The sequence below is a fragment of the Thalia democratica genome, chromosome 1 (assembly GCF_965202585.1).
Source record: "Thalia democratica chromosome 1, ktThaDemo2.hap1.1, whole genome shotgun sequence".
Taxonomy (NCBI): Eukaryota; Metazoa; Chordata; class Thaliacea; order Salpida; family Salpidae; genus Thalia; species Thalia democratica.
In genome coordinates, this window is record NC_139165.1 from 39,935,552 (window position 1) to 40,007,640 (window position 72,089).

The window sequence follows — 72,089 nt, forward strand, 5'->3', positions numbered from 1 at the left end:
GAATGCAGTATAATTTGATACCTTTATGTAGAAAAAGAAAACTTATTATTAGTCTTGTAGGAGTTCGTTTCACTATATTTAATTAACTGTTAAATAAACCACACAGTAAAATGTAAAGTACTAGCTCAAAAACTAAAAAAATGTACTAAAAACAAGCCTATATAGAATTTTGTATGTAACATAGATAAAGTGCAAGAACATTACTGACACTTTTTTTTTAAATAGTGGCAGCTGTAAAAAAAACATTTATCAAAACTATAAACATGTCTTATATAAAAAGTTTAAGTGTTGCTTCTTTATGGAAAAATACATTATTCAATCTCATTACTATTGAATTGCTTTGATTCAATTAAAAAATACTTATATTGTTTAAATATATTTAGATCTTTTCCATAAAAATGTTTTATTACAAATATAGTTTTAAAACAATAAGTGCCACAAAAACATAATAACAATTAACTAGAAGATATCAGAACTTAATAAATTTATATTCTTACACTCTTAAACATATTCAACAGTTTTTGTTAAAAGTAGTATAATCATGAATGTAAATGGCAAAAAAGAAAACATTACAGTAGCTCTTGTTAATTCTGGAAATTTCCCATTTTATTGCGATGGACGCACATCAGTGGATAGGCTGCGATTGTACAGCAAAGCGTGGAAACTACTAAAAATGTTTGTATCGAAAACACTGCAAGAAAATCCATGTGTAGATTTGAAAACTACAAGATTCATGGTAAGCTATTTTGAAAATTATTAGTTGTTTCTGAAACATTTGAAATATAAATTTTAAATAATACTAGTATACCTTACTTAAATTTATTGTTTATATTTACATAAGTTAAATTACAGTTAACCCATCCAGAGAAGAGCTACGATACTGAATTTCATACAATGCCGGAATGGCATGGGCAGTTCATGCGAGTTGTTATGTACGGCCGCGGTGATCATAGTCACAAGGTAGACTATCATTTCGTGTACTTCGACAATACCAGAGGCGACGCAGTGAACTGCTACAGAAGTTTTACAATGTTTGGTGCATTGAGACAAACCAATTTTAGGGGCAATGAGTTCCATTTTCTAGATACTGCTCCGCAAAGTAAGTAAAATGTATGAATTAAAACCTAAATAGTTTATAAACTATCAAATAAGATAGTAAGTAATATAAGAGTAAGTACTTTGTGTTTTTATTATGCCTAACAACTGGTGTAATAATAACTGATATTTAAAAAAACTTATAAAAATTTTATACTTTAATAAAATGATTTTCAAATAGAGAGAGTTTATAAGTTTAAGGATCAGACTAGACTAGGAATAGTCTTAATGATTTTAAAGAGTTTTGTCGTTTTAAACTAAACATGCAATACGTATGAAAATTATTTTTTTTAAGTATATGTTTTTTTGTAAACCAGGTCCTTAGACTAAACTTTTTGAGCACTTTTTTTTATTGTTTAATAAACAATGTGTAAATTTTGTATCTTTTCAGACTATGACCGGTTAAATGGAGTGTGGAATATTGTGGATGATTTACATGTGAATCCTGTAAGATTCTTCATAGATGAAGCTCAGCTCAAACTTGATTGAGATTTTTGTTACCTGAATGCAGTTTAACATTTATGTTTTTCAAATGAATGAAATTGTTAACATTTAAATTTGTTATTTTGTGTGTTTGTTACCATTTTTTCGTTTATAAATTAAATATGTTTTGTTTAGCATGATTTCAATGAGTTGTTTTTTTATTTAAATGCTTAACTTACCGTTGTTTTTTACTTGCTCAAATAAAATTTTGACTGTACAACTTGTTTAATATATATGTACATTTTAAGTTTGCGAAAAACATTTAATGTAAGAATTTTATTTCTCAATAGAGCTTGTTAATCAACGTTGAGTTTGTAATATATGTATTATTGTGTTATTTAAAAAGATTGGAACTTTAGTTGCAGTTTCCTTATCCGGTTAAATATAATCTTCAGATACTTCTTTTGGTTTTCATCATAGCTTTCATTCAGTTAAGTATCATTTTCATGTATCAAATTGGTTGTTTTGCATTGTTTAAATTTAAAGTGTGATCCTTTGGGTAGTAACGAGAAACTCCATAACAGGTACTAAACTTAACTCTTGCTATCGCACATCAAATCTGATTTTAGTTTCTTCCATAAAGTTAATATGTTTATCAATACTATTTTTTTAATATATAATTAGTAGCGTTGTGATTTAAAAGGCTAGAAAGTTTTAACATAACTTTTATGGTTGTTGTAAGTCTGATTGAACCAGGTTCAAGTATAATTTTTGGTTGCACGACAATTCAAATTCGGTCAATTCAAATTTTGACAACTAATAATCTTTAAAAAAACCTAAAGAACCAAAAATCGAAAAGTAAAACATTTTTAAATAAAAAAAAATGTGTATGAAGGTCCAATTTATATTTACAAACCATATTTTTTTCAAAAATTTTAAATGTTTTTTTTTAGATATAGCTAAAACTTGTTAAAAAGTATAGTATGTTTTAGTAATTTTAGGAAATCTTTTCAAAAATTTTAATTTTACTGTTTATATTTTGCTACCATAATATATTAAGCAGGTCTAAATTACTTTTTTTTATTTATTTTAAGTTTATATAAACGTTTGAGATATGGTTACATAAACATTTTTTAAAAACTTGAATTGTCATATAACCATAAATTTTTAACTATAATTATGAAAAGGTGTTTTTCTAAAAGTAACCTATAAAGACCAATTGACAAGTATGTTAGTAAAACTAATACATAATACAGTGTTTCAAAAAAGAACTATGTCGGATACTTCTAAAGTTATGTTTAGACTTGTTAAATAAATTCATAGCTGTAAAAGGTCCACAGCTATACTTTTAGAAATAAAAACTAATCAAGTTTCTGTTTTGTGCAAAAATGTTTATAATGTTTCATCCTATTAACTCAGTAACTTTTTTAAAAGTGTTTTTAAGTTAAATCAAAGTAAGTGCTTATTCTAAACTATTTTTCAAGTTTACAGAGTTTTTTGTAGATCATATACGAAATTCACATAAAAGTACTCCTAATCTAGTAAAGTAACTATGCTGTTCTTATATCATATATGTATGATAAAATAAGATTAAATACTAACACGATGTTTAAATGTGTTTATAAGTAAACTTAAAATTTCCTAAAAAGTTTAATATTTTAAAAACTTACTCGTTTTTTGATTTTAAAGTTTTCTCATTTTATAAGTAATTTTTTTTGATCATCAACTTAAAAAAGATTACGAAAAAAACGAAAGGTAAAAAATAGTAAATTACATATAATTTTTTAACTACAAGCTTTGGTATTAATTTTTTAAAAGGTTGTAAAATAAAAGCTGTAAAACATGTATCTATCTTAATAAGTAAAAAGTTAACTTAGTATAAAGTATTATTGAAGAGTTATCAAAATGAATAATACTGTCATTTAAAACATAAATTTAAAGTTATCATTAAAAAGTTAAAATAACTAAGCAATGTTTCAAAATAAATTAATATTTAAAAATTTAAGATATACAACTATATTTTAAAATAAACTTTTTAAGAAGATAGTTTAGGGGTCGACAAATGCAAAGAAAACTCTTTTGGCTGGCGATATAGTTTTAATTAAAAGTTATACTTTTAAACAACAATAAATAAATTCAAGTGGTAAAATTTACAACTAGATTCTTTATAAAATATTGCACACTCATAGATTTATTATCATATATTAATACTTCATAGATTTTTTATTGAATATTTTATAACACTTTCTTAGCACAACTACGAAAAAAAAATTATATACAGTGCTATGCGCGATTTGTATGGGACGCGTTCAAAATCTACCAGAGTTCAATATCCACCCGATCAAAATTCACCAAGTCAAATTCCAGAACCGTTTAACGATCGAGGGTAACGCGTAACAGTGATAGTGAAAAATAAATAAATAAAATTAAAACTTACAAAAAACATAAAAACGAAATTAATAAATAAAGAAAATATAAAAAATCGGGTGGATTTTGATAATATACCGTGCGGTGCACGATTTGTTTAAGCATAGTTGTCTGTTTTATCATAAGAAAATACTGCTGATCTATTTCTTAGTTTGTTTATGTGAAAAATAAAACAATCAAAGCCTGAAATGAAAATAATTAGTAATAATTGATCTTTCCAGAAATAAAGCTGCTTTATTAGGTTATATTCAGCTATTAAGGAGCAAGGTTTAAAACATATCTTAAAAAGTCATTGACAAAATGCATACTGAATAATCATAGTTAGAGCCAATATGTTTTAAATGCATTAGTTTTTTTATAAATAACTTTTATGATTGATTACTTATTAAACAACTAATTTATTTAAATGCAGTAGAATCTGATACCTATATATAGAGAATAAATAATTTATTATTAGTCTCGTATTAGTTCGTTTCACTATGTGTAACTAATTGTTAATTGGTACCATACAGAAAAATGTAAAGACTAGGTTAAAAACTAAAAATTTTACTAAAAACAAGCCTATTTAGAATTTTGTATGTATTACAGATAAAGTAAAAGAACATTTCAGACATTTTCTAAAATAGCGGCAGCTGTAAAAAAAACAGTTATCAAAACTAAAAACATGTTATATATAAAAAGTTTAAGTGTTGCTTTATTGAAAAACACTTTACATAGTTTCATTATTTTTAAACTGGTTTAACTCAATAACAAGTTATTTATATTGTGTAAGTATATCTAAATCTTCACCAATTACAATTATTTGCCATTCTTTCTATTTTAAGACTTTTGCATAACAATATTCTGTTACAAATATAGTTTTTGAAACCTTAAGTGCCATAAAGGCAAATAAAAGTACAAAAGCATAATAACAATTAACTAGCAGATATCAGAACTTAATAAATTTATATTCTTACACTCTTAAACATATTCAACAGTTTTTGTTAAAAGTAGTATAATCATGAATGTAAATGGCAAAAAAGAAAACATTACAGTAGCTCTTGTTAATTCTGGAAATTTCCCATTTTATTGCGATGGACGCACATCAGTGGATAGGCTACGATTGTACAGCAAAGCGTGGAAACTACTAAAAATGTTTGTATCGAAAACACTGCAAGAAAATCCATGTGTAGATTTGAAAACTACAAGATTCATGGTAAGCTATTTTGAAAATTATTAGTTGTTTCTGAAACATTTGAAATATAAATTTTAAATAATACTAGTATACCTTACTTAAATTTATTGTTTATATTTACATAAGTTAAATTACAGTTAACCCACCCAGAGAAGAGCTACGATACTGAATTTCATACAATGCCGGAATGGCATGGGCAGTTCATGCGAGTTGTTATGTACGGCCGCGGTGATCATAGTCACAAGGTAGACTATCATTTCGTGTACTTCGACAATACCAGAGGCGACGCAGTGAACTGCTTCAGAAGTTTTACAATGTTTGGTGCATTGAGACAAACCAATTTTAGGGGCAATGAGTTCCATTTTCTAGATACTGCTCCGCAAAGTAAGTAAAATGTATGAATTAAAACCTAAATAGTTTATAAACTATCAAATAAGATAGTAAGTAATATAAGAGTAAGTACTTTGTGTTTTTATTATGCCTAACAACTGGTGTAATAATAACTGATATTTAAAAAAACTTATAAAAATTTTATACTTTAATAAAATGATTTTCAAATAGAGAGAGTTTATAAGTTTAAGGATCAGACTAGACTAAGAATAGTCTTAATGATTTTAAAGAGTTTTGTCGTTTTAAACTAAACATGCAATACGTATGAAAATTATTTTTTTTTAAGTATATGTTTTTTTGTAAACCAGGTCCTTAGACTAAACTTTTTGAGCACTTTTTTTTATTGTTTAATAAACAATGTGTAAATTTTGTATCTTTTCAGACTATGACCGGTTAAATGGAGTGTGGAATATTGTGGATGATTTACATGTGAATCCTGTAAGATTCTTCATAGATGAAGCTCAGCTCAAACTTGATTGAGATTTTTGTTACCTGAATGCAGTTTAACATTTATGTTTTTCAAATGAATGAAATTGTTAACATTTAAATTTGTTATTTTGTGTGTTTGTTACCATTTTTTCGTTTATAAATTAAATATGTTTTGTTTAGCATGATTTCAATGAGTTGTTTTTTTATTTAAATGCTTAACTTACCGTTGTTTTTTACTTGCTCAAATAAAATTTTGACTGTACAACTTGTTTAATATATATGTACATTTTAAGTTTGCGAAAAACATTTAATGTAAGAATTTTATTTCTCAATAGAGCTTGTTAATCAACGTTGAGTTTGTAATATATGTATTATTGTGTTATTTAAAAAGATTGGAACTTTAGTTGCAGTTTCCTTATCCGGTTAAATATAATCTTCAGATACTTCTTTTGGTTTTCATCATAGCTTTCATTCAGTTAAGTATCATTTTCATGTATCAAATTGGTTGTTTTGCATTGTTTAAATTTAAAGTGTGATCCTTTGGGTAGTAACGAGAAACTCCATAACAGGTACTAAACTTAACTCTTGCTATCGCACATCAAATCTGATTTTAGTTTCTTCCATAAAGTTAATATGTTTATCAATACTATTTTTTTAATATATAATTAGTAGCGTTGTGATTTAAAAGGCTAGAAAGTTTTAACATAACTTTTATGGTTGTTGTAAGTCTGATTGAACCAGGTTCAAGTATAATTTTTGGTTGCACGACAATTCAAATTCGGTCAATTCAAATTTTGACAACTAATAATCTTTAAAAAAACCTAAAGAACCAAAAATCGAAAAGTAAAACATTTTTAAATAAAAAAAAATGTGTATGAAGGTCCAATTTATATTTACAAACCATATTTTTTTCAAAAATTTTAAATGTTTTTTTTAGATATAGCTAAAACTTGTTAAAAAGTATAGTATGTTTTAGTAATTTTAGGAAATCTTTTCAAAAATTTTAATTTTACTGTTTATATTTTGCTACCATAATATATTAAGCAGGTCTAAATTACTTTTTTTTATTTATTTTAAGTTTATATAAACGTTTGAGATATGGTTACATAAACATTTTTTAAAAACTTGAATTGTCATATAACCATAAATTTTTAACTATAATTATGAAAAGGTGTTTTTCTAAAAGTAACCTATAAAGACCAATTGACAAGTATGTTAGTAAAACTAATACATAATACAGTGTTTCAAAAAAGAACTATGTCGGTTACTTCTAAAATTATGTTTAGACATGTTAAATAAATTTATAGCTGTAAAAGGTCCACAGCTATACTTTTAGAAATAAAAACTAATCAAGTTTCTGTTTTGTGCAAAAATGTTTATAATGTTTCATCCTATTAACTCAGTAACTTTTTTAAAAGTGTTTTTAAGTTAAATCAAAGTAAGTGCTTATTCTAAACTATTTTTCAAGTTTACAGAGTTTTTTGTAGATCATATACGAAATTCACATAAAAGTACTCCTAATCTAGTAAAGTAACTATGCTGTTCTTATATCATATATGTATGATAAAATAAGATTAAATACTAACACGATGTTTAAATGTGTTTATAAGTAAACTTAAAATTTCCTAAAAAGTTTAATATTTTAAAAACTTACTCGTTTTTTGATTTTAAAGTTTTCTCATTTTATAAGTAATTTTTTTTGATCATCAACTTAAAAAAGATTACGAAAAAAACGAAAGGTAAAAAATAGTAAATTACATATAATTTTTTAACTACAAGCTTTGGTATTAATTTTTTAAAAGGTTGTAAAATAAAAGCTGTAAAACATGTATCTATCTTAATAAGTAAAAAGTTAACTTAGTATAAAGTATTATTGAAGAGTTATCAAAATGAATAATACTGTCATTTAAAACATAAATTTAAAGTTATCATTAAAAAGTTAAAATAACTAAGCAATGTTTCAAAATAAATTAATATTTAAAAATTTAAGATATACAACTATATTTTAAAATAAACTTTTTAAGAAGATAGTTTAGGGGTCGACAAATGCAAAGAAAACTCTTTTGGCTGGCGATATAGTTTTAATTAAAAGTTATACTTTTAAACAACAATAAATAAATTCAAGTGGTAAAATTTACAACTAGATTCTTTATAAAATATTGCACACTCATAGATTTATTATCATATATTAATACTTCATAGATTTTTTATTGAATATTTTATAACACTTTCTTAGCACAACTACGAAAAAAAAATTATATACAGTGCTATGCGCGATTTGTATGGGACGCGTTCAAAATCTACCAGAGTTCAATATCCACCCGATCAAAATTCACCAAGTCAAATTCCAGAACCGTTTAACGATCGAGGGTAACGCGTAACAGTGATAGTGAAAAATAAATAAATAAAATTAAAACTTACAAAAAACATAAAAACGAAATTAATAAATAAAGAAAATATAAAAAATCGGGTGGATTTTGATAATATACCGTGCGGTGCACGATTTGTTTAAGCATAGTTGTCTGTTTTATCATAAGAAAATACTGCTGATCTATTTCTTAGTTTGTTTATGTGAAAAATAAAACAATCAAAGCCTGAAATGAAAATAATTAGTAATAATTGATCTTTCCAGAAATAAAGCTGCTTTATTAGGTTATATTCAGCTATTAAGGAGCAAGGTTTAAAACATATCTTAAAAAGTCATTGACAAAATGCATACTGAATAATCATAGTTAGAGCCAATATGTTTTAAATGCATTAGTTTTTTTATAAATAACTTTTATGATTGATTACTTATTAAACAACTAATTTATTTAAATGCAGTAGAATCTGATACCTATATATAGAGAATAAATAATTTATTATTAGTCTCGTATTAGTTCGTTTCACTATGTGTAACTAATTGTTAATTGGTACCATACAGAAAAATGTAAAGACTAGGTTAAAAACTAAAAATTTTACTAAAAACAAGCCTATTTAGAATTTTGTATGTATTACAGATAAAGTAAAAGAACATTTCAGACATTTTCTAAAATAGCGGCAGCTGTAAAAAAAACAGTTATCAAAACTAAAAACATGTTATATATAAAAAGTTTAAGTGTTGCTTTATTGAAAAACACTTTACATAGTTTCATTATTTTTAAACTGGTTTAACTCAATAACAAGTTATTTATATTGTGTAAGTATATCTAAATCTTCACCAATTACAATTATTTGCCATTCTTTCTATTTTAAGACTTTTGCATAACAATATTCTGTTACAAATATAGTTTTTGAAACCTTAAGTGCCATAAAGGCAAATAAAAGTACAAAAGCATAATAACAATTAACTAGCAGATATCAGAACTTAATAAATTTATATTCTTACACTCTTAAACATATTCAACAGTTTTTGTTAAAAGTAGTATAATCATGAATGTAAATGGCAAAAAAGAAAACATTACAGTAGCTCTTGTTAATTCTGGAAATTTCCCATTTTATTGCGATGGACGCACATCAGTGGATAGGCTACGATTGTACAGCAAAGCGTGGAAACTACTAAAAATGTTTGTATCGAAAACACTGCAAGAAAATCCATGTGTAGATTTGAAAACTACAAGATTCATGGTAAGCTATTTTGAAAATTATTAGTTGTTTCTGAAACATTTGAAATATAAATTTTAAATAATACTAGTATACCTTACTTAAATTTATTGTTTATATTTACATAAGTTAAATTACAGTTAACCCACCCAGAGAAGAGCTACGATACTGAATTTCATACAATGCCGGAATGGCATGGGCAGTTCATGCGAGTTGTTATGTACGGCCGCGGTGATCATAGTCATAAGGTAGACTATCATTTCGTGTACTTCGACAATACCAGAGGCGACGCAGTGAACTGCTTCAGAAGTTTTACAATGTTTGGTGCATTGAGACAAACCAATTTTAGGGGCAATGAGTTCCATTTTCTAGATACTGCTCCGCAAAGTAAGTAAAATGTATGAATTAAAACCTAAATAGTTTATAAACTATCAAATAAGATAGTAATTAATATAAGAGTAAGTACTTTGTGTTTTTATTATGCCTAACAACTGGTGTAATAATAACTGATATTTAAAAAAACTTATAAAAATTTTATACTTTAATAAAATGATTTTCAAATAGAGAGAGTTTATAAGTTTAAGGATCAGACTAGACTAGGAATAGTCTTAATGATTTTAAAGAGTTTTGTCGTTTTAAACTAAACATGCAATACGTATGAAAATTATTTTTTTTAAGTATATGTTTTTTTGTAAACCAGGTCCTTAGACTAAACTTTTTGAGCACTTTTTTTTATTGTTTAATAAACAATGTGTAAATTTTGTATCTTTTCAGACTATGACCGGTTAAATGGAGTGTGGAATATTGTGGATGATTTACATGTGAATCCTGTAAGATTCTTCATAGATGAAGCTCAGCTCAAACTTGATTGAGATTTTTGTTACCTGAATGCAGTTTAACATTTATGTTTTTCAAATGAATGAAATTGTTAACATTTAAATTTGTTATTTTGTGTGTTTGTTACCATTTTTTCGTTTATAAATTAAATATGTTTTGTTTAGCATGATTTCAATGAGTTGTTTTTTTATTTAAATGCTTAACTTACCGTTGTTTTTTACTTGCTCAAATAAAATTTTGACTGTACAACTTGTTTAATATATATGTACATTTTAAGTTTGCGAAAAACATTTAATGTAAGAATTTTATTTCTCAATAGAGCTTGTTAATCAACGTTGAGTTTGTAATATATGTATTATTGTGTTATTTAAAAAGATTGGAACTTTAGTTGCAGTTTCCTTATCCGGTTAAATATAATCTTCAGATACTTCTTTTGGTTTTCATCATAGCTTTCATTCAGTTAAGTATCATTTTCATGTATCAAATTGGTTGTTTTGCATTGTTTAAATTTAAAGTGTGATCCTTTGGGTAGTAACGAGAAACTCCATAACAGGTACTAAACTTAACTCTTGCTATCGCACATCAAATCTGATTTTAGTTTCTTCCATAAAGTTAATATGTTTATCAATACTATTTTTTTAATATATAATTAGTAGCGTTGTGATTTAAAAGGCTAGAAAGTTTTAACATAACTTTTATGGTTGTTGTAAGTCTGATTGAACCAGGTTCAAGTATAATTTTTGGTTGCACGACAATTCAAATTCGGTCAATTCAAATTTTGACAACTAATAATCTTTAAAAAAACCTAAAGAACCAAAAATCGAAAAGTAAAACATTTTTAAATAAAAAAAAATGTGTATGAAGGTCCAATTTATATTTACAAACCATATTTTTTTCAAAAATTTTAAATGTTTTTTTTAGATATAGCTAAAACTTGTTAAAAAGTATAGTATGTTTTAGTAATTTTAGGAAATCTTTTCAAAAATTTTAATTTTACTGTTTATATTTTGCTACCATAATATATTAAGCAGGTCTAAATTACTTTTTTTTATTTATTTTAAGTTTATATAAACGTTTGAGATATGGTTACATAAACATTTTTTAAAAACTTGAATTGTCATATAACCATAAATTTTTAACTATAATTATGAAAAGGTGTTTTTCTAAAAGTAACCTATAAAGACCAATTGACAAGTATGTTAGTAAAACTAATACATAATACAGTGTTTCAAAAAAGAACTATGTCGGATACTTCTAAAATTATGTTTAGACTTGTTAAATAAATTTATAGCTGTAAAAGGTCCACAGCTATACTTTTAGAAATAAAAACTAATCAAGTTTCTGTTTTGTGCAAAAATGTTTATAATGTTTCATCCTATTAACTCAGTAACTTTTTTAAAAGTGTTTTTAAGTTAAATCAAAGTAAGTGCTTATTCTAAACTATTTTTCAAGTTTACAGAGTTTTTTGTAGATCATATACGAAATTCACATAAAAGTACTCCTAATCTAGTAAAGTAACTATGCTGTTCTTATATCATATATGTATGATAAAATAAGATTAAATACTAACACGATGTTTAAATGTGTTTATAAGTAAACTTAAAATTTCCTAAAAAGTTTAATATTTTAAAAACTTACTCGTTTTTTGATTTTAAAGTTTTCTCATTTTATAAGTAATTTTTTTTGATCATCAACTTAAAAAAGATTACGAAAAAAACGAAAGGTAAAAAATAGTAAATTACATATAATTTTTTAACTACAAGCTTTGGTATTAATTTTTTAAAAGGTTGTAAAATAAAAGCTGTAAAACATGTATCTATCTTAATAAGTAAAAAGTTAACTTAGTATAAAGTATTATTGAAGAGTTATCAAAATGAATAATACTGTCATTTAAAACATAAATTTAAAGTTATCATTAAAAAGTTAAAATAACTAAGCAATGTTTCAAAATAAATTAATATTTAAAAATTTAAGATATACAACTATATTTTAAAATAAACTTTTTAAGAAGATAGTTTAGGGGTCGACAAATGCAAAGAAAACTCTTTTGGCTGGCGATATAGTTTTAATTAAAAGTTATACTTTTAAACAACAATAAATAAATTCAAGTGGTAAAATTTACAACTAGATTCTTTATAAAATATTGCACACTCATAGATTTATTATCATATATTAATACTTCATAGATTTTTTATTGAATATTTTATAACACTTTCTTAGCACAACTACGAAAAAAAAAATTATATACAGTGCTATGCGCGATTTGTATGGGACGCGTTCAAAATCTACCAGAGTTCAATATCCACCCGATCAAAATTCACCAAGTCAAATTCCAGAACCGTTTAACGATCGAGGGTAACGCGTAACAGTGATAGTGAAAAATAAATAAATAAAATTAAAACTTACAAAAAACATAAAAACGAAATTAATAAATAAAGAAAATATAAAAAATCGGGTGGATTTTGATAATATACCGTGCGGTGCACGATTTGTTTAAGCATAGTTGTCTGTTTTATCATAAGAAAATACTGCTGATCTATTTCTTAGTTTGTTTATGTGAAAAATAAAACAATCAAAGCCTGAAATGAAAATAATTAGTAATAATTGATCTTTCCAGAAATAAAGCTGCTTTATTAGGTTATATTCAGCTATTAAGGAGCAAGGTTTAAAACATATCTTAAAAAGTCATTGACAAAATGCATACTGAATAATCATAGTTAGAGCCAATATGTTTTAAATGCATTAGTTTTTTTATAAATAACTTTTATGATTGATTACTTATTAAACAACTAATTTATTTAAATGCAGTAGAATCTGATACCTATATATAGAGAATAAATAATTTATTATTAGTCTCGTATTAGTTCGTTTCACTATGTGTAACTAATTGTTAATTGGTACCATACAGAAAAATGTAAAGACTAGGTTAAAAACTAAAAATTTTACTAAAAACAAGCCTATTTAGAATTTTGTATGTATTACAGATAAAGTAAAAGAACATTTCAGACATTTTCTAAAATAGCGGCAGCTGTAAAAAAAACAGTTATCAAAACTAAAAACATGTTATATATAAAAAGTTTAAGTGTTGCTTTATTGAAAAACACTTTACATAGTTTCATTATTTTTAAACTGGTTTAACTCAATAACAAGTTATTTATATTGTGTAAGTATATCTAAATCTTCACCAATTACAATTATTTGCCATTCTTTCTATTTTAAGACTTTTGCATAACAATATTCTGTTACAAATATAGTTTTTGAAACCTTAAGTGCCATAAAGGCAAATAAAAGTACAAAAGCATAATAACAATTAACTAGCAGATATCAGAACTTAATAAATTTATATTCTTACACTTTTAAACATATTCAACAGTTTTTGTTAAAAGTAGTATAATCATGAATGTAAATGGCAAAAAAGAAAACATTACAGTAGCTCTTGTTAATTCTGGAAATTTCCCATTTTATTGCGATGGACGCACATCAGTGGATAGGCTACGATTGTACAGCAAAGCGTGGAAACTACTAAAAATGTTTGTATCGAAAACACTGCAAGAAAATCCATGTGTAGATTTGAAAACTACAAGATTCATGGTAAGCTATTTTGAAAATTATTAGTTGTTTCTGAAACATTTGAAATATAAATTTTAAATAATACTAGTATACCTTACTTAAATTTATTGTTTATATTTACATAAGTTAAATTACAGTTAACCCACCCAGAGAAGAGCTACGATACTGAATTTCATACAATGCCGGAATGGCATGGGCAGTTCATGCGAGTTGTTATGTACGGCCGCGGTGATCATAGTCACAAGGTAGACTATCATTTCGTGTACTTCGACAATACCAGAGGCGACGCAGTGAACTGCTTCAGAAGTTTTACAATGTTTGGTGCATTGAGACAAACCAATTTTAGGGGCAATGAGTTCCATTTTCTAGATACTGCTCCGCAAAGTAAGTAAAATGTATGAATTAAAACCTAAATAGTTTATAAACTATCAAATAAGATAGTAAGTAATATAAGAGTAAGTACTTTGTGTTTTTATTATGCCTAACAACTGGTGTAATAATAACTGATATTTAAAAAAACTTATAAAAATTTTATACTTTAATAAAATGATTTTCAAATAGAGAGAGTTTATAAGTTTAAGGATCAGACTAGACTAGGAATAGTCTTAATGATTTTAAAGAGTTTTGTCGTTTTAAACTAAACATGCAATACGTATGAAAATTATTTTTTTTTAAGTATATGTTTTTTTGTAAACCAGGTCCTTAGACTAAACTTTTTGAGCACTTTTTTTTATTGTTTAATAAACAATGTGTAAATTTTGTATCTTTTCAGACTATGACCGGTTAAATGGAGTGTGGAATATTGTGGATGATTTACATGTGAATCCTGTAAGATTCTTCATAGATGAAGCTCAGCTCAAACTTGATTGAGATTTTTGTTACCTGAATGCAGTTTAACATTTATGTTTTTCAAATGAATGAAATTGTTAACATTTAAATTTGTTATTTTGTGTGTTTTTTACCATTTTTTCGTTTATAAATTAAATATGTTTTGTTTAGCATGATTTCAATGAGTTGTTTTTTTATTCAAATGCTTAACTTACCGTTGTTTTTTTACTTGCTCAAATAAAATTTTGACTGTACAACTTGTTTAATATATATGTACATTTTAAGTTTGCGAAAAACATTTAACGTAAGAATTTTATTTCTCAATAGAGCTGTTAATCAACGTTGAGTTTGTAATATTATGTATTATTATGTTATTTAAAAAAATTGGAACTTTATTAGCAGTTTCCTTATCCGGCTAAATATAATCTTCAGATACTTCTTTTGGTTTTCATCATAGCTTTCATTCAGTTAAGTATTATTTTTATTTGAAATATCTACATAGATCAATTAAAACATATGTAGTTTGTTTCTAATTTCTAAATTTTAATTTATTTGCTGTTTTAAACTTAAAAGGAATTTAGAAAGTTTTCTGTCCAGAAGTGTGTTAAAATTATAAACTTTACAAAATAAACGATTAGTTTTGTGCAACTTGTTTTTTAATAAAAACTCTAAGAGATAAAGTTGTAAACACAATATGTTTAGAAAGGTTTAATAATGGTTTGTTGTAAAATTAAACTTTTGCTATAGCTAATTTTTCAAAACTTATAACATTTAAGCATTGTTGATGTAATCTAAAGTAATAAAAGTTTTGCGTTGTGTTTACAGTAAACACATTAGAAACTACGAAGTAGTTTTCAATTACAATATTGCTGTTTGAATTTTCAATAAAAAAAAAACGATTTATATACTCTTTTCTTTAAAAGTTGAACATAAAAAGAAGCAAAAGTAGTTTAAGCACTAAAATTGTTTAATTTATAAGTTTATTTCATCAAAATTATGCTCAAAAAACTTAAAGAACTACAATAAAACTTTCTAGTATGTTTAAATTTATATAAGACTTTATCAGAATTAATAAATATGTTTTATAATATATTTTGCTAAGAACTTAAGTAGTGATTGCGAAAATCTGTAAAAAGTAAATTAATAATTTTGTAATATAAAGTTTCATAATCAACAATTAGTAAAGTTGTGAATTTTTTTTAATGAATAAAACAATTTGTATTATTATTAAATAAAAAAGTAGCTAAAAGTTGCTTATATAGTTTTATAAGTTCAATTTTTATTTATCAATTTTTTTTTATAACGATCATGTTTTGGTCGTTTAGTCTTTTAAAAAATCACTAGCTACTGTTATAGTGTCTCTTAAATCATTTGAATCCGTGCTGTCAAACTTAAAACTTTTATAGATAATTTTAAGTCAACTATGATAATCATTTTCTCTGAACATGCGCTTGTTCTCGTTTGGCTGGGATTATTCGTGCTCTTTTTTTCGGTCATTGGTAATCCAATTCGAGATCCAAATGTCCAAAATGGTACTGATAATGTCAACCAAAACTCTGGTAAGTTTTAAAAGAATGTTGTTAATATTAAAAACAGCAAGCTTTAACTAAAACTTCGTACTAAGTATTGTTCATAAAAAACTATTTAACTGTTTACTCTTTTTTTTTTGTTTGTAAATATACTTAACTCGAAAATTAGTGTTTATTATTGTAGAGCCTTTATTATCACCAAATAGTGAAAATTCCGTTTTGTTTTCAGGAGTAACAGCAGAAAAAACTTTTGACCGACTCCAGTTCGAAAAATCCGAGCCGCTTCAGACAATAGATGACGTTTGTACTGCCCTTGGCACAAAGGTGTACGAAGTTAACGATGTCAAGCCTTTGGAAAAATATTTAAAAGAGAAGGATGGCAACGCGAAGTTCGCGTTTAAAATGACGAACGATTTCCCAAACCACTACAGGGTTTTCGACACAAGCTCTGTGGCGTTGTTCGACTTTCATGCGCCGGTCAACTACAGCTGCACCGTTTTGTGCGCAGAGCGGGTTGTAAGCCTAACTTGGCTGTACATTCTTGCACCGGTGGTTCTTGTGGTGATATTGGTTGTTGGTGGAAAGGCGTTGAAAAGCGAGTTGGAAAAGAGGCGAATTGAAGTTAGTTTTTTTTCTCATGTTTAAGTTTGTTGTGATAGATAACTTAGGTTTTACTTTTACGTTGAAATAAATTGTATTTAAATTTTTTGCTGTTGAAAGTTATTAAAATCCATTTAGCATTCAAAATATAACGTAGCAAACCGACTGAACAAAATATTGTTACTAAACTTTACATTTTAGATATTTTATTTGCAATTAAAATATATGTATAAGTTTAATTTAACTTTTTTACGAGGTACTTAATTTGAACTAGCTTTAAAATACATTAGAGCTATAAAATACTTTAGAGTGTAAATTTAAACGGTTTGCTTGCACTCAACTTGAATTAAACTGTTTAAAATAAAATTTTAGTTTGTAAAAAACTTAAACAAGTTTGACTTTAACAAAGTTACAGCACATGCTTTAGAAACTTCTAGTGTAAATTATGATTAATATTCGTCACACTAAAGTAAGATTACAATCTACTTACACTAAAAAACATTTCGTTTGTTTATCTACAGCTCACATATTTTTAATTAGTTTAACAAAATTAGTTCTAAAAAACATTAGAACTTTAAAACAAGTTTGTCATTGCAACACTTGTCTTGAATAGCTCGTTAGTATTAAGCTTTTTTTGAGCTGAAATCGTTTAACAGTTTTATTTAATAAGTTAAAGCATTTACGCTAAGTATTTTGTTGCTTTCGACAGTTTTAAACTTTTTTTTTGTTTTTAGTAAAAAGGTTTAACAAAACTAAAGGAAACTATTTTACAAAACTCTTATATTAAAATAAGTTTTAAATATTATGGGAAGTATTAATTACATTTTTTTACATTGAAACTTTTAATAAAACTGTACTACCATGGAGAAATATTGTTTTATATTAAAAGTTGTTTTTTTTAATCTCAATAATTATCTCCTTAAAGTTATAAAAACTCAAAACTTTTATAGATAATTTAAGATCTTTAAGTACAATGTCATAAAACTGTACTAATTAAAGTTATTTCTACAGTTAACTTAATTTGAATTAATTTGAAAAAAAATTGAACAAAATTACCCAATATTTTTATAAGAATTCGAATGAAGACTATATTTCAATAATAAAAGTTTAAAAAAATATATTAACAAGCTATCACACCAAAAGAAATCATTATAACTACCTACAAAAAAAGTTCACGTTGTTTTGAAATATCTTTTTCGCTCAATTTATTTCAATTTAATGAGATGTTTTGTTCAGCACAAAAAAAATATATCAATTTTATTTAATATATATATATAGGTGTTGATCATATGTATATAATTCTAATAGTATGTTTAAACTAGACTTTTGGTTTTTGTACATTTCGGTTATTATCTATCTTTTAAAATTTTAATTTTAGCATGGTACTTAAATATATCAGCAGTATAAAGATCAGTAGTTAGCTGATTTTAGCACTTTAAAGTAATATTAAATTTTCTATAAAATTGTATTCGTAAAAGCTAGTTGTTTTTTTTTATACCAAACAATACTAAACTTTTATTGTCATAAAAAGTTATATAAACACATTTTATTCATATTAGCCCAGTTATCTAAATTGAACGTAATACTTTTATAGAAATTCACCTAATTAACATAGTAAGTATTATAATTCGAAAACCTTATAAATGTAAAATGTAAAAAGATATCATTACATTTAACTTAAACCAAAAAAGAGTTCAAAAGACATAAATTGAAGTAAAACTATCAAAATATTTCTAAAAATCTTATATATAAAAACTATTCATACATAGTTGAAACAAAACAAAAATCATTAACAATGCAATTAATGGCAAAAAAAAACTAAGTTTGATCATTTAAACTGTAGTTTTGTCTGTGAATCTTTCTTGTATTATCAATATTAAGCAAATATTATTTCGAGTAAAATACATGAACACAATAAAATTTTCACATCAAGAAAAACTTATTTTTAGAAATTTTTATGACTGTAAACACTCGTTGCTGTTTTATATAAGAAGTTTTGTGTTGTTTTATTCTTAAAAAAGCTCGTTCTTATATTTATAGTAAACACAAAATTTACATGTTCATCTAGATTTCTAAAATCAAGCTTAACACTATTCTACCAGTTTGTCTAATATACATGGTAAATAAAAAACTTTAATTTTTTTATACGCTTAGAACTTAAAATGCTTACATCAAATAAAGTATAGTTAAAACCGAGTGTTCAAATAAGACATAGAACTTTATAAAGTTATATAATAGTTATACTGTTTAAACAAACATTTAGATGGAGCTTCAACTTTAAAATGTTCATTATCATTTTCTATATAATTAAGTAAAACTAAGCAAAAATAATTCTAAAACTATTTTAACTCTTTACAACAAACAACACTCTTTCATAGAACTCTACTTGTGCAGTCCGCAAGCACCGCATTTCCGATATAGCTAAATTCTTTGTTAACTTTAAGCATTGAATAAATCTTTCAACAGCAGAAAAAGAAAGCCGAAGAAGATGTGACGTACACCCTATTGGAGTCGCAAAGTTCCGAAAAAGACCTGATCGACCTGCACACCGAAATACATCCGGGCAGCAAGATGCCCATCTCAAAGCCGATCCCCATCCCTGCTGGCAGGGGCGGGAGGAGGCCGAGGATGGGATGGCGGGCCAGGAGAATGAGGAGGAGGTGGAGCGACAGCAGCGAGTAGGTGTTCGGTCAGAAGCGTTTGGATCTTCAGCCGCAGTTTTCTATGACGTCATTATGCAGCATGACGCGCGGAAGATCAAAATCATTGCCGCGTCTCTAACGATCATTAGGATTCAATGATGTCAGAGTAACATTCAAAAAGTTCAATTCGAACTTGCAACTCCCCGAAAAGATGCCTCCGCATTCTCCTTTTGGGAAATTCATTTTGTATGACAACTGTTGCTACTATTGACCGAATGATATGCTGATTAGATGTTACGCTCGACTGAACACAGGTTTTGACCTTCTAACTTGGTGTTTCCCCACGTTTTTTGCACCTATCACCTTTTTATGCACAAAATGCACAGCTAATTTAAAGCAGCGATAGTTTTTTTACTGTTTTTTGTTTCGTTTTTTTTTTATTCTAGCTTTAAGTATTCAACTTAAAAAAAAATCTAAAAAAAAACTATAAATTTTATTTTGACTGTTTATAATTTATTCAATACCATGTATTATTTGATAGTAATTATGTTTTCCACTAATTTAAATCCTCTAAAGTATATACATACATTTTTTCTTTAAGTTGTTCAAATTTTTATATAATTATTGAATTTTTGAACTATTTTTGTTTAAAATTTTATGTAAAAAGTTGTATTTTTATCTCAAACATGATTTTTTTTATTATATATCTAAAGAATTATACATTTCAAGTATCATGTTTTAATAATTAAAAAACAAAACACATCAACTTTTTTTAGGTTTTTTTGTTTAGTCTATAATTTTATTTTATTAATTGGAAAACCTGCAGTAGCTAATTTTAAAAGCTGTGATTTTATTATTTCAACTTTTATCAGCTCGGTTGTATTTATTTAAAATTGTTTTAAAAGTGTATTACTTCATAAAAATCTGCATTATCATGTAAAACTAGAAACATGATTAAGTTCACAAAAACAAACCTTCTACTTTATTTAATAACTTTGCATTTAAGACGAAAAACTTAAATACTTTGAGTGTATTGTAAATACTTATAACTATAACTTTATTTTCCATTATTTTGTGGATGTAAATATGTTTTTCCCATTATTCACACTTCTTTATGATAAACCACCATTCTCGACTTATTTCTTTACATATAGTTAGGTGTAGTGTAACTATTATTAAAAACATGTTAACAAGCATTAAACTAGCTGCTATTTTAATTAATCTTGTGATACTAAGTTTTTTTTTAACATCAAATGATGTTAGTTTAGATAGAATTGTTTTTCAAGTAGTGTTGTTTTTGAAATATATTATTTTTTAATACATCATTTAAGTTTAAATTATTTGAGCAAATTAATTATAAAGTTTTAGGTTTGAAATGTTTAAAAAGTAAGTTTAAAGATAGTAAATTTAACTACTTTATTTTTAATTAATTAAAGCAAAATAACTATTTTGATCAAAATTGAAGTTTCCTTAAATTATAAACTAACTATTTCATTTTTATAGAGTGGCCTAATAACTTAAAATACAATTTTAAGGGTGTTTATATTGTTTAAATTTCTATCGTTCAAATGACAAAATATTTTTAATAATTTGTTTTAAAAGCTCAATTTTATGATTAGTTTATTGTAAAATCAAAGTTGAGTTCATACTACATAAAATTTATGCTTATTCCATAACTTTAACTCATTTTTAAACTAACCGTTTTGTCAAGTAGTTACTGTCGAAGTAATCTTTAACTTTACTAGTACTTTAAAGTAATTGTAAATTCTTCTATGGCGCCGTTTAACGATAAAAAAATATATTAAAAAGTAAGCTATATAAAACCTGTTAGGTTTACTACGAAGATATTTTCTATTGTAAAAGTTACATTTACAACAAACATAAGACAATGATTTAAGTCATTACAATATGTCGGCTGAGATTTTAAAGATTACTAGCGTTACTAAATATAAGATATAAAGTACAAAATTTTTAATGCAACTTTTTAAACTTTTGTTTTAATTGAGTGAAAATTAAATAATATAAAAGTTTAAGTGTAACATAAGTAACGTTTTCGTTAGAATTATTTAAAACTTGAATCTGTAAAACAGTTATATATTGTTTATTGAACGATAAAAAAAGCGATCAAAATGTTTGGTCTAAGGACCTTGTGTACAAAGGAACCTTTCGGTTATCGAGTTATAACAATCTTAAGTATCGCTTAAGCTATAAAAAAAAAATAGAATGAAGGGAAAAAAGTTGTGGACAGTTCCATACATACTACTAAAGTTAAAGTTTTATTAAGTTTGTAGGTTAAAATTACATACTACGCTATATTAAAATTCACAATCTTTAACTTTCATCAAAATCAAAAAGTTTAATCTAATTCTCTAAAAAATCTAGGTTAAAACATCTTTGTAAACAAAAAATCTATTAATGTACGAAATAGGAATGTAAAGTTACTAATTTAATAAATCAATTTGGGAAAAGGTAGATATTTAGGTAGAATTTTTTTATTATTAGCTAATAAAACTAAAAGATTCTTCTTCTATAGTGAATTAGTTTTAGTCATATATAAAATGCAAGAAAATGATCAGTCTGAAAAGTCCGCTAACTATTCATCAAAGTTAACATCAGAGACGTCTTTGCCATCATCTAAGTTCATATTTTTTATGTCTGACTCTATGTCCTAGAAAACATGTTTAAATTCAACAAGCTAATTATACTAATGATATGTATAAATGGATATTTAGTCATAAACATAAATAATATTAAATCACAAAACTTTTCTTTTAACATATTTTATACTCAAAAACTTTTTAAATGTATTAAAAATATACTACTCGGGTTGTTTAAAACTTTAGTCAAACTTTTCCAAATTTAATAAAAATTTTGTGAATCCTCACCTGTGTATCTTCTTTTTCATCTTCTTCCTCAACATCAACCCAATTGCTCATTTCGTCAAAAACATCTCTATGTTCAGGGCGCTAAAGAAAATTAAAATGTTTTTACGATTCCAATATAACTGTTTCTAAAGACGAATTTTTAAAAACAAATACTGTAATGAAAACAAAGCAAATCAATTAAGTTAATACAAAAACTGTATGCTATAAACTGATACAAATTTTTTTTTTAATGAGATACAATAAATCTTCTATCAATATTTCAGATTGTTATTCGCATCAATAAGTTCTTACAGAAACTTCTGAGTATTTTGATGCGGATTGGGAAACAGTAGTTTTTTCGAGGAACTTTTCAGCGAGCAAGCTTCGATTAAATCCAGGAAACAAGTTGTCGTACTGGTTTGGATCTGCCAAGCCCTCTGATGCTTTCTTGTTTGTGGCCGTAAGTTGAGTTTTCCATAAAGCCAAAACCCTGTTTTAAGAAAATGATTGAACTTTTGTATTAATTAAACAAGTTTATTAAGCAGACCTGTACAAATATTTTCTAGATAACCAAAATTTTCAAATATTCCAATAAGATAAAGGTTTAACAAACGTCGTGTAAGATACATGATCTATGTGGTGAGCTTAACAAATAAGCTGTAGACAACGCTTACCTGCTAATTTGGCTAGGAGCGTATGTTCGTGCAAACAAAGCTGCTTCTGGAAGTCTACCAGCGTCAATGAGCAGTTCAAGGCACTCATTCTTGCCTCCAGTGATAAAGTTACTCAAAAATGCAACATTTGTCTTACCTAAAATAATAAATTTTTATTGAAATTGTTCGAAAGATACTACCCAATGAAAAAACTTTTTCTATTAAATTATCTCACTACAATTGAAAATAAAAAAAATTATAATTTGTTTTTAATTCTTGTAATATAAAACAGACCGTCAGCTTTGGCATCAACTGCAAGTTGCTTCATCATGTTTTTGTCGCCAGCAGATGAGGCAAGCAACATCAAACCGCCAAAATCACGCGCTTCGCTCAAACATCTTTTTGCCAACTCAAAATCGTTTTTGCTGGTTGCAAGGTCAGCTAGTTGCTTCCATTTTCGTTTTGACTGAAATTTAGCTTCAATTTATTTACAGTTGAAAAAAAAATTGTAGCAACTTGGTAGCTTGAACTTTAAATTTTTGGTTTTCTTTTACGATAAATAGTTTTACTTTACGTTTGCGTATAAAACTTAAAAAAAAACTTACGTCTGATTTTTCAGCAAGATCTTTAGCAATTTGTAAATTTCCCAGGTTAACAGCCAACTCAAACTTGTGTTCAGGATCAGTCGTCACTGCCATAGCTTGTTTTTTAAACCCCTACAAAACAATGCATTCTCATTTAAAAACAATATCAAACATTTGAAGATATAAAAACTTAATATTCAAAGTAAAAAAAAAAGACTAACTTGTTTTTGGAGAAAATGTGCGACTCTAGTTCGTTGTTCTCTTGGGATTCTAGGCAAAACAAGATCCGCATTATCGAAATCGCTGCGCATAACAGCGGTTTGATATTCCAAAACTGACAATAGCAATTCGTAACTGACCTATTAAAAAAAATAAACATTAAATTCATATGAAAGACAAAAAAAAAATTTCTTATTATGTTGTTCTAAAATTTATCGAGATAGTTAAACTGCTTACCACATTTAATTCCTTGTCCCCAAGGTATAGTCGGTTTTCATTTGGAATGTAACCGAGAATGTACAATGTTCTGTAAAATGAAATAAAAACTAAGCATATATGGCACCTACCAAGAACTAATCAGAAAAACAAAGGTAACCTGTCCAGATGTGCAACAGTGACAATTTCCCCACCAACATAATAGTTTAGTCTGTTTACGGAGTTTGTATAAATGAAGCAATCACCAACCCACTGACCAGTTTGCACAACTTCTTCGAACTCATTGACATCCTAAATTTTAAAAAATTCTTTAAGCTTTTTAAAATTTAACAAAAACTTAGTGCTGTAAAATTTTTCACATGTTTTTATTTGTTTAATTTTAGAGTAGTTAAAACTGAAGGAAAATAACAATTGTTTAATTTTTTTTACAAAAGTTTAATTTATTTCAAATAGTTTTTGTATAAACTAAAGATTATTAACATCATCAAATGCATTACTAATGCCATCTTCATCAACTAATTCAGGGTTCTCTTTAGCTTCGTCAACCTTATTTTGGTCGTACCTTAATATGTAGAAAGATTCATCAGTTGTTATGCAGCACAAATCACCGTTGTCTGACCAAAACACCTACAAAAAACTTTAAGTTCACAAGAAAGAAATATGTATTTCATCACATTTTTAACTATTAAATAGATAGAGTAAAAAAAATTACTAATAAACACAAAAAACTTATTTTTATAGTAATTTGGTACAAAGCTCTTATATGCTTATAAATAACTTTTTTTAACTTACTTAAGTTAACAAATAAAGAACAAACTCTTAATATGTCGTTATTTAGGCGCTCTCTACATTAAAAAATTTATAAACAAACATATAATTGTTTACTAAACAATAAAATATAGTTAGTATTTTATGCTTATGTAATTTAAAACATTATATAAGTAATTCATGTGTATAGCTGAATATGATAATTGATGATTTAAATGTTATTAATTAGTAATGTGATAGTTAGGAAATGTCATACATTAATTTTTCATAAACTAAATTGATACTATAAACCAGAGTTTCCAAAACTTTTTTACAAATGGCCTCTTTTAAAAATTAAAAAAAACTATAGCCGACTTCAAGAAGACTACTCAAAAAAATCCCATTAAAAGCACTTAAGATTTCCAGAATATCTAGTGTAAGTTTTAATTTATGACCACATGGTTCATTTGCTGCTCGTGGCCCCCAGAGTATCTGTCATGGCTTACTTTAGGAAGCCCTTTACAAACTTATACACTTATACATTTAAATTATGAGTAAAACATGTACGGGTATATCTTAAACTCACATTTTTAGGAGTGACTTCTATCCGCCTTATGAGGTCTAAAGTATCCCAAGAATAAAAGGAAAGACCTTGACTTGTTTTAACTCCAAGCAGAGTACCAGCATAAATTCCATGTGCACAAAAATCAGGATTAAATGCGCGTTGTTCTTTGAAGTTTTTATATATTTTGATAGTTTGATCATTTTCCCTGACAGCATATCTGAAATCATAATTATATAATAACAACACTTTAATGTATCTGATAGAACAAATAAAGATTTTTTAAAGGAAAAACAAAGTAATTAAGCCTCAAACTTTGTTAGTTTTCAATAAATTAGATTAAATATAAAAATAATACAAATTCCTAAAAATTAAATGCATGGTTGTTTATAAATAAACCGAGCATAATAAACTTACACTAATTTTTTTATCTTTTTAATTTTTATCATTTATTTTATCATTTATTACTATCATGATCTCAACTTAAATAATCATCAACAATAACATAGTTTTTTATATTGTTATACAAGCTTAAAAACTAATATATTATTTTAGAAAATGTTTACCCAATCTTAATAAACTACAAGCCAGACCAACAATTTTATAAAAAAAACGATAAATTTATAGAGTATATCACTTTAGTTAAAAAACATACTCAGAGGAATCAGTTCCCCAGATGAACTCCAAAGCTGAACCGTAGCTTTTGTTTCGGAGAGCCATGGCAGTATATATTATATATTCCCCATCTCCACAAACAACAACAAACCTAAAAAATACCAATTTAAAATAAATAGTTCTTTTGATTCTTCTAAATAATATTGACTACAAAACGTTTGACAAAATACTTTCAAACTTGTAAACTGTGTTAGGTAGACTAAAAATGTTGACTAAGTTTCAATTTTTTTGAAACGATTTTTTTCAGACATATCGACTAGTTTAAAGGAAATAAAAGAAAAATTTTAATATACAAGTTTTTTTAAACTTTTTTGCAATAGTAGTATTCTTGAATTTATTCTGGTGATTTTAAATTTCAAAAGACATCAAAAAACTTTTTTTATCGTAAAAATAAGTAAATAATCAAGCATTTTAACCTCCCATTTGCATTATGCTTCAAAGTTTGAGGATAAATTTCACAGCTTCCAAGATCTTTAACTGATAATTGCAGCCTTTCACCATCTTTGTATTCAGAACCTAAGCAAAATAAATATATAATTCATTGACTTAAAAATTAAACTAGTGTAAGAATAAAAAATCGAAAAGTTTACAATAAAATTAAATAAACCATTATAGCGTTAGTACTACTAATAGGAATGTATTAATTTTTTTTTTAACCAAAGGTGTTCATTAAAAACATAACTCCAATATACACAAGTATAGATATCAACAATAGAAATGTTAGTAAAAACTCACTGTTTATATTCCTGAGATTTGCTTGTTGAATTTCAGAGTGTTTTGCCCAAATAAACTTTCCGTTGTTGTCCATTGACATAGCAGGCTCTTCCCTTCCAATTTTAAGCATTATACTGCCCTCATCATAACCAATCGCTACATTGTTTGAACCCTATACATTACAAAATAATCTTCAATATTATGATTTATACTAAAAAAATAAACAAATAATAAAAATGACAAACATTTTTTTTTTTATTTGTAACCTTAACGTTACTGAAAAAACTCAAGTAAATGTAGTAACTAAGTTTTAGACTTTAACTATAAATGTAAAAAATCATATTTACGGGTGAAATTTAAAAACTATATGAAAAAACTAACTTTTAACACTGCGCAACACATTGCACTATGCATGCCGTAGTTAAGAGTCTTTTCATGGCGGTATGTGTTGGTGTTCCATAGTCGGACAGTAGCTGTTAGTTTAGTTTTAATAACTCTTTTAATATATTTATTAATTTATTTTCATATGCTACAAACTGTTTTTTAATTGAAGTTTATTATTTTAAAGTATGTTTTAGATAAAAATCTTTATTTTTAAACAGTCTATAATATAGAAGTTAACTTTTTTTTTTCTTTGTTTATGATCTAGAAATCAAATTTTGTTTGTTTTTCATAAATTTATAACATTCTTTTACCAAACTAAGACCTACTGCTGTGACTTTGAATTTTATTTAAATAAATTATAAATTATACTTACAATCTTGAGATCCAGTAATAATGATTGGAAGTTCAGGGTGAAAAGTAACGAAAAGAACATTTTTAGAATGGCCTTCTAACGTTTGTACACAAGTTTTTGTTTGGTAGTCCCAAATTTTTGCAGTCCAATCATCAGCACCAGATATTAGGTATGGCTTATCACCTCCAGTGTAATAAGCAAGACAGTTTACACCTTGAAATAAAGCGTTTATTTAGTTAACTTTATAAAATAGTAGCTTTTTAAGGAATAATTCAAGTGTGCTACCTAACAACATTTATAATGCGCTATGGTAATAAAATGGTATATAGATTTTAATCAAACTTAAACTTGTGCTACTTTTAAATAATAGTAAAATAAATTCAAAAATAAAATACAATAGTTTATATGTGTTACAGTAACGATTTTTAAAGTAAAACTCTAAGAAAATTATAAATTTCAAACCTTTTTCATGACCCTTTAGTGTAAAACTAGGAGTAGAGGAACCTAAAGACCAAACTTTAATACTTCTATCAAGTGAAGCACTAGCAAACTGGTTGGTGTCTTTTGGGTTAATAACAATTTGCCAAACAAAGTTGGAATGACCTTCGAAAACTTGCACACACTCCCATTTCTTTTCCCAATTCCACAACTTAATAAGCGTGTCATCTGCAAATATACGTAATTTAAAGTATCAGTAGAGTAAAAGTAGATTTAAGATGCTTGTTATTATTAATTTAGATATAATTACTTAAGTAGAAAAAACTTCTTTGGCATAGGGGAGCCAAGGATTTTAAAAAGTTAATATTCGATCTTATAAAAATATGTTAAGAAAAACTATAAATAACTAAATGTAGAAGTTTTAAACAACTTTTTAATTGTAGAAATTTTTGTAAAAATTTTTGAATATAAATGTATTAACTGCAATTTTTACATTATAAATTTTCTAAAATATTCTAAAAAATCAGTAAATAAATATTTTTTCTATCATTTATTGAGTTAGAGACCTTAAATTTTTATGAAACCTGATAGTTTTGCTGATATAGATTTCAAGACTTTGAGTATTGGAACTTTTAAAAAATAAAAATTTAGGAAAATAAAAAGTTTGGCTAAAAAATGAAGGAGAATATATATTTTTAGTGAAACAGTTGTTTTTAACATTTTTAATTTGCGCATTCTATATGGTTCCTATTGAGCTCTATAACTTTGATCGGTAATTTTTAAAAGTTTATTTTTAACTTTTGAATAAAACTCAGACTATGTGCTATGTAAAACGAAAAAATTAAGTAAATTTGTAAAAAACAAAGTAGACTCCCTATGCCCTTAAGTATCCTTTTACACTTAAGTTAAAATTAAAAAAAGTGCTTAATTTTATTTTATAACACTAAAAGAGAAGTATATTTGCAGTAAAGTTTTGGAAGTTATTTAAAGGTTTATTTGAAAATACATACTTAAAACAGTTCTTTAATTGTTTAAGGCTTGAAGTTAAAAGAAAAAATCAAAACAATCTACAACTAAACGATATGAAATGTATATTGTATAAAACCATAATTACAAACAAATTAATATGTATTTACCACTGCAGCTTAGAAGAAGAGGTTGAGAAGGATGTACTGCCAACGATCTAATATAGTCAGTATGAGCGTCAAACGAATGAACTTTTTCTAGTGTGTTGTAGTTATAAACACATATATTCGCATTATCCTGTTGGTGTATACGTTTGTTTATAAAATAATATAGTAACAAATAAAGAGTTGACAGTTGTTTAAACTTAAGAAACAAAAAAAAAGTAAATATTTAAAAGTTCGAATGTCTGTTGTCATTTTTCAATACGAAAACGAGAACTTTAAAGTATAAATAAATATATTACTTAGAACTTTAAATGTACTTATTGTTTAAAAAAAAAAAAAAAAAAATTAATAAATAAAAACTTACCGATCCAGTAACAACCCAGTTTTTTCTAGGAACAAATTTTGCTGCTCTTACAGGTTTGTCGCACACATCAAAATATTTTATGAGAGTTTTATTTTCATGATTCCAAATGTTGACTTTTCCTAAAAGGTTTAATTAACAAAGTTTTTAAAATGTCTGTTAAATTTACTAAGAGTACTGACCTATAACATTATTTACTTGAGTAAGATATTAATGATAATTGAAGAGCCCTACAGTGCAAAATATTCTTTTGTAAGTAAACTTATTGAAATATTAATATGAAATCTGTTGCCTAGAAAAAATAACTACTAAGTGACTAACCAGAGTATAAAGATACTAGCATCCATGGCTCCGTTGGATGCAGATCAACACATTTCACACGAAGGGAGCAACTCGACAATTTCGTCTCTACGTCAAATCGAAGTGGCTGAAATTGATTTAAAATGTTTTATAAAAAAATTAACTATCAAATTAATGTTATTTATAAGTTACATATACAACCGAAGTTTGACTTGATGTTACATGTATTTGATACTTAACTATTATAAAGATACTAACTGCTGAAAACAGCATTTAACTTAAAGTTCATTAATTATGGTTTTAATAAACCAATAAACCGTAATCTGTTAAGAAAACTCAACTTTAGAATGTGTATAATAATTCAGGACAACTTTAAGGCCATTAATAGGTGTGCGTTTTCCTAAGTTTATATTTTATAAAACAATCAAGACTCTAGTAGGTTTTTAATATTTATAAAAATTCAAAGAAACTTATAAACTATAGATAATAAAAAATTGAGAGTTTCATAACTCCTTCAAGAAAAGCAAAAAAAGACTACGTTACAAATGTTTTTTTTTCAAAGTTGTTTATCTATTGTTTCTACTATAAGCAGATCAGATGCTAGTATACATTAAATATTTAATTTAAATTGTTAACAATTATATATCAATAATAAACTAAACAATGAAGCCTAATCATGGTAGTACTAGTAAGTCTTAATTTTTTTGCTGTTTTACGAATAATACAAATACTATCACTGTTTAGTATTCACCAGTGGCGTCGCGTGGTATTTTTTTTAGGTGGTGCAGAATTTTAAAAATATCAATTATTTTAATAAAAATATGTTTTTACTGTCAAGTTTGAAAACAACTGAACTTTTGCTACACCTAAAGATAAGCTTTGCTTTTAAGGGCATAGGGGGGATGAAACAATTTGATCTTATTTTATGTAGTTTTTACTAAGCTACAAGATGCTTTTTACAGATTTTAAAAATTCAGTACATGTTTTAAGATATAGCCGGTCAAAGTCAAAGGCAACAAAAGGTTCATAATGGGAGGCACAAACTAAAACAGTGTTTAAAAATGTGTTTTAACTCCCCCCTCCTCCCCTTTATGCCCTTAACATCTACTTTAGAATTATTTTACTGAAATTACTTAATACAGTTTTAATTTAACTACAAATCATCTTTTATCAATATTAAAAATTCATAAAAATTTTTGAGATATGGTAATTCACAGTCAGAGGTACAAATGAATCCTTATTTTTATAATATAAACTCAAACAACAAATAAATCAAATCACTAAAATCATATCTTTTTTTTATAAGTTGGCCTCAAAATCTTTAGATGTTTCTTTTATAAAGCAAAAAAAATTGCTAAATTAGATATTTAAAACACCAAAAAAAAAAGTTATAACAAAAGGTTTTTTTGTATATATAAAAATATATATTGATACTTAGAAATTTAAAACTTCTCTTCAACAAAAGTATAAAATTTTATAAAAATTAGGATGAAAAAGTTTAATTAAAAATTGTTTTAAAAATGATAGAGAATATAGGTTTTCAGTAAAATTGTATATTTAATACAATTTTACTGAAAACCTATATTCTCTATCATTTTTAAAACAATTTTTAATTAAACTTTTTGCTGTTTTGGTTTGCTCCTTGTATAATAAATCATTGTACTCTCTGGCTTTGACTGGTTGTAACTAAAAGTTTAATTGGAAATTTCAAGTTTATTAAAGAGTAACTATTAGATTTCTGAAAAAGTTAAAATAAGAACAACATGTAAAAAAGTGCCTATACACCCTCCCCCCTTACCCCTCACTAATTTGCACATTTTTTACAAACATTAAAATTTTTATAAAATTTTTTTTTCTAATTTTAATTTTTTTTCTTGGAGTTTTAAAATTCAATAGTTTTTTAAGGGTATCTTTTCTTTACATAATTTTAATTTGTTTTTCATTTTGATGACAGTATTTTTGTCAGGAGCTCAACTTTTTTAAGTTTAGTTGTGAGGCTGTTGAACTTTTCATGAATTTTAAAGATAACTTATAAATATGTAACCATTATAGAAGTAAAAATTTGGTTAGTTAGTTTTCAAGTGGCCATAGGAGTAAAACACTTATTTTTTAATTTTAATTAAGCTTGTTATTTTCAGAGTAAAAATTAAAACTGCTTTATTCAGCCTGAATATTTTTCTAATTTGGTCTGTTTTAATTTATCTTGGGTCATCTTGAGTTTTTAACATTTCTAAGTTATCCTGATTATGAGGCAAGGCAACCATGTTTCAACAATTTTATCTAAATTTTTTGCTTTGTTTATGAAAAAATTAAACCAAAATTCATATAAAGTAGTGGTAGACTAAATTTTCCTAAAATGTTAAACTACTTTAAGTAATCAAAGTTTCTAAGTTAAGGCTATTTACTTTATTTAAATATGTGATTGTTTAAATAATACTATTTTTTATTTAATATAAACCTAAAATATTTTTCTGTAAGAGTGAACTAGAAGTTTATAATAAACTTCTTAATTCTTTTTTTCAGAACTTAAATTTTATTATTTATTTTATTAACTTTATGATAACAATAATCAGTTATAGTTAAGTTTATGTATGCAGATTAAAATAAAAAAACAAATTTTTAAGACTTTGGTGATATAGGGTTTTTATCTTTTTTTCAAAATATGCAATTTATGACAAATCTTTTAATAGAAGTGATCTGTTAAATTTTAAAAATCATGTGGGTACATAAACTCATGTTTAATCCTGTGCAGTAGCTTAGCTTTGTTTTTATTTTATGTTTACAATAGCTTGTAGATGATACTTAAGCAGTCCTGTTTTAGGGAATTTTCAACTTAGCTTACTTACCGCAAGATATTGATTTTGCGGTAATTCTTGAAGAAATTTTGCTTTTTTGAGTTCATTTGCGGCAGTCAGCTAAGAGTTTGCGGCAGTGAAGTGGGCAAAATGGTCGTTTTCAAAACTGAAATTTTAAAAGAGATTTCGTTCAAAAAAATAACGAAAACGTTATAGATACTTTTTTTTTTCTTACAAAATTTCAAGGTGGTGCAGTTGCGGCAGTGCAACACCCCACGCGACGCCCCTGGTATTCACTATAAGAAAATAATAACTTATTAATTTCTTTCCAATAGTTTTTATTAATTTAGTTAAAGTTATAAAAAGAAAGTTTTCAAACAACTTATAAAAAACTTTAGGAGTTGATGAACTTTTATAGTTTTATAAAAATAATAATTATTTTTGTCATTTTAGTCGATGCGTTCTATACTCTGAAATTTAAATAAAAATATTTAAAAATTTAAAAACGATAAAAAGCATCTGGTAGCTTAGTTATTTATGAAAAAAACCTAAAAAATCTATATTTACCCTATTAGATTTTATAAAGGTGAAATAAAAAAAAAAATGCTAATTTTACTTACTAAAGTAGAGCTTCACTTGGATAATTGAAATTAGCATTCGTATCATTTACATCAGTTCGATACAGAGAAGATATAGAACAACATTTTGTTGTCAAAATTATAACATATAACATAAGTTTATGAAAAAAAACTAGAAGTTAAGCTTGTTTTTAAAAACATTATTAATTTAGTTCATATAACTATTTTGTCTTTTTATGAAAATATTTAAATTCTGGAAATAATTTTTAATGCACTCTTTTAATAAATGTATCTTACAAATTTCAACTAAAATTAGTTTTAATAAAATTCTTAATTTTGAATGATAACTAATGAAAATAAGATTTTAGCTACAATAAATGAGATTTATCTAAATATAAATTTAAATCAAGCTTTTTTTTTACTTAAACTAAGTAAACTTTATATTTCAAGTAGAAGAGAATATTTAAAACTATGATCAAAATCAGTTTTTTAAGTAGTTCTCAACTTTAAAAGCTCAATAACCCTATTTTTTGTTATAATATCAGCAGTATAACTTAATTCAGTTAGATAAATATAAACTAATAATTATTTAAAAATAATTTTATAGCAACAACTTTTAATTACTTGAACAATTAATTACTTACCATTTTGAATTTGTTTCTTTATGTATGTATCTTGATAAAAACTTCTGCAAAAAATAAATTTAAATAATTTTTTTTAAATATTCTATAGTTTAGATATTGTTTAAGTCATATCTTAAATTTATTTCATTGTAATAATATAGAAACCAAATAACTTATAGTGTATTCAATGCAACTTAAGAAAATTGTCGTAATTCTAAAAAACAGACTTAAAATATCACAATGATTTATTTCAATAACTATGTTTTAGACTAGTCACAGGGTTGTTTTTTGGAGTACTGGTTTTGGCTTAAAAATTTATGTGGTATTTTTAAGAAGTAAAATATTTACTGAGTAACTTTTATTTATAGTTTATTATCACTAAGGTTTTAATTGGTAGAATACTAAAATTGTTAAATGATAGATGGCAAAAATAAAGAACTTAGTTTTATTAGAAAACATAACTAGATAACAGTAATAGTATTTTATATCCAGAGTGGCCAGTAAATTTTTAGAATGTTTTAGGTTATTTAACTTTCTTCCAGTTTTTTTAAATATGTACTAGATTTTTCTATTTTTAGTAAAAATCACAATTTACATATAAAATTTCGAGAAATACTATATTACTAAAAAGATACTGTAATGCTACTTTAAATTGCTCTATACTTGGTAAAACTGTGAATAACGGATATATTTTTAATTGTATGTTTAAGTTATTTCTAATGTAGTCTAAATATAGTTATGTTAAAGATAAAAGTTTTTTAAAACAAAGTTTTTGATAATTTTTCTGACTCTATTAGTTTTATATTTTTAAAATTACCAAATTTAAAGTTATATTTAGCTTGTATTTTAATTTCATGTTTTTACAAGTAAAATTGTCCAACACTCTATACATCATATAAAAATTATGTATATATTTATAGCTAAAAAATACATACAATGTAAAAGTACTAACTGCATGTGCAAATAAAAAAACATATACAGTTAAATATATTTTTCTACATGTTATAAATAGGGTCTAAACTATTTTAAAATCTATTATTTACTGAAATTTAAATCATTTGAATACAGGATATTACTTTTTGTTTTAAGAAAAAGTTAAATTGTCAATGGTGAAAAAACCTACCAGTAGCGTAAAAATGCAGTTCAATTAACTAAGAATATTATTGTTTTTTATTTACTTAAACAATTTTTATTTCTATAAGTTTTTCACGATTTAAAATTAAAGTAGCCGACTTTTATTTTAGTTTAGACTTTTATTAAAATACTTTTTTTAAGTTTAACTTGTTTGTAAAGTCTTGAATTTAAATTTAAGTAATACCTAAAATATTAAACTCTTTTATTATTATTTTCTGTATGTTTTAAACAATAAAAGTTAAATAAAGTTTTTAGGCACAGTTTATAAAAAATAATCTAAGTATAACTTAGTACTTAAATAGCTTAAATGGTTAAAAGCATTGTATTAAATTTTAATAAAACCATTCAATTCTCTTTATACGTATCTCTCTTTAATTTTCATAAAAATATTTTTATATAATAAATTTATTGTTATGTAGCCTGAGTTACATAAAACTAGTCTGAGCCAGTCAGAGACTAATAAAAAAAAGTAGCTTTAGCCAAATACTTAAAAAAATACTATCAATCACACTTGTTTATTAAAAAAAAAATAAAAAAATCATATAATATAAAGAAAATATTTCACATACGTTTTTCAAAAATTTCAAACTATCTTAAGTTATCCTGAGAATAGGTGGCAACCATGTAATGTAAGATAAGTTTTTCAAAAGTTGTCCATAGCATGCTAACTTTAATTTAATTTTGCGTCTAATTTTATTATAATAAATTTCAAAAAAAAAGAGAAACAAAAACTCTAACACCAACTAAACATGTATAAGCTGTTTATAATAAGTAAAGCTAAAGAAAATAAATATAAGTATGTATAAGGTTAAACTTATAAGTAAAGCTAAAAAAATAAATAATTTTTTAATGCTTTTCACAAAAAACTTTTAAAAATAAAATTTTTTTATACCAGGGTCAAATCTTAAATGGTTTTCACATTAGTATGATGAACTAAAAAAATGAGCATTAATAAAATAAAAGCTAAGCTTAATTTTAAATTTTATATTATAAACAACATGAAAAGCTAGCTACTTCATAAAAATTAATTACTTTAAGTTAAAAAAAACTGCTTTTTATTTTAAATTTATCTATTTAATTAACATGATCAATATTTCTTTATTTTATTTATATTATTAATATAATTATCATTAATCATATATTATAAAACTTAATTATTTAGGATAAAAAAGAATAAGTTTTGTTAAAAATATATTTTGCAAATCTATGAAAAATGTCAAAAAAATTGCAAAATGATACATAAAATGACTCATAGTAAAAGTTTCAGTTTTAGTTATCTTATAGACTATTGCATTAAAAAAGTGAGAAAAATTATATGACTGCATTAATTGCTACAAAACAAACTTATTATCAACAATAATTTTATATTATTTGTAAGCAGACTTCTTGGCTAGCAAAAAGACTTCTAGAAAAACTGCAACCTAAACAAATTCAATTTTATTGTACTACTTTCCTCCAACAAACTTTTTAAAATTTTGTCTTTGGGTAGATTGCCAACCTGACTTTTTTGCTTATACTTTTCCTGCAGGGGGATGACGTTCTAGCACATTTATGTTTAAGACCCTCTGCAGGCAGCTTTGTATTTATACTACTTAAGTTGGACATAACAAATATAAAAATCATCTATGCTAACTTATAATTTATCAGTCAATTTTGTTTATTAATAATTAACACTGTTCTTGACTACTTCAAATAAATGAGTAAAAAAGTTTCAGCAATGTACCTATTGTATAAAGAACCACAAAAAAAAATTCAAAATCTCTATTTTAACTATATTATTTACTTTTAAAACTAATATATATCACTTAGCAAAAGTGCAACTTGATAATAAACCAAGCTTAGTGCAGTAAACTGTTAAACATTTAAAGAACTGGCAACTATTAAAGTCTATTTCAAAAGACTTTACTTAATAAAAAAATTTAATGACCAATAAACTATAAAAGGTTAAATAAACTATTAAACACGTATATCAGGCTCAAATATTCGAGCAATTAAACACCAGTTCAAATATTAACTTTAAATCAAAACAATATTTACAACTATAAACTAAAATGTTTAAATAGGCAATTTTTGTAATTGAAATTTCTGTAGTTCTTTTTTCAACTACACAAAAACACATTAAATACACATATAAAAAATTTGTTTGTGATGTTTTTTATGAAAAATTGGTCATTAGTTTTTAAAATAACCTTAATAGAAATGTTTAGAAAAAAAATTCTGCTAAGACCTGAGCTTTTCAGGTAAGGTTTTACTAAACTAAGGTGACCTGAGGAATACCTTAATAACATGATATATATTAAAATGCTTATAAGTTTATTATTTTTTTATATTCTCGCAAGAGAAAAGCCAAAATGTTAATTGAACTGAAATAGGTTCACGAGCAAACATAAAAAATTAAACATATTATGAATAAGTAAAAGTGTTTATTCAAAAAGCTGAGATGAAACGCCTAAACTATGTACTTAATTTATTTTGAGATTCTAACAAAAATAATTTAATATAGTTTTTAAACTGTATTCAAAACTTTAAATCAAAGTAGAGACTAAAGAGGCTTTTATGAGTGTGAAAAAACACTGTTTTATCCACTCAAGCGTGAAATCATTAATAAGTTTACATTTATCTAACTGTTGACAAACAATTCAATAAGTTCAAAAAGTTTAAAGTGGTCTACCGGATCCGAAATTTCAGATAAGGCCAGATCCGAATCAGAATTTAATTATGAAATTAGAATTCTGCTGAATCCGAATCCGAGTTTAAAAAGACAGAAAAATAAGACTAAATGATAAATTAATAAAACAAAAAAAGAAAAAAAATACTGACCGAGGGTAAGGGTTAGGGGTAACAGTGATAATAAAAATAATAATAATAATAATAATAATAATAATAATAAAACAAACAAAAATTATTATTAAAACATCAAAAAAAAATAAATAACAAAAATTAAATTAATAAAAAAAAGCTACCAATCGAGGGTAAATATTTGGACTTAGTGGTAACAGTAAGAGTAAAATAAAATAAATGATCAAACTAAGTTGATAAAAAAAAAAATTAATAAACAAATAAATTTGAAAATGAATAAAAATTTTACCTTTGCGAAAATGTCTCTGTGTGAAATTGTCTGCTCATGCAAAACCGTCCCCTCAGGCGAAATTGACCCTTCGTGTAAAAGTGTCTCCGTGCAACTTTATCCTCGTGCGATTTTGTCTCCTCGTGCAAAAGTATCTTCGTGCAATTTTGTACGTTCGCCTAAATTTAAAAGCTACCCTTTGTACTGAGTTCCGTGGTATATTTTATTTATGACAACGTATTTACTTTTGTATAGCGTTTTCTAACTTAGCTCAGAAGAGTTTGTACCATATAATCAATTTTTCAACATTTTAAATTGATTGTATCATACTTTAACTGTTTTTCATTTTTGTGTTACATGTACCATGTAGAGCTAGGATCAGAAAATTTGCGGCCTGCGAGGTACTTTTTATCGAGATACATGTTATTTTAAAACAACAAAAACATTAAATTTTTGAAGTAAAAAATGACAAATGTAATCTTAATTTAATGACAACTTCTTTTATTACTTATTTTATCAAACTTTTAGATTTAAGTAGCATCTTAATAATAATTTCTTTAGATATTTTAATTAGCTGCAGCCCGCGAAGACCTTTTTGTATATATTGCCGTCGGCGAGCAACATTTTTGAACAAAATTAACCCAAAACTTATTAAACGCTGCCAGAGTCTACTTAGGGCTGTCTAGACCTAGAGTATAGTGTTTTGTTTAACTTGTTACTTCGAGATTTTTTATAAAGTATGTTTTTGACTGTTAACTCTAATTTACGTTTTACAGTTTGTATATAACGAACTTTCTTTTTTATTATGCGTCACTTTTTGTTTGTCTTTCATTTTAAATACTTTAAATTTTGATGCTGAGGTACATTGTTGGAAAATAAAAAATAATTAGCACAAACTTCGTGTAGCACAAACAAAAATATAATAAGCACAAACTTGGAAAACTTTCTATATTAGTTAAAGTCTGTTAAAATTATTATTTACCTTTTTGATTATATTTCTAACTAAATAACAAATAGAAAATAAATTGTTAATGGTTGTTTGTTTATATTTCAATATAAGCTAAACAAAAGATAATTCTTTTAACAGTAATAAGTTTATCAAGGAAAAACGATGAAAAAAGAAATTGTTTAAGGACCTAGTGTACGAATGACCCACGGTCATCGAGTCGTACACTACATGCTCAAATTAGAAGTACAAAGAACAAAAAAACTTAATAGTCAAAATTTTAACTCTATAGAAATATAAACTCCTAATAGTAGTTTTGAAAATACATGAAAAAATACCTTAGTTAAACAACTCATCTTTTAATGAACTTGTATGAGTATTAGAGTTTAAAAAATTATACTCGGAAAATTCATCGTGTTAACATTTAATAATTTCTGAGAAAAACAGCAAAAATTTAGATTCCAAAAGATTAAAACTATGCGCTCAAAAAAAAAAACAAATATTAAAGAACAGATAAATAAAAATTTTGAGATTTTTTCAAACTGTAAGTAATAAAATTAAACTTACTGGCCGTCGGCCCTTACAACGTTAATGTTTTTAAGAGTTTTCCAGCCCCTGGTTTCAAATTACCTTTCAACTGTCTACTCAATAATTTTAAATTTCGAAATATAAGCCAGAAGAACCATAACTTTTTTTACAACTTCAACAAGATATAGATAGTAAATATGCTAACTAAAAAAATTAGCAATGTTATAACTAAGCTAAGTTACAGCTGTATGCCAAATATCGAAATGACAATCAAAAGCCACAACAAAAAACTGTTGAATAAAGAAAAAATCACAGATGAGACGTGCAATTGCAGGGATAAATAAGGATAAATATTAATTTGTTAATATCAATAAAAATGTTTTTAATTTTTTACTTTGTAAATTTTTTTTTAAATCTATTTTGTTCTAAACAAGTTAAATTTCTTTTAAAAACTTAATTCTTGAGTAATTTCATTTAAATACTCAAACTAAAATAACTAAAAATAAATCAGTATTTGTCAAACTATTTTTAAAATGGCTCCCTTTAAAAAAGTTAGAAAAGCTATAAATCCCTTAAAAAACATTACTCAAAAAACTACCATTAAATCATATAACACCATTTTTTTCCATTTTTTGATTTCATCCATAACTCAAAAATATCTAGTGGAAGTTTCTAATTATAACTTCATGGCTCCCCTGTAGCTCCTTAACTGCACATGAAAAAGTTATAAAAACTAGCCTGGTTTTATAAAACATTTCTAACAAGCCTGAGTAATTTGTTATAAAGATTCAAACTAAAATGAGTTACTTTTAGTTGACCTTAAGTGTCTGTTAAGACTAATAAGAACTTCTTATATCAATTAAAAAATCCATTTTGTTAAAGCCCATTTTGTTCAAGTCCATTTTAGGAAAATATGAAGTGGGGTTTCAGAATTCTACAATTTTAAACAAATTTTCTTGCAAAAAACTTTATTAATTTGTACATAAAAAAATATATTACCAATTAACATGAAATTCAAAATAATGTTTGTACTTATTTAAGTAACAAGAAACATTGACATTTACTAGTATTGATTTTATTTTTGAAAACAAGATAAGGTTGCCTGTCCTTGAAGCAATAAAACCAGCCTGAGTTCATGAAATAGTTAAACAAGCAGTATTAGCTAAAAACTAAAGAAAGATATTAAAAAGGTAAAGCTTAAATACCTAAAAAACAGAAAAAAAAAGTGAAAGGTAATAATTGCATCTAAATTATTAAATTAGTTTAAGTTATAAAAGACTAGCATAAGTTTATCAAACATTTCTAACAAGCCTGAATAATTTGTTAAAAAGATTAAAACTAAAATAAGTTATTTTAAGATGACCTTTAGTGTCTGTCAAGACTAATAGGAACATAATTTATCAAGTAAAAAAATTCCATTTTGTGAAAGCCCATTTTGTTCAAGTCAATTATAGGAATAATATTTGAATAGTTTAAGGGACAAAAATAAATGCCCCCTGAAAGGTGGCAATTGTAGAACTGAAAACGTCATATATGAAGCTTCAGTAAGCGCAAAAAACGAAACCAAAACATATATTGGAATAACAGCAAACCAATTAAAGAAAAGAATTTCAACGCACAATACAACAATCAATTGCAAACCTGATAACAGAAACTACAATAAATACGTTAATTCAACAGAACTATCAAAACTAATTCACAAATTAAAAAACGAAGGAGAGGATTATAAATTAAATTGGAAGATCCTAGAAAAAGTAAACAAACACCAACCAGGAAAAACAACATGCAAGCTTTGCTTGAAAGAAGCCCTCAAGATATTACAAGCAAGTAACAACTGTATCAACAAAAAATCCGAATTTATGGGCAGTTGCAGACATAGGAACAAATTTCTGTTGATGAATTAGAAGCAAGCAATTAGCTAGCATAACAAATGTTCAAATTAGGGTTTTGAATTTTGAGTTTTATTGTTGTTTTTTATTATTTTGTTTTGTTAAATGTTAAATATTCCGTTTCAACTTAAATTCATGCATTGTGTTTAACCATTACTAGTTAATATGTTGCTTTTTAATGTTTTGTTTTATTTCGAAGTATATTAAGAATTAAAGCCAATCCTTTTGCCAAAACCTTTAACTATATTCAAACATTCTGATATTATTATTATAATTACAATACAATATATTTTTCTAATTACTAACTTAATCTAATCAAAATAATTAACAAAAAGCATTTCTACTTTCTCTCTCTCTCTTTTTTCTCTCTCTTTTTACTTTCATTTACTTTCTTTTTACGCATGAATAGTTATTTTGTATTTATTAATAGTTGCCTAAAACGTGCTTATTCTTATTTTGTTGAAGCCTGAAGAGATTGACTATCTGTCTTTCGAAACAGCTGTTGTTAAACAAAATAAACTATAGCACTCTATTTGCAATGTTATAACAAAAAAAACTTAAAATATTAAAATCAATACATACTTAAAACTGTTCAATTTCGACTAATATTTGTTTGCGTATTAATACAGGGTTTTATGGAAGTTTTATGAAAGTAAGAAGAAAAGCTTCGAATTAACCATGAATAAAACTATTTTACTTTTTATTTGCAAATGGTATTTACTTATTTTAAATTATATTTTATACAATTTGTTAAAGCAAAGTTAATATAACTTAACTTTCACAGCTATGATATAAAAAAAATTTTACAATTATTTAAGTTGATTTTTTGGTTCTATTGATATAAGCCCAAATGTTTTAGCATATTGTTTTAATTACTTGTACTGTTTTACCTGTTTTGTTTATTTTTTAGTCATTTCTCTGCTCAAATGTACGTCATTGTGAAAAATTTTTTTTTATCGTCTTAATTGACCTAAATGTATTTTTATGAAGATTTGAAGATGCACTAAGTAAATTCACTTAAGAAGATAACACTAAATTTGATTATAATAGTATTGTGACAAATAGAAAATTATGATATCACATTTCTTTTGTTATTAATATTAAGTGGATCGATAGTTGGATCTATGTATCTATCTTTAAATTAATTTATCTATTCAAACTATAATACTAAAACCTAGAAATGCTAACAATATAGATAGTTCTAACAATTAGAGAAACTAAGAAATGCTAATTTCCAAATGCTAAAAAATCCGGCTTAATATGTCTTGTAAAAAAAGTTTAAGAAAAACTGCCATTTAAAAAAAATAATTATACGCATACAATTTTGCTAGTTCTACATGGATAAAAAAGTATTAATTGGCCCCTAATAAAATTTTAATTTTTTTTGATAAATAATTTTAATGTTTTGTTTTACTTAATTTCTAAAGTTCATGTGCATAAGCTCGCTAACCGTAACTAAACTATAAAATATAAAATTCTTAAATCGTCCCTTAGGTATGCTAATTATTCTTTTTATTTTTTTTGTCTTTTTCTTAATACTACTTATACAAAAATGTTGTACTTCAAAAAATCACAAAGTTTTATTTTACACTCAATATAGTTTTTGAATAATTTCAAAACTATCGTTAGCAAGCAAGAATGGATATAAACTGAATGAATAAGATTAAAGTTGTGCTCAACTTTTTTGCTAAAGAAAAATCTAAAGTACTTCAAACACTAGTTTTGAAAGTACTCTAAGCAATATGAAGAGTGTAAATTAAAAACTTGGTCTGTTTTTTGAAGTATAGTAGTTTTTATATATAGCATAAGCTCAATTATAAACTTTTTTCTTAACTAGTTTATGAACTTATAATATTAGTACTAATATTTTGTTTTCACTTCTAGAATATTCTTTGTTGTGATGCTTTTTTCTTTTATCACCCATTGAAGTGTTTAAAATGTAATGACGGTTTTTTTCTGAATAGTAATTTTTTAATCTTCTGAAAAGGTCATCTTGTTGTTTTCGTTCTCTTAGTTTGATATCAGTGTCGTATTTACAATATTCGCTGTCAGCTGTTTTTGAAATATATATAAATAAAAATAAAAAAAAATTGTAGGACTGTTTAAAAAAGTCATCTCAGCCTTTAAACTCATTTGTCAATGTTATCTTGTTTTAATCGCTTAGTATATGCTATTCGTATTCTAAATAACATATTCGGAACAAAAATTTAAGTAATTATTACATTTTGTTTTTCTAACAAAATTATTAATTTGAGAACATTACTGTCATTTAGGAAACCGTCGGTCGCTGAGAAAGAATAATTTATTTTTTGATGTGCTTAGTTTTTTTTCTCCTTGCTTTGCTTGCCCAAGATAAAGGTGGCCTTTTCTTAAATTTCGAGAAGATTCTTATGGTGCGGTAAATCGTTCATAGGCACTATGAATAAAATCTAATTTTGGTTGCTGTTTTACTATGCTTTGTTTAGCTGTAATTCCTTTTTTTTTTAAGGTCGTAAGAAACCTTAACAACGTCATCTACTGTTTCGTAACTGTCATACTGGTTTGAACCCTTTTCCAAAACGTAACAGTAATTAATTAACTGGTTTTTATTACTTGTAAAATCATTAGCTTCAACGTTTTTATTATCTTTGTAGTCGGGTTTGACTAGATAGTTTTCTATTGCTATGTAGTTTTTCGATTAGTATCTAAAAAACAATAAAATTGATTGCTTAAAATCATTTGAAACTAGATCTTGCTTTTGCATGATAAACAAGTTAGTCAGTTGTTTTATTTTTCTTTTTATCTTTTATTTCAATTTTTTTTTTGATTATTTAAAGGATTTAAAGCTACTTATTCTTTGTTATAGACCATCCTTTACGTTTTTAGATCACTTCTACACCAACCTCTGCGTCCAAGCTCAAGGTACTAAATGTTATATTTTAATTTAAAAGATAACAGGGTCATGGCAAAACTAAATAATCAACTAAATTATCTGCTTAAAAACGATTTAATATCTACATGTTCTACTGCTAATTAATTTACACTAAATGTTATGTTTTATATGTTTTATTACATAGTTAAAAGTTTTAATTTTGTTATAAAATTAAATTAACTTTTTTGTTAAAACTTGTAATGAGGTTTTCGGTAAATAATTTGTTAATCTGCTGTTGTGTTTACCTGCAAATTTAAAAGAAATACCGAGGCTAACTACTTATTAATATAGTATATTTATTAAAATTTGTTCAACATTTTTTAAGCTTGGTGTTTAAAACACAGAACTTACTCACGGAGAGTCATTAAGTTTCAAAAATCTTTAAAGTTTTAAATTTGTCGTAAAGTAATGAAATTTTTTATTAGTTCATTAGACATTTACTAATTAAAAAACAAAAAAGTAGTTCAACGTATTTTTGTTAGTGTATCATTTTTACAATTTTACGATAATAAAAAATTTACAGTACTAGTTTATCTTTTATTAGCAAGTTTTTTTAGGATTTAAAATGTAAACAATATTTTAAAATATGTATAAATTTTTGTAAAAACATTTTTATTCATTGGATTATTTTTAAACGTCTTAACTTTGATTTATTTATTGTTTGAACTCCTTTTGTTATACATTAGCTGAAATTATTTTTATTTAAAAAGTAAAACTAAAGATATACTTCAAAAAATCGTCAGTAAAGCTGTATTTTTTCGCCACTGTACAAGTAGCACCAAACTTAACACTTAATAGCAATTCCCGCAATAGACTACGACCAAAGCTTTGTCGGTTGCTTATTTTAGGCTGTTACATTAATCTAACAAGCGTATTGTATGACATAATACCAAGCTGTATAGTAGTTACTACTTTATTCCGGAAATATATGTTTGTCAATTGAAAAATTCCGATTAAAGGGTGCTTTAAGAGTTTTACTGATAAAATAGTATTTTTTTATCATTACCGATCTCAAATTTTGAACATAACTTTGGTCGTTATCTGCTGTAGTAATATCTATCGAATACTGTGCTGTACTGTGTAGTACTTATTAACTTACCGGTTAACGACCGGCAGACCGGAATTTAAAAATTTTTTGTAGGCCGCATAGCTTTGTAAAAGTATGTTTTGAAAATTGATAAAAAAATTAAGATTTAAATAAATGTTATTTAAAAAACAGGATTTTCACTTTAAGTGTTTGAATTGTAATGATCATTCTAAATGTCTAAAAGGTAAAAAGTTCTTCGTTTACTTATTTGGTCTATGTAATTGTTTGTAAGAATTGTAAAAGTAAAAAGAGCAATTAGAAAGTTTACCTTTGGTTTTTTCATCAAACCTTTTTTTTTACATTAACAAAAAAACAGAATCTTTCTAAACCTATAATATACATTATTTACTGATTTCAAGTTACGGATACTTTGAGTTTGTTAACAAACGGTTGTTTACTTGTATCTTTAAAGGTAACATTTTGTTTTAAATTTAGTGTAGTTCTCGAACTATTTTAGATAAGGTATTTAAAAAATTGTGACCTACTGGATTTATAAAACTAGGGTCCTGCCGGAACCAGATGCAAACATGTTTCAAAAGTTAAGATCTGGATGCATTTACAAAATTGTAATCCAACCGAATCCGGATAATAGTGAAAGAAGGCAAGGTCTTGCCAGACCCGAATCCAGATAGTTGATTTGGTAGATAAATCGTTGAAGTATTATTTTAAATTAGTTAGAAAAGTTATATTCTATAAATGCGGCCCTCAAGCAATTTATTTTAATAAAATTAGATAGTAAAACATAAAAAGCTGCTCACCCCTGAAGTAAAACAATTAAACGCATTTTTTAAGTTTTCTATTTATGCCTTTTTCTAAGTACACTATTTTCGGTAGAGTGTTGTTTGTAACTTATACTTGAACGGACGTTTTAGACTTAAAAAAATAACTTGTTTATATCTATTAGAATGACCAACTGTTTTACTTAAATTTTATTCATGGTCACTCTAAAGTTTTTTAGATGAAATTTGGTTGAAACATAGAACGTACTCGACTTATTATCTCAACTATCACATACTCTAACTCATTATCAACTTGAATAATTTTAAAAACAACTTCTGCGTGTTTATATTTTATTAATTTTTTAATGCCTATTCGTCTTTCCTTTTTCTTTTGCGACTTTCCCTCTTTTTTATTTCGAGGCACTTCGTTTTGTGCCCGCACAGGCACTTAATGTTCTGGAAATAACCAGCCCCGTAGTTGAGAAAGATCTGTTTTCCCATTTTGATGTCTTTGTACGCCACCACGGTTATTTTCGGAACCCCGTTCGTCACTTCGGACGTCACCAAGCAGTTTTCGTCGCAATCGTGGTTGATGAACCTTTGAAAAGTAATAATTTTGTTTTTGTTATATTTGTTGTAGCTGCGGTTGATTATTTAAACATACTTAAATTACTGAAAAAAAAATATTTTTATACAGTTTTGCTGATTAATTTTTATATATCAATTATTTTTTACAGATTTCCATGCAGAAATAATGGTTGTTACAAATAAAAATAACATTTGACATTTAGTACAAAAACAAATCCTTCAAAGATTGTAATTTTCGAATTAAACTTCGTGTTTAACATAGCTAGACAATTAAAATTTTAAGTTTTTAAACTTTAAGAAGTTTAAACAAAACATCGCATTCATGAACTGTAATGTAAAAACGTGTAAAATAATGTTAGAATATAACACAAATTAAAACTGTAGGCACAATAAAAAGTAATCTTAATGATAAGAAAAGCATTTTATTAATCTGTTAATTTACAAATCTAATAACTATGTAACATTTTATTTATCTTTTAATTTATCAAAAACCTCGTATGGTTGCCCATTGCACCGGCGTCTATCACGAATTCAGTGCCGGTTTCGTAAACGTAGTTTGTCAAATTATTCTGGCGGTAAGCAATGCGTCTTTTATTACTCTCATCTGGCGCTATAAGCTCCCCGGTGTACTCACCGATAACGCTCCCTGTTATAAATTCAAATTAGTTATGTTTAAAACTTAATTTACATTATTAAAATGATATCCGCTTTTGTTATATACTTCATGGTCACTACCACTGTACTTTTTATAAAACCTTGTTTAAATACCTTGAAATTTGAATAAACCTCAACCTGTTCTACCTAGAAGCAAATTTAACTTAATCGTTATACTTTGACTTTTTTTTTTATCTCAACAATCAAACAACATATTTTCGCATAGTTAACTTTATACTTAACTTAGTACAACTTTGATATTTACTTATATAAACGACCAATACGTTTCAACGAACCTTTCTTTATTGAGTGCTTTGCAAATAAGCCGAGACCGAAATTATCAACCTTCCTTAATTGAAAACTGTTCTCCGGGTTTCTCAAGTCGCAAGCTTCGTGGTTGATGACCGTTCCTCTGTCAAGACCGAGCCATTTAACCTTTTCTGGGTCCATATCAACGACATTCAGTTCACTGTCCACTTCTACGTCCTTTCCAATAAAGAGCTGGTTCGTCCAAACGAAGTGGTTGTTACCGTTGTACTTGTAATAGTCACTCGACACGTTCGCCATTTGCGAAGGGTCCCACGACCCTTGGTAGTCGTCATGGTTGCGATAATACCGCACGGAGCCGTTTCTGATACTTTTTAAAGTCACATGTTTCGGCCAGTCGTCGCTTTCATCGATGCACAACGGCGCTAAATGCGTCATATCGACGTCGTCTGGATGGGCAGGCAGTTCAGGGCTCTCAGTTGCCGAGGCTTCGCTTCCTTCCGAGTCGTTGTTAGAATCTTCCGTGTATTGTTGACTTTTTACTGCCATTGCCATAAGTTTTGCAACAGCTGCATCTAGGGACACTTTTTCTTCTTGATAATCTTCGAGTTTCATTTTTCTGCTTGGGGAGTTACTCATTTTGTGCTTGTTTGTTTAAAACGACTTCAGAATACTTCTAAAGCGGCTACAACTTAAAGTGGAAATGTTTAAAAATGTTTTAAAGTTATAAACCAGATTTATAACTTCTTTATTACGTCATTTCTGTGTATTTTTTTGCTTAATTATGTATTTCTTATTTGAAAATGTCAAAAAAAAGTATGCAAAAATATGTTTTATGTTTAACAATCTAAATGCTTTAATATGTATGCTTGCTAGTCTAATAAGGTTGGGCAAGCATTTTTTGTTATTATAGCCAGATTAGCCTTTGGCCGGATAAAGACAAAAGCTTATTTTTTAAATCTCTTCTATATTGCGCAATGTTTATAATGAAGTTCAATATCTTACAACGAACCAAACAATAATAATATCTAAATAACGGCTGAAACGAAAATAAGATAAAGTTTAGAAACCATTTTGCAAAAAAAAAAAGAATTAGCACACTGTTTACGCAACGAGATTTTAAGTTTTTGAATAAAATCATTAATTTCAGCTGAATTTAACTTAAAGGTCTTTTAACTAAATTTAATAACTTTCTTCTTGATTGAATCCAGCCAGATTAGTGAAGGATCGGGTTAGCGGGGGCCAGGTGCACTGTGATACTTTCGACTAGCTTTTATGTTTCATATGTAATTTTGTTTTTCTCAAGCTACTTAAATATATTTAGATTTATGAAAAGGAAAATATGTTTAACTTTATAAAACAACGCATTTTTCGAGGTTTCATTTATCTAGTCCGTCCAATAACTTCTCAAAAATTTGTAATTTTGTGTCTTCATAAGTTGTTAACTACATTTTTTCAAGTAAAGACTGAAACTAATAGAATATAGCGAAATGGATAGAAAAAGTCTATAAAAAATTTTGAAAAATATAGCATCAGTAATTTTGGCAAAGGTAAAAATTACATTTTTTATCATGCTTTGCCTTGATTACATATTTTCAAAAAAATCTAAGATTATCCTTTTGTATTTATACAAGTTTAGAACTATTATTGTACATTTTAGTTAAAGTATACAATTTGCTTGTATATTGAATTGTGAAAAGTCTATAAAGACTATACTTTATTTAGGCCATAAAAATCTTCAATAGATTGAATTTTAGTTGTTTTTTGTTAGACTTTTTTTCTTAAAGACATGCGTGGTTAAATAAATCTGAAAATATGTTTTATTTCAGTCAACTTACTTAAATACTTAAAATAAAGTTACAGAGTTTAAAACTAAATCTACGTATTTTAATCTAGCTAAAAGGTAGTAACTTTTTTGTTAAAACTTAAACTTAGACTTAACTCTTAGACTTTAACTGCTATACAAAGAAAACGCTATCTTAATTGTGTCCAGTAAGCACTCCATAAGATTAACAGAAACTTATTTATTTAAAACAGTAGATAAGTATCCATTTTTCATCTGAGTAGGCTTTTTTTTAAGTATATAATTTGGGTTTTAATAGCATTGGTCCAGTCTAGTTTGTAGAAAATTGTTATATGTTTTTTTTTTGTAGTTTGTCAGTGTATTAGTTATCAATTTGATTTAAAAGTCTACATTTCATCTGTTTAAATAAAAATATTTCTCTGAAACCACTAATAGAATTTGAAATTAGTAATAGGTTGACTTATTTTATGACCATTATTGTTTTATATCTGATTTTTTTTTTTTAAGAAAAAACTTGTTTAATTTTTTAATTTTTTTTTGTTATTGTTTACATTATTATTGTTTTTTAGTTAAACTCCTATAATATAGGAGTTTAACTGGGAGGTCAGAGCTATATCTATAAATTTATTCAAGTTTGTAAAAAATAGTAGTTACTAAAAAATATTAAAAGGATGTATTTATTTTATACTGTTTATTTAGTTTAAGCAGTTTTTTTATTGGATACAGCTTTATTTTACTTGCTTTTGTGTTTTTGAATGTTGTAGCTTTATTTTATTTGTTATTATTAAAATATTTTCATTTTATTGTTAGTATTATTCGGAAGGTAAATTTTAGCAAATTGTTTATTATTTGAATACTTTTGAACAAGTAAACTATTAAAACTTCAAATTGTTTTAAAAATATACTTTACTTAACTATAACTAACTTCTTGTTTTCTTTTAGCGGTGTACCTTTTCATGACAGCTCCAACTATCATCGACACGACTAGGACTACTAAGCAGATAACGATGATTTCCCACATTGACGTTTTAACACTACCTTCACAGAGAACCCAGAAAGTCGAATCCATCGGGCCGGTGTGGTAATATAAGTGCTTTGACTCAGGTAGGAAGACCAAAAATTCGTTCTTCTTGGAGTTGCTTTTTTGAAATCCGTACTTGGGGTCAGTGGCGTAGCGTGGTATTTTGGTCAGGGGGTGCGCAAATTTTTTTCTCAAAAAATCCTCTAAATTAAAACTTTTGTAATTAGCTATAAAAAACTTTTTATAAGTAATATAATTGAAATAAATTTATTAAGTTAAATAAGTTTGTTAACTGTTTTAAAAAATATTTATATATTACAAAATTTAACAATTAAATAAAAGTATAAATTTCATTAGAATTACTTATACTTGCAAAAATGTAAACTTAATAAATAAAAATTGTTTTTATTACTTATACTAAACTAATATCTTTAAAGATTAATATATTCAATAAAACGAAAGTATCTGTTTTATTTACGAAAAAAAATATTAATATCTTTAATATACAATACAACAGTGATAACAACACCTCATTGCACATGATTTTAATAAAGTTACACAGAAGTTAAAATAGACCAACTTTATAACTGTTATTACAGTTTATTACAACTTTGTAAAATAGTTAAAAGTATACTCTTTAAATTCAAATCATTTGATTGTATTTGTTTAAAATAAAAATCACAAACAAAGTTATTTCTCATAGGCCGACAAGCTTATCTTGTATGTTTACAAAAATAAAGTTCAGAAAACTAACAGTAGTCTTAACAATGTAGCATAAAAAAAAGTTTGTAAAATTGTTTAATTTTCTTTAAGCGTGACGTATTTTTGTAAACTTTTTGTAGAAAAATAATCTGCCATAAGGTTATACTACAGCGGTGCGCTACATTAATTGCGTACTTTTTGAGTATAAATTCTTATGAAGTTAATGAACTTATAAAATTTTTCCTTATGGAGTTTTTCATCAACATCGGTGCGCATTTGCAATTACGCACCGAATCAGTATATTGAGTAATAACATGTACTTTCCTAACTTGTCACTAATTGGTATTCAAAACTTCGTTTAACTTTTTGAATACTAGATAAACATAGTTGAAAAAGGCAAATTAAGCAGAAAAAATAAACTATAAAGGATAAAGATATTACATTCTTTTTTTACATTTTTCTTTTTTTGGGTGGCACGCATGCGCCAGTGTCCCTCCCCACGCTACGCCCCTGCTTGGGGTGATTGCCCTTTTCAACGAGAAATGCTTCCAACGCTTTCAAATCTGAAACCCGGTACACCGTGCTTGACTTTCGCCCGCAAACCTCATTGATGTCTTCCCGGGGTCTCACTTGCATCGTGATGAGGCTCTGGAACTTGTCGCTGTCTGCAATGCAAAGTTTAATTTTTTAATAGACGGAAGAGAATTTGCTTTTGTAAGAAAAATATTTGTTTTAAACGTTCTACCAATAACTTTTTAAAAAATTAATTTAATATTTTTTTTTAAACTAATTTATTTAGAAAGTGTTTAGTTTAGTTTAGAATAAACTTAGATACGAGATCAAAGTTTACCTAAGTACTTGTCAAACTTTTGACTTCCAATAGGTTTGGCGCTTGTAGCGGACCAAAATGAAAAAACTATCATCAAAAACAAGCTCGCACTAAGAACCGACGTGCAGATGTTAACAAACGTTCTTCTTGAAGACATTATATTGCTTTTCTAAATGTGTATTGCAATTGTAAAGCTTATACTTAGTTTGCTAAAACAATCAAGCGAGGTAAGTCAAAACACGTTAATAGCTTAATAGCGCGGTAAAATAACTCTAATTAGTTTTAATTTTGACATTATGTTTTTAAACTTATTGTATTTCATTAATTGCATGTTTGTATATTCGTTTAACTATTAAATTGACTTGATATAAAGTTATGTTACTATATTCAATTATGCTTCACTTTTAAATTTTCTTGTTTACTTATTTTAACTTCAATTTAAATTTACAATTTTTAAGCCAAAATTATTAAAGTTTATCTACTTTAGTTTTATTTAACTTTGTAACATTTGAAAAACAAAACAATAAAGTTGTTTAAATACTTTATAAAGTTAAGCTGTTAAACTAGTTCATTTTAAAAAGTTTAAAAAAAGGAAATAATACATGTTTTTCTTATATACTTTAATAAAACGATTTAATTTATCTTTAGTACGTATAATTGAAAATGTAATAACTGTATTAAGCTTTTATTAAACTGTAATTTAAAAAAAAAGCTTTTTTTAACAATAAAGGCAAATATTATTTTCAGTAATTTTTCTACACACTACTTGAAATAACGTGAAAGGCTATGCTTAACTATTTTAAGTTAATAGATTAAATATTTATTATGAAGTTATAAATACTATTATAATTATACTTTAGCTAACCACTTTTCTTCTCCGAGTTTTTGTTTTACTTTTCATCTGATCCATATTTCCTTTTAAATAAGTTCTAAACGTTTTTATTGCTAAATCAAAACTTTTAAGGAATGTGTTTTTTATTTTAAATCGATTACGCTTTAACATTTATATGCAGTAAATTAATGTTTAATATTACGGAAAAATAGAAAATTTATAAACTTACAAATGTAAAAGTTAGCTTCTTATTTTTCCTTATACTTTAAATTAATGAAATTAATATGTTTCAAATCAAAAAGTAGTTAAGTTTATTAAGTTTTTCACTAATAGTTATACAAAGGCTTATGAATAAAAAATACAAGCCATTTTTTCAAAGAGACGATAGAGTAATTAGAGTTTAACGTAATAACGCACATTGTCTGCAGTAAATATTAAACAGAACCTTTATGACAAAAATAAGAAGCTACAACTATGTTCAAGTAATATGAAAACTCGTAAAAATCTAGATACAGATGTAAATAAATAATATACAAGTTTATTTTTGTTTGTTCCTAGTTTTAATATGTAAAACTTTAACTTCACAGTAGCTAAGATTCGTTTTTTTCACACATGTTAATCTATATTAAATGTTTTCGTTTTAACTTTTATTAATAAAATAAATTTTAGTTAAAAACATAATTGATAATTTTTTTAAAGTAATAATCCTAAGTTTCTTACTTAAGCTTACAAGGATTAATAAAACAAAACAGATTAACTAATAATAAAAGTTACATTTTCATTTTAAAGTTATTTGCTTAGAAGCTGTACTAGTATTGCAGTTAAGAAGTTTATGTGGACAAAAGTACAGGTGGTTTTTAAGTTAATAATGCGTAAAGCTGTAATTGTGTTTTGACTTTGGAAAATAAACAACAAGATAATATTCAATCTATGTATAAAATATGAGAATATATATATATATATATGTATAAAGTTCATTAACGAAAAAATATTTAGAGATGTTTTCACATGACTTTTGTAGCTATAATATTTCCGTTTGTATTTAAAAATGATAAAATGAGTATCTTTTTCTTTTTGAATTCAAACCTTGTTAATTTTCATTTTATTTAATACTTTTTAACTGAAAATCTAAAATGAAAAGTTTAGAAATGTAAATTCTGAAGAACTATGTACTTACTCGATAATGTTTTAAAGTCATATCTTTAATGTTTAAATATTTTTTAGATTGAAACATTTAACTTTTTCGAAATTTATTTTTTAATAAGAGCTATGTTGTAAATAAAAACTAAAGTTGTATTATGTAAATCATTGGCAAGTTTTATTTATTGTTACAAAAATGTTAATGAAACTCTTTATAAAACTGTTTTGAATAAAAACTATAAACCTCTGGATTTTTAGGTATCATTAACCACTAGAAACTAAACCTATTTTTTAAGAAAAGATGTTCATCTGCTAATTTTGTTTATACCTACCTACACATGATATTTTGTGTAGTTAGAAAACCTATTTAGAGATGTAAATAGAAAAACCAAATACACTGTTAATAAATTTAAACAAAATTCTATACTAAAATATTATAACAAAACAAGAACATAACTATTTTCATAGACTTGTCAATGCTAAAAAGTCTATAAAAAGATTTAAAAAGAAAAAAATTAACAATAAAACTAATATTATTTAAATAGATAAAAGATTTAAACTAGCAAAACTTTAATTTTTTGGTTAGTGTCGTTTTAAATATATTTAAAGTTTGTAAGTTGACAAACAAAATTTGCTTTAAAAGTTTTTTTTTACTTTTTTTTTTGCTTCTAATTAAATCACGTGAGATATAAGCTATAAAAACTTGGCTCGCTAGCGCCAGCAAAATGGTTTAAAGTTCACTTTTTCAAAATTGTGTTTATATTTGAACTATGTTTTTTAACTAGGTCTTTAAAGTGTTATTTTTTAAACACGACTTGAGGTTGTATTGATAAAAGGATGTAAATAATTATCTAACATTTTTTTTTCATATATTTTATTTGTAAAGCTTTTTTCTTTTAAAACTCCTTTTTTTTTTTGCTTCTTGTTTATTAAATATTTTAACCTATTTTAAATCAAAAGTCCACATAAATATTTAAAATCAAAAAAACTTATATTTGTTGCTTTTTTTTCTAAGTATTACATTATAGGTATATAAAGCATTTTTAATAGATAGCTAAAATTAATATTGTTTGTTACAAAAAGCATAAATTAAAATTAATAGAAAAATAAACAAGTCTGATGTTTGAATAAACTTTCCTTTTTTTCCAAATATATAGTGTTTATTGTTTTAAACGTAGCTTGGTATTATAAAGTACTTTCTGAAAAGTTTCTGAGCGTTGTACGTAAGATTAAGAAGAGTCTCGTTTAAACCAAATGTGTTAAAAATTATAGTACAACTACATTTTTGTAATAATACAAGTTGCTTCAATATTGTAAACAGTTTTAGTAAAATAATACTTTTGTTTCCAGTTTAGTTTATAAAAATCTTTAACAAAGTTTGACATTATCAAAACAAAAGCGATTTCCGTACATTGTTCAGGTCAAAGTTATGAGAATAAGAGGAATTGTATTATGTGGTAGCGCGTTTTGACTCTAGACTAAAGCTACCAGGTTATAGGTCCTTATGTATAAAGATTTGACTTATCAAATGTCTTCTAAATAGAGCTTTCATTATCTTTAACAATTACAACGGATAAGTAATATTGATAGTTGTTATAAATATTGAGCATTTTTTTAATAACACTCGAGTTTAAAACTCACAAATTATAACTGAAAAACGGAAACTAAGAAAAAGATCGAAAATGTAGAAAAATTACTTTAAGGTTTAATGTTTCGGAAAATTTTTCACAAAATAAAAATCTTTTAACAAAAGAAGAAAATAAATACAATACCAAGATCGAATCAGTTTTTACAAGGTTATTATTTAAAAGATATTTTAGAGTAAAAATTTTAGACTATAGTAACTTCTTTTAAGCTATATGTTACAATTCAACTTTTCATGTCCAAAAAAAAATATCTTTAATAGAAACAATAAAAAGGCTATTTTCAACCGCGTTCAAATGTTGACTGTCAAAAGAAACATTGTACCTAATCATGTTTTTAAGCTTTAAGTAAACGAGCTTCAACTTTTGCTTACTTCAATAAAAAAAAGTGTTTTTACAGTGTTCAGGTAGAAAACCTTTATTACTTTGCTTAAGTTAAAAACTTTCTAAACGTACTAAAGTTTTGATAACAGTGATTGTACTCATGTAAGAGGTGAGTTTGATATTAACTCATAAAAGTTGTTCAAGTTTGATTGAACCTTCACAAACCAGTGTCAAAAGAAAATATTTCAAAAACTTTAGTACGTCATTTCTGAATAAGTTTGCATTTACTACTGTCACATATGGGAAATAAGGTAAAAAAAATGAATTGAAATCATACATATTAGTATGTAAGACTATTTACCTCTAATACTTCCCTAATTACACACTTTACTAAGCAGACTGCTAAGACGGAAACTAAGTAGTATAATTTTTTTTTACTTTTTTTAATTTTATAAAAAACTGAGCTTGTATTTTATATAGCTATTAGTAAAATTACTTGTCTTAAAGTATCATTAGTTTAAAATATTAAGTATACGATAAAACGACAATATTTTACAACATAGATGTACTCTAACACATTCTATCAGTGTGTGTACAATTGAAAAATAAATAGTTATAACAAAATCTTACATAGCTTTCTTGATGAAAAAACAGTGTTAATTTTTTAGTTTTTTGATATTGCTAGAAAGCTTTGTATAATTTTTCATTGTTTTACATTGTAGTTGTACACACATTGGTTAAAATTGTCGAAATATGTTAAAGTTAAAAGACAATTATTGTTTATTTTTTGGGGATGGGAAATTTTTGCACGAAGGGACACTTTAGCACGAGTTAAAATTTTGCACGACAGTATATAAAAAGAAAGTATAACAAAATTTAAAGAAAATTAATCAAAGAAATTATCAAAAAAATATTTACCAAGGGTTAGGGTTAAGAGTGTTTTTAAAAAAGTAAAAAATATATTCAGGGTTGCCAATTGTTTTAGGCAAATTTTCTCCAGGTTTTCAAAATTTCTTCCAGGATTTTAATGAATGTACAAATTTTGAGTCTATTTTTAGTTTTAAGTAAAATTTAAGGAAAGAAACTGTGTTGAATAGTATAAAAATCGTTCAAAAGATACTGTAAAGCTACTCCAAATGAGTTTTTGGACTAAAAAATGTTTGATGATAACAAACAATTTTTATCTATATAGTACATTTTTTGTGTCAAGTCAAAATTTTTTACTTAACATGTTAAAATTGTTTCAAATTCCAGGTGTTTTATTGATTTTTTTCAAAATTCCAGGTTTTTTTTTCATTATTTCTAAAATACGAGGTTTTTCCAGGTTTTTGCCTAAATTGTCAAACTCCAGGTTTTTCTAGGTTTCCAAGTTCTTTGGCAACCTTGTATAACAATAAAAAATACTGACCAAGGTTAATTAAGATATTAAAAAAGCTTTTAACAAATGATAAGGATTAAAATAAAATTTTCCGACCAAGGGTAAGGAGTAACAGTGATAGTTAAAATAATGTAAAACAAAAAATAAAAATTTAAAAAGAAAAATAAAGGTTAAACCCGTGCAAAAGTGATCCCTAGTGAAACAGTGAACCTTTTTTAAAAAGTGTCCCTTCGTGCTATTTTGACACCTATGCTGTCGTTTTACTCTGTGTTGATGAATTTAAATAGCAGTTCTTACTTTTTTATAAATTGCAAATTGTTAACATTTTTTTATCATTATTTGTAAACATAAACTCTGTTAATTTTTAGTTACTTACTTTATCAACTAAGAGTGTTGTTAAGTAAGATAACTTAATTTAGCCCACTTTACAAAAGTTAAATAAATTTATAGGCACAACAGTACAAAATATAAAATATTAATTACCTAGTAGTTTTACATCTTTTTGGAATTGATAATAATGTATATTGTTCAAACTTAACAATCAATTTTAACAAACTAAAAAAAATGACTGCTACAACATTTTATGGACTAACATTATTCTCAGTTTCAATATATTTTTGAAGTATTTTTTTTCAATTTCACATTAAAACAACTTTTATATAAGTTTTAAATATTAGTTAATTTTAATGTTCAACACGTTTAATGAACCACCTACTAAGTACTACTTATACAGTTGTGGAACTAAAACAATTAAATTAACAAAGTAATACCAAGAATGGATTTTATTGATGTGAATCATAACTGACAACATAATTCAACATACTAACACTAAAAATGTTAATTTTTCATTTCGTCACGATTTTCTTCAACCGCCTGGAACTTTTTGTGATACCTAATAGCTATGAATGCAAGAAACACTACAACCAATGAAAAGCAGGCAATAAATACACCTCCAACAAAACTTTTATTGTAACTTGAAATAGCTTGTGACACTGACGAGCTACAAGAACCAGTAGAACTGTAATTGGAAGGCACAGCTTCCTGCAAACAAATAAACCTGTAGTCAACCTGATAGCAACCGGGTTCAAAAACATTCACGGCTGGCCTACTGTCCATGTTACAAACTGTGACAAACACGCAGTTTGAATGCCAACTGTCTTGATGGTCGGTGTACCACTTTCCGTGAAAATCATTATCCCACACCACACCATTGGTGAATATGCGGTCTTGCTTGCCTTTTCCACACGGAGTAACGTCAAGCCCAATGGTGTACTGTTTAATGTCACCGTAGTGAAATGGGCAGCTTGGGTTATTACCCATTTGCATAACTCTTAGAAGTGCATCAAAGTCAGCTTTGTTTGTCACCGGGGCCAAAATTTCTCCTCTTTCAGCACAAACTTTCTTCGCCTCACAAATTGACAGCATTTCTTTGTGAAAGGTGAACTTTCCAGATGGAGTAGTAACTTCAGTAGCACAATTCGGATTCATACTATATAACAAAAGCTCTAAAAATTTTAAAAAATTTAATACACTATGTAATTGATTTTTTTTTTAATTTTAACTTAATATAATTAATTGCTTAATGTTTTGATAAAAAAAAAGTACCACATAGTAACAAAAAAAAAATTACAGCTCTAAAAATATTGTTTTTAGTACTTTAGGTTCTTTTAATCTTCAGGCAAAGTTAATAGTTATTAACTTATAATTCTGATGACCTACGAATAAGAAAAATGTTTTTAATGATGTGATCCTTAAATGTTTTTGAAAAAACTGTAGTTTTATGAGTAAATCCTACATATGAAACAATATTGTACTAAAGTAGAAATAAACACATTTTCCGAGGTCTTTTAAACAACTGTGCTTTTTTTTTGTTTTCTTCAAGCAATATTTTAAAACAAAATTAAAAATTGGTATAATAAAGCTTAAACAAACTTTAAGATTAATATAAATATTTTTTTTATGTTGTTGATAATAAGTAAGTTTAATAATAGTTCAAATTTCTGAACCTAAGTTTCCTCAACTAATTTAAATATTATAAAAAAACAGACCACTACAATTAGTTTACTTGTGTGTTAACTGGTATCCTTTTTTAAACAAACTAAGTGAGGGTTCATTTTAAAATCAGAAAGTGAATAAAGTGCTGGTTAATTAAATAATAAAATTTAAAGAATAAATAAATAATACTCTTTTAAGCATATAAATATTTTTAATGTAAGCTACTTTAGTTTGTTTTAGTTACTATATAGAAAACAAATCTATTTTTTTTAATTGTGTTGTTTTGAAACATTAATCTATTTAAAAGTAATTCCAAAACTTTTACAAAACTTTCGACAATATATATTGTTTATTGAACGACAAAAAACACTCAAAAAGTTTGGTCTAAGGACCTTGTGCACAAAAACAACCTTTCGTTTATCGAGTCATGCACCAGAACAGTTTAATGTTATACCCAGGTCATGTCTAATATATACAACATATAACTATTAATATACATAACTAAAATAGAACTCTGTGGACACTAGGTTTTTGGTTATGATTTTAACTAACTTTTTTAAACAGCTTTTGTTAATTTTCAAATTTGAAATATTTATTGATTAACTTTTACTTTTCTTAGAAGTACTGCAACAACAGCTTTTTATTTATACTTTGAAATTGAGGGTAGCATTAGATGATAAGGAGAAATGTATTTTAGTACTAAATTAAAATACCTAAGTTAAAGTGCATACTCAGTTGTTTCAAGCACCAGAAAGTTATTTAGATCAATAACAAACTGCTCTGCTGATAACATACTTGCTTTTTTGACCCGTACAAAAAAAAAACATACTTTTATACTTATAATTAAAATTTTTAAGCTGTTTGTGTTAGGCAGGACAAGGGGTGATTTTGAAAACTTAGGTACATCTTATACTTTCTTTATTGCCAAAGCTACAAAAACAGTAAGATATTTAAATCAATTATTATTTTTAGTGTAATTTTGTCTTAGCATATAATAATTTGAAAGTAAAGAAAAAAGTATCTTTAAAAATACTTGCTTAAGTTTTTAACAGCAATTAATTTTGTCAACAAGACATAAGACAGTATTTGACAAACCAAGGCTTACAGACAAAAGCAAAAACTTATGATACATGAATTTACATTTTAGCTAATAACTAATAAGCAATTAATGTAGAGGATGTTGGAAACTTTTCAAAATAAATGTTTACAAAGATGTCCAGATATGATTGTAAGTGTACTATGCTATCTATTTCACTTTTTTTATATCAAACATTTGCTTTTATTTACTTTCCATTGACCAAGCAAGCCAATAATCATGCTAAAAGCTCTGTGCAACATAGGTTGAATAATCAAGTACAATTACCTATCTTGAATTTACGCATTCGTTTGGTTACACATTATAAAACTCTAATAAAGTACATTAAGAAATTAAATACTTTTGGTAACACTGATGAAATGACGATTTCAAAAAAAAAAAAGTGAATAATTAAAAAAAAAGAGGAGATAGACTTTATTGTGCAATTTTCAAATTCTCACTATATTTAAGGCATATTGTTTATTTAAACTCAAAAAAGCTTTTATTTTTAGTCAAGCTTTTCCTTGCCCTCAACCTAAGACTAATCTTAGGTTGCACGGTATTAGAGAATGACAATCTTTGTCTAACACCATAAATGACAAATTAAATCTTAGGTGGGAAGCTAGGAAAAAATTTTTTAAATGTGTACACATAAACAATTTTTAAAAAAATTAGCAAAAAATTTTAACTTTAATAAAACCTATATTTGTAAACAAAAAAGTAAGAGCTTCCCAAACTGTATTAAATCAAATGAATTATAAAAACAATCAGTATAGTAGGTATATTTTCTGGGTAGCTGTCTAAATTGCACGAGTGTACAAAATTGCACACAAAATTGCACGAAAACACTTTTGCACGAAGACAATTTTGCACGGGTTAATTTTTTTTTTTTTTTAATAAATTATTTTCTTTTCTTTACTATCACTGCTATTCCTAGCCCTTACCCTCGGTCGGTAAGTTATTTTATTTATTTTTATTTTGTTTACTATTTTATTTATTTACTATCACTGTTACCCTTAACCTTTATTCTCGGTCGTTAGCTTTTTTTTTATATTTGTTTTTTTTTTTTTTGGTAGAATTTTATTATTTATTTTTTATAACTTTCACTGTTACCCTTAACCCTTACACTCGGTCTTTTTTTTTTTGTTTCTGTTTATTTTTTTTCTGTATTTTTTTACTCTGTTGCAAAAATGTAACTCGTGCAAAATTTACCCTTGGTGCAAAATCGTCTTCATGCAGTTTTGTTCTCGTGAAATTTAGTCTCCTCGTGCTATTTAGTAACCTCGTGCAATTTTATCTTTGTGCAATTCAGACCCGTTCCCAAATTTGCTACAGCTTGTTTTATACGTGCTCTCGTTCAGTTACGCACTTTTGCTGTGGACATATTGTGCGTAGATTCATAAGAGGTAACAATATATTAAATTAATGTTAACCTTTACACCATCCTAAAAAATATAAAACAAACTAGTAGTGTAGCTTAAAAAGCTCTGAATTTTATTTACAGAATGTCAACACTTTATCAAATATAGTAGCTATTCTTTTAACCATGCACTTTGAACATTGCCCAAAAGTGCTTACTCAACAGGAAGTAAGGACCTAACACTTTATACAACATTTCCTTTTTATTTTAAAACTATCAAACTAGAAAAAAATTTAGTTTTAAACCTTGTTTTATATCGTAATACTACTTAAAAAGCTATTCGTATTAAATATATAACATCTTTTTCTACACTTTGTTTTTGAACTAAGTTGTAAAACTATTATCAGTTTATTTTCTTAAACCTAAGCCGTTTCAATAACAGGATTTCTAGAAGTTTAACAGTTTTATGTAAAAATACGAATTTTACTTGTACAAAATATTTTTGAAAATCTAGAAACGTAAAACCAACATACTTAACTATAATGTTTATTAGTTATTTTCAAAAAACAGCACTTCTATATTGTTTTTAAAAAAAGTTATAAAGGCATAGCAAGTATATACCGAAGTATTAAATAAGCAGTGACCTTACAATTACTCGATACTAAAACTTTTACTGAAGACAAATAATCATTTATTCTGTACGTTCTATTTCTATTAAAAACGTTTCAATTTTGAAATTTTAGCAGCTTTGCAACACAAACAGTAATCTTTACTTTTGTTCTTAAACTAAAATCTATAACCATTTTTGTATGCTTTTTTAATAATAAATAATAACAATAATATTATAATTATAAAAATTAACATTTTTGTGGATACAAGTTATTTGTTTCTTGGTTTATTATAAGATGATTAGATAAAATTGTACAACAGGTTTAAGTCTTAAACGCAATCCAGAAAAGTTAATTTAATCGACAGTACAAGTTTGAAGCTTTTTGATCTCGTATTCAACAAAAAAGAATCTGCGCAACTTTCATTAGTTTTGTTTCTGCTTGTAATAAAAGTTAAATTAATAAATAGGCAAATGTTATGAACAATTGCTCATTCTAAAAGTATAATATCTATAACACAAAGTAATAACGACCATAATATCCGGTTACTATAGTGTAGTCACTTTGAAAACTATCAACAAAAATTTTCAAATACTATATTGTTAAACAATGTTTGGTATTAAACTTTGCAGTTTAGACATTGTAGAAAATAATGAAATTCAAAGAAAACAGTTCTTAGACTTTGTTTTTACTTAGTTTATCTGTTTTTAAACCAATTAACAAGTAAAACCTTTAATGTAAGTTTAAGTGTATCATAAGTTTGTAATTAATCTACATATAGTTTTATTTTGTTCAAAATATATCAAATTTAAATTATTTATGTATTAAACAATATCAAACATTTCTTATAATATTATTAAGATTCAGACCAGTTTTGTTTAATACTCAGTTCTTGTTTATTTTTATCTTTGGAAAGCTTGTAATATAAATAGAATTTTCCTAAAATTTGATTTTGAGACTATTCTTTAAAGCAAGGTTCCAATAACACAACTATACTCTAAGTTTTAATGAACTTTTGGAAAAAATAAAGTTGAATATCCAAGTGTAATATCAATATTTTCATAAAAACACCGGATATCCTTGGATTGACTACTTTAGCTTGATTCAGTTTTTTTTTCATGTTTGCACAAAAGTTGGTTTAATTAATGCATATCAAATAATGCTAGTATAAAGTTTTGTGATTAGAGTTTAAGGTTAGAAAATTGGAAATTAAAACAAAAAAGAAATAGTTATAGATTTGTAAAATTGTTTTTGTTAATTAAAATAACAATAATTTTTATAAGACTTTTTAAAGCTGGTCAAAGATAAAAATTAATACATAAAAAGTTTTTTAGAGTTTCAATTTTAACTAAAAATATAAATAAAGAAAAAAATTATAACTATAACGCTAATTTATAATTTGTAAACCAAAAGCCTATTTTTTTTATATGTATGTTTTACTATGTATTATTTTTAAAATTTGTGTTCATTTAATATTTAAGATTTTTTCACAGATAACTTAAGACAATTTTTTTGCAACTCAGGTTATTCTAAAAATACATATACTTAAAAAATTGTTTATTTAATAATACTTTTGAACTTTGAAATATACTAAATTTGACCATTTTTTTTTATAATAAAGAAATTGATTTTTTATTAAACTTAGATTAAAAAATGCGGCTTGAAAACAGGATCTATGCATTAAATGGTTGCTGGGAAAATTTTAAATAAAAATACTCGCAAGCCACAGTTGTAATTTAGACTTCACTCTTGCTAACAGGACTGAAATATATAACATTAGTTTTGTACTTCTAAAACCTCAGTCGGTTTCGAATTCTTTATTTTAAACCTCACAATACCAAGAAGAAGCTTCAAGTTTTTTTTATCGCGATAAACTGTTTCAAAATCATAGGGATGTTAGTGCACTACATTGCATAAAAACACGACCTTACTAAACTTCACGAATGTTTTATATCTAAAGTATAAAGTTAATTTGTATATATAGACTCAAACAATTTACCAAACTTAAAACTGATTCTACTAGTTTCAGAATGTTTTCCAAACGGTTAAGTTTTGATTGATTTTAAGGAAATTTAACGTAGTAGTTTTAAAATCAGGTTTTAAATTAAATACTAACTTTTAAATAATAAACTTTTAGAACACAAAAAAATAAATAATCAAAAAAAAATCTAGTCAATTGGTATATAAAAAAACTTTCAGTAAACGAGTCGTACACTATAAGCTATATCTACCAAAACAATGAGATAATTTTTAACAAGTTTAAACTAAATTAAAAACGTGAAACACTCACAATAAAAATAAAAAAAAAAATTGCCTTAAAAAACATAGTAAGTGCGACAACTAATTTTGTAATGAATTAAAATGATAAAACATTACTAAGTAAAAACTACTCGAAAAACACAATCGGAGATAAGTTTTAATAGATTTCAATAAAAGCTAAAAATATATTTAAGCAGTTGAAAGCTAAAGTAGCATTGAATTTACAATTACATTAGTTTACAATTTAGAAATATAGCGTTACCATTTATACAAAGTTTTATGTGGTTATTTTATATAGTAATTACTTTTATTTACTAATGAAAAATAAAAAGTTTTTTTTACAATCAATTAGGGCAAATTTTTTTATAATGAAAATAAAAATGATTAGTAAAGAATATAACAGTTTAAAAGTTTTTTAAATTGTTTTGCACGTGAAAATTTTGCAACTTACAAAGCAACACTTAAAAAAGACAAAATTACGCGCAAACACAATTCGCATTGTTAGCAAAGTAAAGACAGTTATCATAAAATCTGCATTAAATTGTTTGACAAACATGTGATAATCAGCTGAGGCGAGAATCGACTATCTACCGGGCAAACATGCATGCACTAACATTGTGTGTTTTCAAAAAACGCGGTGCTGATTACAAAGCGGTGCTTGTTGTAGGGTGGTGCTTTTTGTTTACGCTTATGTAACATTTATAGAACTTTAATGCAGCAAGCAAAACTTGTGATTAAAGTTGCTAATCGGTGAGTATTTATATATGAGCTGTTTTGCAGAGTATCTCATTAACATGTACGCTTAGTGCGGTATCGTTGTTTTTTAGTTTGAGTATTTATAAGCTTTTCTTTGTATAAACTTATGTTTATTATGAAACATGGCAAAGTTTTTTTTATAGAATTTAGTTTAGCAAATTACTTCAATGAATTATTTTAGCAGATAATAAGTGATATGAAAATAATAAAGGCGCATGTTTCGATATTCTTCTTCACCTTACTACTGCTTTCCACATTCAGACCAAGCTTCAGCCTGCGCCAGCTTTCAGACGACCAATGCTCCCTGGACATCGACGTTTGCGACCAACCTGACTTCGTGAGGGGCGTCAGGGGCGACGCCGGACCGCAGGGAACCCGTGGCCCGGTCGGACCGAGGGGCAAGGACTGCAGTTGTCATGGCGACCTGCAAAACAGGATTTTTAAGTTAGAAAGCGAAAACAAACTGATTTGGGAGGAAGTGAAAGCTTTGATCGCTTCTAAAAACGAAACATAAGTTTAATTGATCAACTTAACAGACATTAAGTTTTAAATTTTGTTGGTTGGTTATTCGTTAAGTTAGAAAAAGATTTGATTCTTAGATTAAGTAAATTTAATTGCTACTTATTTTTTTAAATTGAGTTTTATAAGTGACCTTGTCTTACTTATCTTGTCTCTAACGTATTTATTGTTCCATACTAAGATTAAATATACAAGTATCAAAAATAGCTGTTGTTGAGTTAAAGCACGTTAATGTAAAATTAGTATATTAATTTCAAATAGCTAAACTGTTAAAAACTAAAAAAAATTTATAGTTTATTGAATATTAGTTTCAGAGTTTTTTCTAGAAAAATATACGAGTAGAATTAAAACTAAAAAAACATGTCTATCTTTAGCCTTCAATCTTTTAAGTTAAATGAACATTTTCTACATGTTTTATAAACATAATGAAGTACAAGCAAATTTAATTCTCAATTAACATCCACTCTTATAAGGAATATTAAAAAAAAAAACTTGAAAATATTTAAAAAATAATCAGTTAAGTATTTCTTTTTTATTTATTTATAGACTGGTTGGTTATTGAGTTTTAAATTGTTTGTACAGCAGTTTTGTCTGTTAATTCAATAAAGTTTAGTGTTAATAATGATTTTGATCTAAAAACTATGTACAATTATTAATTATTTACTGTTAAAACATTGTAAACTTTCAAACAATTTAATTTGAACAATTTGTTTTTAATATTAACTCTGTATAATACAACATAAAAATTAAAAAAATATAACATTTCGACAACAAATTCTAATGTAATTGCGTATATAAACGGTTATTTAGACCTCTGATTAAAATATAGTTAAGTATAAACATAAATGTTTTATCATTTATGCCAATAAGTGTAATAAACTAGTGATCTTAAAGACAAGTACTTGGATTTGTTTATAAAAAAATTATGTAAGCTTGTGTTTAGTTTTGAGTACAGTTAAGTTTTCAAAGTGTTTTTTTTGTGTTTTAGCTATTTTCTATATAATAATAACAAAGTTTTTCATATATTACGATACTTGTAAACTTTGTTTACTAATTAACATCAACTGGTAACAATAGGCACGATAAATGTTCAATTCAAAAAAGTAAACAATGGGTGTGTCCTATTTTTTTATGTTATATCTACAGCAAAAAAAAAAGAATTGAAATTGAAAAGGTGTTTTTAGTTGATATCATTAAAGTGTTTAGAAAACTATTCATTTTTACAACTTTTAATTGTAACCAACATACTGTTTTATTTTGTTTAAATGGTTTACTTTCCGTGTACGCTTTACACAAGAAAAGTATTTTTCTGAATCAGGTACTTAAAGCACTGAAATGTTTTTTTTTAGTGTTTAAACTTTGTTAAACCAGCTCGTACAAAAAGTCTAGTCAAATAAAACTTCTTTCGACGACAACACCCGAAAAACGCCAAAACACGATGAAGCATTTTATCTCGTGTCTCCTCTTGCTCTTTTTCACCTCCGCCCAAGCCAGCATGCTGACGAAACCGCACCAGCAGCAGTGCGAGGTCCGGGTGGTGCAGTGCGAGGAAGAGCGGAAGCAGGCCAACCGGAGCACTCTGTTGACGGGCAAGCGGGGCAGGAGGGGGGAGCAGGGATTGGTCGGACCGCGGGGACCGCCCGGAAGGGCCTGCAACGAGTCGTACGTTGACAACTTGAGGGACAGGGTGATCGGACTGGAGCTGGAGAACGTGGTGATCAAGGGGCAGCTCGACCTGCTTATCAGTTAGTTTGTATGAATTCTATTGAAATTTTGGTCAATAATTAAAGAATCCAAGTTTAGCTTAAACCTTTTTGCTGCTGCTATTGCGCAGCTAGTTATTTGTATTCATTTACTTTTGTTTGCTGGCAGTGATGATAGTTAACTAATTAGTTAAAGAAAACACTTTTTGTTTTGTTTTAATGTAACACTAATTGTTTAACTACGAAGAAAGTGATATCTGATTGAATAGATTGATAGCTTATTGAATACAAATAAAAGTATCTTGCAAAAAATAGTATTGAAATTTTAACTAATAATTTTGCAAAACATAAAGCCTAAAAACTATAATCGTTTTATGAGTGGTACAATACTAATGCTAAAATCTTTTCCAATCAAACTTACTTCAACCAATTCAGACTGCGTACTGCCGGAGATTGAGCACGCTTCAACGCCGACAAGCAAGATCCAGCACGGCGATCACGTGAGGTACTCGTGCGACGAGGGATACTCGACGTCGGACCGCGTCAACAGGAGGTGCCGGAAGGGCGAAGTCGTGCCCACCTTTGAAAGCGTTCCGTTGGTCTGCCACCCAGGTAAATTTAATTGTTTTTAAAGTTTCAGCTTACTTGATTTCAGTTATGTAAGGTAAACGTCAGAATAACGCGTAATTTTAATTTTTGAACGAGTCTTTCTTTTCGAGACATCATATCTTAAGCGGGTCTTTACTTTGACACGACGTCACTTTTGTGTATGACGTCATTATCGGGCGCAAACTAGCGCAACGTCAGTTTTTATTTTCACAGAATAAAATAATTTCAAATACAAATGAATAGAATGATAAAAATAGTGAATATTTTAACTTACCTGTTTTGTAAATCTTGTCTAGGCCTAACTTTACTTGAAGTTTTGATATGTATTAAGCAATTTAATTAGTAATATATAACTTACTTACACTCACTATTGCCAAATAACTAACTTTAAAAAAAATTATTTCTTTAATAACAGTTATTTTTTAGTTTAAAACGGTACATCTAAAATACAATTTGCACGTTGTAATAAGTGTTATTAAGTATACAATATTATTTGGAAAATATTTTAAATTATATTTTGCAAGGAAAGCGTTTTTATATTTTAATTATTAAGATAGGTTATATAATAAGCTTGCAGAACTATAAACTTTTTTATGAACTAGAACTGAAACAGCAAACACTTTAATACAACATTTACACGCATTATGCATAAACTGTTAATAAAAACAATTTCAGACTATTACCAATTAGTTCCAACTAATTGAAATTTTTTATTTTCTTGCAGAGAGTTGTCACGTGATCAAACTGAATGAGCCGGAAGCGAGGAGTGGAGTGAAGAAAATAAAGCATTCAAAACAAAGCAGCAAGATTAGCGAGTTCTACTGCGACTTGGACGGAGAAAAGGGATGGACAGTCAGTCTTGTTTTTTGTTACAGTATTTCTTTTAATTACTAAGTTTATAAAAAGATCATCTAAGTTTATCGTACATGTTTTTTTTGTGTTGTAAAAATGATACAATTTTAGTTTTAGGCGGTTTAAAGACTTTAATATTGACTTCTGTTAACAACGATATAATATTTTTTTTACAAACAAAATAAGTTATTCACTGAAATAAAATAGTACATAAGTAGTTAAAAGATAATTTTTAGGTGATCCACCGTCGCACAACTGGATCTCAGAACTTCAATCAGAATTGGCAAACATTCAAGGATGGATTCGGTGACCTCAACAACGAGTTTTGGATTGGTTAATTTTTTAATTTGCAGAATGTTTCTAAAGAAGACATATTTAAAAGTTATATTTGATAAACCAGGTTAATTAGCTAACTGCAGTACCAATAAAAGATTAAACCATAAAAGTGAGTTAGTAAACTTATTTAAAAACTAAGAATTATTTTCATCAGAACTATTTTACACTGTGTAAGACTCGAAAAACTTAAGTGTTTTGTAACTGTTGCACTATATATTGGCCGTTAATCATGGAAAAAAACAATTTTTGAAAAGATAAAATGTTATTTACAATATTTAAATATTTTTTTTTTAGATTAAGTTTTAGTTTCAATCATTTTACTTAAAATATATTTCATAAAAAGCTTAAATTCTAGAACATATAATTTCAAAAAACTGAAGTCATACATGAAAATGAAACAATTAACTACATTATATAGAACTTACATTTATTTGCAATACTTTACTTTCGTTGTTTTAATGTTTTTTTTTTTTGACGTGTTTGTATATAAATTATGTTTTAACATTCCCTCCTTTCACAATAATTACGAAAGCAAATGTGTAGTGAGTATTACAAAATAGGCAGCTGTTCACTCATACGCAAATATAAATTAATAGTACTATACTATATTCACTTCCATATTAAAAAAGTTGAAAAAATATTTGTTTAAATACTACTTGAAATAAATTATACCATCAAAGAAATATTAACTCGTTTTAATTTTTAAAGGAAACGACAACCTCCATTTACTGACTGACGACCAAGATCAAATGCTTCGTATTGATGTTGTTGATAATGATAACAATAACAAATATTGGGCTACGTACAAGTTTGTAATTAATTACGCTAGTTTTTGTAGTTGTTGTATTTAAAAAAGCAACTTACTAATGAGTAGCTGGCTGTGTTAAAAAATGGAAACTATTAATTATACTAAAACATGTTTTCTTAGGATTGTTGAGGTTGCAATTATTATACTAGTCAATCGTTTTGATTGTTTACTATTTACCATGTATTAGTTTCTATTGTAGAAAAAATTAAGTAAGTAAACTTGTTGTGAGAAGTAAAATAATTGAGAATACATTATATTTACAGCTTGGTACGTTGCTGCAAATCTGCAGAAACGTGTACTTTTGTGCGTAAAACAACTCTACAGCTTATAAAGACCCTACTTTCTGAGCTTTTAGTATTCATTTATACTTAGTATTGCACTCCTGTGAGATAATTTTTTATATGTACTCTTTAGTACTCACTTTTAGTGTCGTTATAATTAAACGAATTGAATACATCTAAACTTTTAGCTCATTTAAGATTTTATTTGTCAAAAAGCTTTACAATTATTAGTTACAGAATTTTGCATAATTAAATGTTGTTTCTATTGACTAAGTTAAATGTTCGACTTTTAAAATTCTATAAAAACTCCGAAAGTTTTGCAGTTACGATAAGTTTGATCTTCTTATACTTATTTTCAAATTTTTTTATGGGTTTACAAAAGTGGCAACACATAAATAGTCATAAGGGGTGTGGAGCAACATAAATTGCCTTGTATACACTGCAACATAGCTGCATACTTTATTATAGAACTCAATAACATTAAAGATAGTTTAATTTGCTCTGTTCCCGCTGGGAGTTATCACGCGTCATTTCAGATGTTTAATTTTTTTTAGATTCATCATTTTTTTGAGCTAGCTACATCCCTGATTTAAGTATAACACTCACAGTCATATATTAAATAAGATATTTTTCAACTTATGAAGATACAAGAGACCAGCTTTTAAGATGCAAAATAATTTACCGACTTAAAAATATTCCGTCTATCAAATCATTTTAGTCATAAGTTAGATCTCATCCAAGTAAAAAATCTAATAAATTGAAATCTGATCAAGTAAAAATTCTTTAGTAATTTTTAAAAAACTATTAAGTGAAAAGTGTAAAAATATCAATGACTACTAAAGCGTTTTACGTCACAATATATTTCAATTCCGTTATTTTAAAACACTATGATCAATGATTAGTAATCATTGATTACGCTGTGATTAAAGCTGGAATAGTTTTTCAACCAGTATTATCTAATATTAATTTTTTTAACATTGCACAATATTAAAGAATTTATAAAACACTTACGAAGAAAAAGTTTATGAGTTTTGATGCAGAAGTTATTATAACTAGTTGTGTTACTTAAATCTATCAAAAACTTTTTAAAAAAATTATAAAATAACTTGTATTTTAAATTGAGAAACTATCTAAAGTTAATTCGTTAGTAGTTTACTCAAAAACAGTTAAAGATAATAAATTTAGACCAACTAAAAAAACAATTTTAGTTAAATCGAATTTTTTATACAGGTATTTCTTTGTTGGAGACGAAACGAAAAAATATTCATTAGTTTACGATGGATACTCTGGAAATGCTGGTTTAGTTTTCAAAAATTCTTTGTAGAAGGTCTTAGTATAAATTGATAACAAAATAAATTTATTTTTTTTACTAAAGTTGTGTAATAATAGACGTGTTGACAGTAAACAAATGTTTAGTTATTTTTTTTTTGGTAGCAGCAAAGAAAACTCTAAACAAAGTTTTAACCATTTTTTGAAACAATTAGTTATAAATTAAGTTTTTTAAGTAAATATTTAAACTCTTATTTCAAAAAATTTTAGTTTTAATAACTTCTCTCTTAAATCCAATAACTATATCGTTTGAATAAAAATTTTACAAACTTTCGAAGTTTATCAAAATTAATATCATAATTTTCGAACATTTTTTGTTTAATGCAATAACTTCATTTTAAAACTATTGTAAAAGTATACGAAAAGCATAAGATAAAAAAAAACATTTTATAAAGCAACTATTTTTCCATTAATT

The 72,089-nt window shown here is 26.1% G+C and overlaps 1 protein-coding gene across 1 annotated transcript; it reads right to left on the reverse strand.

The window, feature by feature from the left end:
• Positions 1-22,119: 22,119 nt before the first annotated feature.
• Positions 22,120-29,846, reverse strand: LOC145835919 (coatomer subunit beta'-like). Its single transcript, XM_082943679.1, has 20 exons — positions 29,747-29,846; positions 29,429-29,547; positions 29,071-29,197; positions 27,959-28,162; positions 27,518-27,709; positions 27,142-27,233; positions 26,782-26,932; positions 26,463-26,562; positions 26,027-26,137; positions 25,396-25,591; positions 24,543-24,689; positions 24,223-24,353; positions 24,084-24,153; positions 23,849-23,986; positions 23,649-23,759; positions 23,338-23,509; positions 23,065-23,200; positions 22,703-22,880; positions 22,412-22,492; positions 22,120-22,194 (listed from the first exon to the last, which is right to left on the reverse strand). The coding sequence occupies exons 1-20, from the start codon at positions 29,766-29,768 to the stop codon at positions 22,120-22,122; spliced, it is 2,553 nt and encodes an 850-aa protein (XP_082799805.1). The 5' UTR covers positions 29,769-29,846.
• Positions 29,847-72,089: the final 42,243 nt, after the last annotated feature.

Excerpts from the sequence above, each read along its gene's own strand:
- LOC145835919 (XM_082943679.1), bottom strand. The coding sequence starts at position 29,768 with ATGCTAGTATCTTTATACTCTG. Across the intron at positions 27,234-27,517 it reads TATTACTGGATCTCAAGATT|CTACTGTCCGACTATGGAAC; the intron begins GTAAGTATAATT and ends CTAAACTAACAG. Across the intron at positions 22,493-22,702 it reads CAAAATACTCAGAAGTTTCT|CGCCCTGAACATAGAGATGT; the intron begins GTAAGAACTTAT and ends AATTTTCTTTAG.